The sequence below is a fragment of the Wyeomyia smithii genome, chromosome 2, assembly GCF_029784165.1.
Source record: "Wyeomyia smithii strain HCP4-BCI-WySm-NY-G18 chromosome 2, ASM2978416v1, whole genome shotgun sequence".
NCBI lineage: Eukaryota > Metazoa > Arthropoda > Insecta > Diptera > Culicidae > Wyeomyia > Wyeomyia smithii.
In genome coordinates, this window is record NC_073695.1 from 147192042 (window position 1) to 147264130 (window position 72089).

The 72089-nt window shown below is 40.2% G+C and overlaps 2 protein-coding genes and 2 pseudogenes across 8 annotated transcripts; 2 read left to right on the plus strand and 2 right to left on the minus strand.

Annotated features, from left to right (window-relative positions):
* The first annotated feature begins 3751 nt into the window (after positions 1-3751).
* LOC129725062 (uncharacterized) lies at positions 3752-5115 on the plus strand. Its single transcript, XM_055680466.1, has 2 exons — positions 3752-3876; positions 3945-5115. Exons 1-2 carry the CDS (start codon positions 3869-3871, stop codon positions 4387-4389), a joined length of 453 nt encoding a protein of 150 aa, XP_055536441.1. The 5' UTR covers positions 3752-3868; the 3' UTR covers positions 4390-5115.
* Positions 5116-5368: 253 nt separating this feature from the next.
* On the minus strand, positions 5369-6432 carry LOC129723951 (uncharacterized; annotated as a pseudogene).
* A 3158-nt stretch (positions 6433-9590) lies between these two features.
* LOC129722204 (uncharacterized) lies at positions 9591-14117 on the plus strand. 7 transcript variants are annotated; one of them, XM_055675491.1, is made up of 5 exons: positions 9600-9956; positions 13232-13279; positions 13374-13613; positions 13693-13717; positions 13828-14117. In XM_055675491.1, the coding sequence occupies exons 2-5, from the start codon at positions 13252-13254 to the stop codon at positions 14003-14005; spliced, it is 471 nt and encodes a 156-aa protein (XP_055531466.1). In that variant the 5' UTR covers positions 9600-9956; positions 13232-13251; the 3' UTR covers positions 14006-14117. The 7 variants fall into 7 exon arrangements, 1 of the variants encoding a protein (XP_055531466.1); XR_008727571.1 differs by having other exon boundaries at positions 9632-13279; positions 13883-14117; XR_008727568.1 differs by having other exon boundaries at positions 9591-10009; positions 10073-13279; positions 13374-14117.
* Positions 14118-50134: 36017 nt separating this feature from the next.
* LOC129720038 (m7GpppX diphosphatase-like) lies at positions 50135-51351 on the minus strand (annotated as a pseudogene).
* Between the last annotated feature and the right edge of the window lie 20738 nt (positions 51352-72089).

Sequence of the window (72089 nt, forward strand, 5' to 3'; positions counted from 1 at the left end):
TGCTGAGCAACTGCAACACTATCCGTAGCCATGCCACAGTTGTGGCCGCCATTGGTATCCACTGTACCTGCATCTGCTGGCCCTGATGCTATCGATGGTGAGATCCGCTGGAACTGCTACGCTTATCCACAGCCATGCCACAGTCGTGGCCGCTTTCCGCTATCGATGGTACCCACTGCTCGCTCCCGCTGCTGCTAAGGGAGGACTGCTGTCGTCGCTGTTCAGAACTATTATGAGCGACTCCGGCTGAAACAGGCTCTTATATAGGGATGAAAATAGGAATGAATTATTTTTCGTACGTGGTGGATCGACATAACTTGAAAAATATGTGTGACTTCATTCTGGTTCAGAGCGATCATTTGATAAGCTCCACCTCTTTTTTCAGTTTCTAAAGTTTTTCCTCAGTTTCGTAGCACGGATGCACAAAAATGATTTCTTGTCGAGCCGGACCGATAGCACTCTCATTGAAGCAACAAAATAACATGTTTTGTGTCGTGTTGCGCAGCTTCGTTGAAGAAAATGTTCCCGTCCCCGTGTCGCATGTAAGCAGATTATTGCGCTCAGTAGACAGTAGATAGTGTATCCAGCGAATAAACACCGATGGTGCTCTCACACACGCATTAGTTTTAACCCGTATCTTATTGCGGTTTGTAACATCAAGCGATTTCGTTTGCTCGCTGTTGCGTGTTGCATCATGTTGCAACTTGGCAGCTGGGGGACGACGAAATTCTGTTTATGCTGATTGATTGAATCGACTTCATATTAGCTCTGCATAGTCGAGCTAACTGCTTTTGTGACTGCGTACTAACAGGGCAATTTATTATTCAATGTCGGTTATGCTGATCGCAGCCTTTGCGCTGCCCCTACAGTGGGGGGTTCACTAAATAAAGTGAAAGTAAAAATTAGACAACCACTACAGAATTTGATTGCATCCCGCACAGAATGTCTGCTTGTGTTGATGCCAGAAAATTATTAACCTTCAGTTATTTTTTATTTGCCTTCAAAAAAGCATTTTGCTGTTCAAAATCGGTTGCTAATTACAACCTTTGAGCTGCCCTAACATTGGGGGAATTAAGATACACGGACAACATGCACTGTGGAAGCTATTTCACATTCAGTAAATTAGACGGGTGCGACAAATTTGAATTGCTAGGATGCAACACAGAATGCTTGCTTGCGTTGACAAAAATTATTAACTTTCAATGACTTGTTTATTTGCCTTCAAAAAGGCATTTTGATTTCCGAAACTGGATTTCCTGATGGCAATCATCATGCTGCTCCAACACGGGGGGAATAATGGCTGTCTGGCGACACACGCTGAGAAAAACCGCGCTGCTCCTGAGACGTGGTGACCAACCACAGGGCTAGTGCTGCTGCTGAGGAAGGACGACTGCTGTTGTCGCTGTCTGAAGCTACGCTATGCATAGCCATGCCACAGTTGTGGCCGCTATACACTGGCCTAACTGCTGAGTCGTGGCCGCCATTGGTATCCACTGTACCTGCATCTGCTGGCCCTGCTGCTATCGATGGTGAGATCCGCTGGAACTGCTACGCCTATCCACAGCCATGCCGCTTTCCACTATCGATGGTACCCACTGCTCGCTCCCGCTGCTGCTAAGGGAGGACTGCTGTCGTCGCTGTTCAGAACTATTATGAGCGGCTCCGGCTGAAACAGGCTCTTATATAGGCCAAATAGCATGTTTTCAATTGCAAGGTATATGATTCTGTCGACCGTGCTTGGGAAGCAAGCATATAACGACCAATCAGGGGTCGAATTTTTCGTTTTGACAAGGCTTGACTATTTTCAATAGTACAATAGTGTGAATAATAAAATTACAATTATCTTATTTTGGGAAGAATCTTAGAAGATTTTCCAATCTATTGCTGCAAGAACGAAGGAAATCCATTGAATACTAACCGATTTATTAGCATTTGAAATTGGACATATTTTTCACTTTCTTCGGTTTTAGATTTTCATTTCACATCCCTATGTAGCCGAACTTCCTGAAAGAAGTATTCTACTTCAAAAGTCACTCGTATAAATGGGCAAAGAATAAATGAATAAAAATTATAAAAACAGAATACTTCACCGAATATCCAGGTCGGTTTTATTTTTCATCTGCCGTGTCCTACACGCAACCTTGTGGATGTCAGAGGATGATCACTATCCAGTAGCTGATCCGTACTGCTAGCGGGGTATCCAGATCCCGGCGGTGAGGAGAGGGGATTTGCTTCTGCTGCTATCGGTGTCAGCAGCTGCTTCTCGGTGCTGGTAGCGGGGTATCCAGCACCCGCCGATGCGGGGAAGTTGAACTGCTTCTAATGTGCAGGCTATTGTCACCACAGCACAAAACGAACCGAAAAAAAAAGCACCGTACAGTATTTCGTGTGGTTTATTGTTAAGTGCGAGTCGTAGCTGACTGAAAAAACAACGTCTATTCGCCACGAAAGCAGAAACGGCACTCGTTTCAAGAGATTGTTTCTTGTAGATTTATATAAATGGGGAGAATCCGGCATGCAATATATTCAATGCAATTCCGATTCAATTTCCACTTCAAGAGATTGTTTCTTGTAAATTTATATAAATGGGGAGAATCAGGTATACAATATATTCGGTGCAATTCCGATTCAATTTCCACTTCAAGATATGGTTTCTCGATAGAAGCATTGCACTCTTTAGTGAACAAGGCACGATTCACAGAGTTTTGATCGCACGCAAGTAGCTTAGGTGTAAAACCAGAATCAAAAACAAGTCGAATAGCTTCGTCAACTATAACGTTCAACTCTTGGCTCTTAAGATCCTTGCAGAAAAAATATCCAATGGACTGCTTGAAGCCGGACCTAATAGATTTGATCATTATGACTAACGCAGATTTCGCTCTCACATTCGCACTGACTTCTGATTTTCCGGGAAGTTTTGTTTGAAAACCTTTGAAATAGTCAGGCTTTGCGTTACCGAAGTAACTAATTTTATCAATAATAGCCATTTCGTCGAAAAAATAGTTACTAATTTTTCTTCGGCAGGCAAGGCATTAGCTTTGATTCGCAACAAATCGAAAATATTCATCGAGAATCCTTTATTTACATCTATTCTTCCCAGCCATTTTCTTATTGTGCTTATCGAAGGCAAAGCTAAAAACTGTCTCATTTGTTTATAGGCTTTAGCGGAGCAATAGTGAAGTACCAATGCTAGATGCTTCATGGAGTCTGAATATCTCCCTCCACGACAATTCCGTAGCTTTTTTTTTGAAGTTCCAAAAGCAGGGGGTCTTCAAGTCGACCTTATTTTACAGTTTGCTGTATAATGCTGATTCAAGTTGGTCAGCTCAGCTCGAAGACGCCTGATGAGGACTTGTTTTTTTGAAATTGTCTGTGATTTGGTTCGCAAATCCTTTTTAAGTTTATTGCCATTTGAGATAAAAATCAAAATGCGATCGCAAGTCGATTCCAATGACATTTGACTAGCGACTTACTTGAAACGCTTAAAAAATATTACTCGTTTTGCTAAAAAAATTACTCATTTAATGTTATACTCATCTTACTCCATTTTAATGAAATATTTCAAGTCATGTTCGTGTGTTTCACATTGTTTATAATATATATATATTTTATACGTGTATACCAATACATTTAAATATATATAGATTACAACTTAAGAAACGAGCAAATTAACAAATGAAAGTTTTATAAAAGTAGACAAATTGAGGTGTTCTCATTGATCGTGTTGCCTTTTCGTGCTGTTGTTGTTGTTTCCGATCGTCACGGCTCCATCGACAAAAAAATTGTTTACTGTTTCAAAAGGAATTGTTTTTGAAAATTCTCGCAACTATCTTGCTGTTGAGCATTTTTCTGGTACTATAACTACACAATGAGTAGGTAAGTATTAAACTTTAAACTGTGTAAACACCACGGATAGAAGTAATACGCTTTAAAATAAATTTCAGCACCTATTTAAACGTAGAATTTTTGAACGATAGTGATGATTCCGCGGGACCTGAAGGATCTGAAAATAAACAAACCGAATATGCGGAAGCGTGCCCGGGATCATTCAAGGCATTCAGCAATGTTTCTGATCCTCTGTGTAGCCTTTTGGCTAATCCTTTGGAGCTTGAAAGTAGCCGATTCGATCTAAACCAAAACCAAATTGATATGGACCTCGGTATGAACAAAATGATTCCGGACGCATCAGCTCTTAACAATACTCCTGACGACGAGTCTTTCGTTGCTGATTTGACCGAAAGTGTGTTTTGGTTTAAAGCGGATTTTTGTCGGAAATTCTTTCGAAGTCAATTTACGCCCGAAACAGATCACTTCAGAAGATGTCGCAGGAAATTCGGTGGAAAGTGTTCTCCGCTGCATCTGGAACACGGCAAAACATCAGATCAATAGGAAGATAATCTTTATCGATGAAACACCTGCCTGGAGTGAAGAGCAACAATCTGGATTTGAAGACATCGATCAGTTCTTAATGCTGCAGGATCAAACCAAGAAAAAGCTCTACTCGGTGGCAAGCATCACACCCAGATTGCTTCATTCGTGGCGAGGACGAAATATAAATGTTTTTATCTACGTGTACTCACTAAATGTTGAGTCAAATTCGCAGTACCAAAAGTTGCAATGAACACTGATTTCTCCTCAAAATCCTGATAGATCCAGAGCACATTCAACACGTGACGATGCAGCATTAGCAGAAGAATTGCGTTCCAATCATTCAGACATTGAGGGCCACTACAGCTCATGGTTGCTCTGGGCGAACTTCATCAATTCGGCACCAGCACACGAGAAAGAGCAGCTGAAACAGTGCAGTTCACCGCCATTGGAGCTGGCAAAATATTTCCGGTGGGTGGCTGTGTCTGAACCAGCAAGATTACAGGCTGTGCATCGTGGGATGGTTGTGGCAAATGTTGTCAACGATGGTTGGACGAGAGAAGTGGTGGAACTAGAGAAGGATGTTTCACTTGCTTTAAACATTCTCCAAGGAGTCTCCAACAGACTAAATGCGATGAAACTGAAAGGAGCTGCTGAATCTGGACTACTCGGTGCTATGGAGTCTGCTGTACAACCTGAAGAGTCGCCATTAGGCCGGAGTCTGTCGTCTAGGGTGATCGATTGCCGAGACATCGACCATGCGTAGAAATTTCTTTTTCTTCTCTTTTTACAAACAACTTGAGGTGTGCATTAGTTATATTTTAACGATTAGTTTTTTTAAACAGTTGATATCTTGGTGTATGAATAATACGAAAGAAATAAAAATACAATAAAAAGTTATGTTCAAAGATATTTATTTGTAATGTTTACAATGTATTTGTTTTCAAATTTGAAAGAGAGCAAACTTTATACAATAATGAGTAATTTGTATAATAAATTTGTACATTATGCCGGAACAGTATCGAAGTCCAAAGTTTTTGGGTCTTGACTAAGACCTTTTTCCGGAAGAAAAGTTCCCCCCGCAAAGTAACCACAATGTTCGAAGATCCCTTTTGCCGGGAAATGTCTAAAATGGTTGATTGCTGTGACTACTTCACTCAGGATAGAAGCGGATTCTCTATGAATCCTTGATAAAATCTTCTTCACCAACCCAAAAATAATTTCAATTGGATTAAAGAAGGGACAATAGGGGGGGGAGGAAAATGGGGATGATTCCGAGGGATCGGAGATAACGAATTATGTTTGGGTTGCAATGTATTCTGGCTCCATCCAGTATCCACACTGAATGGAAACCAGGATACATTTGCACTTTTGGATTATTGAGAGCAATTTTTTTGCAGCAGTCAAAAAATTTCGCCCTGTTAAACGTTCCATCGGTCCAGAAACTTTCAATAATACCGTTTAACCCAAGGAAGCAAAGGAATGAAACCCGAGGCTGTCGACAAAATTCACCGCGGAAAATAACCTTTTTTCCGATGACTCCATAACCTTTCTTTCTCAAAACATCTCGGCTATCGACGGAAATTTCATCGCGAAAGATGAGGTTGAAAACATCCCATGGTATTGCCAATAATTCTCTAACAAAACGAGTTATTTCGTCGTCTCGAATCTGTATCGCCCTACGTTCTATGGTTTTCCATGACATGCCCGCTTCATGTAAAATTATACAAATAGACGATACACTGATCGTCTGATGGAAATGAAGCTGAAATTTATGCTGGGCTTCGTCGAGGAAAAGTACGGGGTCCGTCCGGTACAATTCAACGATCCACTGTCGCATTTCAGTTCCAAACTTTTTATACACTTGAGCACGCTGCTTCCGCGAGAAGAATCCGTTCTTTTCATATTTCGAAATCCATTCGCAAATGGTTGAATGAGCTTTTCTATCACCCTTGTCATCTCCTTCCGGGACATTCCGAGAAAATAATACCCATATAATGCATAGTATACCGTGTTTGGAGAAGCATGTTTTCGACGAACGTTGCAGAAGATAATATTATCCATCGCTGTGAATAGAATTGCCAAAAATCCGATAAAAAGATGGTCACAGTTACAAGAAATAAATTAATAAAAATGCTCAAGCGGAAATTCAAATTCGTGGTTTGTTTTTTTTTTATTCTCGCGATTGACCTTCACTTAGTTCGCCAGTGAAACGTCGCATCGCTAGTCAAAGCTGCGATTTTGATTTAGTGCTGCGAAGACAATAATTTACTGTGCTTCTAGTTTTAGCATTATTTCAGCAATCGCAATGCAACGAGCTGGATCATGGAGGTAACCATGGTCATGATCAAAGCTGGGGTTGATTCGCTTCATCAGTGAGTCGTTGGGAACGTGTAAATTCATGCTAATTCCTGAAGTGACATCCACTTCTCCAGCGATATCTAGCTGATGCAAGATTTTTAGACCATTCTCCAAATCATGATCTGTAGAATTTCTATTACAGTCTACAAGATCCATAAAAAGGAATTGCCAGCTGTGTTAAAAGGGGAAAATTTATTTTCTTTATTCGTCCGAATGCTGGGGACTGCCCATTTGTAGAGGCTGCAATATTTTGTGTTGACTTATTTGAAATAATAGTTAAGCTAACCTCGTCTTACCCTTGACTTTTGTGATTTCTATTTATGAAGTCACTTTCTTTAAAGTGATCCTCACAAATGAAAGAGTTATCAGGGATGTTTCCGTCGCCACAAAATCTTTTCCATCACCTATCGTTCCTGGAATCAAGTACGAGAAAAATCTCGAAGCAAATAAAGTTAAAACAACTACTTATTACCTTTGCTTTGCATTCATGATAAAAAACGATTTATTCAGTTGTTCATAAGATTATTTAGTCCCTAGATAAGTAATGTCGCTGGCGTCGCTGGATTTTTACAGGTTATGTATAGAGTTGATCTGCTTGGGAACATAACGTCAAAAGTCGTTACACTGAACGGAAGCGTCGAGTCCTTATTAGAGAATTTATTATTCAGAAGTATCAGACGGGTGAAATTAAAAAAGTCATATGAAATACTCGATGCACTAATAATTTACATTAAATAATATGATTCGCTATGCGCACATGTAAAATAAATATCAATGAAAAATTTTGCATTTATATTTTCAGTGATAGTTGTCGATAATTTACAACATGAATTCAAGCGCATATGTGAAGAAAATCATCCATATCAGCCCCATCAACCCATTCCCGGTGGGTGATGCCGTATGGCATCACCTGACATCTGAACTTGGATTACAACTTAACAATTAAACTTGATATTTTGAACGATTAAACTATTAAATACGGTTTGAGAACAGATCAATCTACAATACGCAACCCAGTTTGTGTTAACTGTACGCGCAGTTGCTGAGTAATAAGAGTTTGAAGGTCATTTTTCGAGGTAAAATCTGATTGCTCTCCGCCGGGAATGGGTTAAAGAGATCATATACAAACATGAACTGTTTTACGATTCAGTTTCACACCGTTTCATTTTCGATGTGCTCATCCATAAACTTTTCCATAGTTAATAACAATCATTTTAACTGTTTCGTGTTGCCCTTGTTTGTTTGAACTGTGCAAGCAAAGAGTGATAATCAGTTTTAAAATTATATACAACCGTTAAAAGCTAAAGTCAAGCAATGATAACACATTTATGTGCGAGCAATTTGGTTCAGTGTAGTCTGCTTTTTCTTTTGGAAGGTTTTGCCCATAACGAGGCTCAAAATAGAGGTAGGTCTACTAGATCATGATTCTCAAAGCAGTTTTCAAGTCGAATCGCGACAAATCGACTCTAGTGCTTGGATCTTTTGTGCAACATGATTTGCTTCGAATACAATGGGCACACTAGCGACATTACTTATCTACACGCTCGTTCAATTTTACTCTAAATTGGTTAGAAAGTACTCACTTTCGTATTTTGATTCAAAATGTCAAAAAATGGGTAATATTGATTAACGAAACTGAGTAACTTTCACCCAGTTTTCGTATTTTTTTGTTTTGCTCACTTTTGGGTAACCGTTCATTTTATATCAGTTTGCTGTAAACAAAAGTTAGGGCATCTTCAGCGGTGGTCTATTTTTGAAACAACTTTATACTAGATTTACACCAGCGAAACCGAACTAGCGAACTAGCTAATATAGACCAACTTTTCGTTCTCCGCACCGGTGTTGTGTATCTTGTTGTTTTAAACCGCTGACATCTGTCACACTGTCAACAATTCAATGCCCCATGCTATCAGTTAATGAGACTTGTTATAATAAAAAACACTCAATATTTAACAAAAGAGAAATTCGATAATTTTTACGCACATTTAACGATTACTTTGGCAAGACACTTTATATCCACAAGACTTTATGGATTTGACGGTTTGACCCGAGCGTCAATGACATTTCTCAGGATGGATTGGTATGATCTAAAATTTTTGCTACAAGTAGGGTTTTGGAGGATAGCGAAAAATATTTGATCGCGAAGATGTTCATCTTCCGTTTTCTTATCATCAATCTTTTAAAATCTTGCAGTTCTTCAAACTTGGTTTGGGTTTTGAGGATATTAGGTGGCATTGCGCAGCTCGATTCGAACGATTTTCGCTATTTTCGAGTAGGTCACATATTGCCAGTTATGCTTCAAGCTTAAAAGGAGCAGTCATTGTCATTTGTCCTGCGGCTCATCTAACCCGCAAAGTCGAAAAATACGAAAAACGAAACAAAACGCCCCCCAGCGATCATTTAGTTTTGTTCGAGTTGCTCGAAACGAAATGCGCAATGTCACCCCAGCATTTTGAACGTTTTCAGTTCAGTGTCTTCTAGGAACATTTTTCTGGCCTCTTAAGTTCTTCTCTAGTCCCAATACAATTAAGGCGACGGTTATGGTCTTTTAGAATTCCCCCTTTTGCTGGTCGGTTTCCTTGATGCCAAAAACGACAAACCTGTTCATATTCTGCTTCAGAAAAGCCACAAAAATGAATTGTGAATTGTCATAAAAAATCTTTGTTCTGTTTATTCCCCAACACTCGCAAAAGCCAAAAATGAGGTATTCAATTGAAATATGACATTTTACCAGCGTACAAAGGGTTTTAGAACGATCTATTTCTTGTTCCAAAAAGTGACAAAATTAGACCAAAACGTATACCAGTTTCAAATTTTTTCAATTTAGATCTGGTATAAAACAAAATTTACACCACCGGTGCAGCAGTGAATTTGAGTTTGTTCCAAAAAAATAGAACAAAACAACGATTTGGACCACCGCTAAAGATGCCCTTAGGCATTTAACAGTTCCCTGTTTGTTTCGCTTATTCGTACATGGATTCAGTTTTGAAAGTACTGCAACGAATAGTTTACAATAAAATAATAATCCGCTCTTTGAAATATGAGCCACAAGTCAAATAAGTGTGTGCTGCAGTAGTGAGGGAACGTAACGCGAAGAATGAGTTCATAAAAAAATAGGACACGTCCGCTTGTTCGAATAACTTCTGTTTTTGTTACATTGATTTTGTAACATATTGATCAAGCTATTTGAGTGGTCAGATCCATATTCTTAAATCATGGATGAGACGGTAATGCTTATTCTTTTTGTAATACTAGTTGGTTCCTATATAGCTGGAAGAAAGTATACTGTTAATCGTGATGCTGTTGGAGGAAAAACTAAAAATGTGTATATGTTTGGTGCTAGGTTGTTGGTGGGAACGGCCCTTACAGTAATACCAGAAGGAATTCATTCCTTGTACGATGCAAGCTCGGATGAAAGCAGTCTTGAAGTTAAATACGTGGGCACCTCTCTAACACCGGACAATAAACACAGCGCTGATTTATCCACATTTGGGCTCTCCCTAGTACTGGGCTTTGTCTCCATGATACTTGTACCGAGTTGTAGCTTTTTTACGCGAAGCAATCCGAAAGATGGTAATGATATAAAATATTAATAATTAGGTAACTTGATGGGAAATTACTACAACATATTAACAATTTTTCTTATGTTGTTTTCAAATTTTAATTTCCGAATTTCCTATTGTTTTCTTTTGCGTAGGGAAGTCAAATTAACGAAACTGAGTAACAGTTACTCAGTTTGGCTAATTCATGCTTTTTTTTGAAATGAGTAAATAGTACTCAGTTTTTGACATTTATCCATGCTACTCAAAAATGAGTAACTATATGGTTACTCTGTTTAGGGTAGATCCACTTTTGACGAAATTGAGTCAAAACTTACCCAATTTAGAGTAAAAAAGGCAGAGCGTGTAGGGACTAAATAATCTTAAGCCTGTATCAGACTAACCGTTGCAGCGGTCAACCGCTACTGTTCCGTTCTTTTTCGACCAATCAAAACACAGCGGTCGACCGTCGCTTGTTGTTGTTGCAAAAGATAGAATCATTTCTATTTTTGCCGCCGACCGTTCCCAACGGTTGCCGGCTGCTGTCATTGACATGGCGAAGGCAAACGAATCTCTTCACACCTACACAAGATCACATATAGAGACTTGACAAATGAAAATGTGTGCTTCTCTTTTTGGCACACACGACAGCCAGTCAAAACATTGATAGCACCGGCAACGCTGGTTGGCGATGTCAATTTTTGACCAACGCACCCTGGCAAAAATGAGTCTAAATTCCCACTAATTAAAAGCCCCTTAGCTGGATACCTTTAATATAGCATTTCTTATGTAAAATTGGTCAACAAATTGATTGGCGATGGTTTCATTTTGGACAGAGCACGGGAAATGGTCTATTTCGCCTCTTTTCACCATATTTTTGCATATTTTTGGAATTATAGACCCTCTCCCGTGCCCTGCACAGAATGAAAATATTACCTATCGATTTATTGGCCATTTTTACATAAGAAATGTTATATTTAAGGTAACCAGCCGAGCGGCTTTTAATTAGAGGGAACTTGGATTAATTTTTGCCAGTGTGCGTTGGTCGAAAATTGACATCGCCAATTGTCGATTTATGGAATCTTTGAATGATAATTTTAAATTCAAAGTGTTATTTATATTTATGTATGCGTGCAATCGCAAACCAGCACACACACTAGCATGCTTCAGTTCCACTTTAGTCGAAAGGTTGCGTTGCTGAAACTGTCGCTCAATTTCAGGCAGAGTTCCCATTCTTCTTGATATGATGTTTTTGTGAAAACACAGCACACCAAACATCAGCAAAATTTTGCTGGTTTCCAGCAATGAAAATTTGGTGTGTAGTTCAAAGAAATCCAAAATATATATTTTGATCAATTCAAGAATCATTGAGTTACCATTATCCAGCAAATTAATTCTAATTGAAACCCAGAACTTGAAATAACCTACACGCTCGTCAAATTTAACTCTAAACTGAGTGAGATGTCACTCACTTTCGTTAAAAATGTTTTTATGATATTACTCATTTATGGGTGGAGTCACCATGTGTCAGAAATTGAGTAGGAATTACTCTCTTCTTAGAAAACCGCTTTGAAATGAAACTGAGTAAAAGCTACTCAGTTTGCTCGTTTTGACTTTTGATCCCTTTGATGAATGAAACTGCCAGAGGATTGTTGCATACAATTATAACAAAATCACAAGTTTTTTTTTTTAAATCTTTGTAATTTGCATATACATATATGTAATAAAACAACAAACCTTATTAAATCCTTAGTGTATCTTCTGCCTTAGCAGCTTCATTAAAAACCGCAGCAATACGGTTCACTGTTACCCGGGAACTGTGAATTGGGGTTTTAAATAGTACACATGCCAAAAAAAAACGATAACCATTCTCATATCTGGAGGAACTCTAATACACAAATAAAAAACACTTTTTTCAAACAACACGTTTTTCCAAACAACAACTTATTTTTAGCGAAACGTTTTTAAATGTTTCCAATACCACTCAAAAAAAAAAGAGTAAAGCAGAAAATTATGACAATCTGAGTAACTGTTACTCAGTTCGGTAAACGAAACTTACTCAATTTTTGACGTTTTAATAGACAATGTTAAACTGAGACAAAGTTACTCAATTTAGAGTAAAATTAAAGGAGCGTGTATAGGGTTGTAGGTTTTTACGGCAGGACTAATTATCAAAACGTCGCTGATAAACTGGCAGTCAGGCTCATTTCCGATGTTTATTTTTGTTGTTCCCGCAACACTGCAACCATCTAAGCCGCCTTTGCACTGTCAGTCCGGCTTACAAAAACAAATACGTTGAAATCATTCCCGCAGTTTATGTTGTGTGAACACGCAGTTGTTCTATGTGTTTGTAAAGTCGTAAGGAAGTTCGGGAGTCGTAAGTCCGACTTCCGAATTTTAATTAAGTGGTGGTGCCACAATATATATTTTGACACCGTTCTCTGAAACTGTCAAAACGTTGTCTGCAAACATTTTGTCATCATCTCGTAGTTGCTCGAGATTCTAGGTTAGACAACGGCGATATAAACACGCGTTTTTCAAGCGGAATAATTTTATCAGAGTTTTTGAGTTCTACAACAGATAAATTCTCGCGTAATTTTTCAAATCGGCGTAAGTCGCAAATTGTAAATAAACGGGGTTTTCATATTATAATATTAGCTAAGATGTAATTTCGGCACTAACTTGATGATTCTGGCAAGAATGAACTTTTCGACACTTTTAAATAATTTTGGCAAAACGACCGAACAACCCTACCTGCTATTTTCAACTTACACCCTTTTGTTAGCATATCGACGAATATGTGAAATGAGCTGTCATGTCAGATAGGCTCTCATAATTTCGGCGAAAGTGAGGCGATCATAAAAATAAAAACATCATTCACTTACACCATTTTGATTTAACTCATGATCTGTTTCGTGTGCTGCTGAAAAATTTTAATACTTTCTATCGGATTTTGTTGTTAGAATAGGAAATAAAATCTGAAATGTTTTCCGGGTTGAAGATGCGTCAAGGTACGTATTATTATGGTAGTTTGTTTTTGTCTTGCAGTATCTTTACAAGAATAAAGTTAAGAGTAATTTATTGACATTTATTATTGTCAACTAGATGCAGCCACCCAAATGGAAAAGAGATGTCTGCCGGGTAGTGATCCGACAAGTGAACGGAGTTTCGAATTGGATGTAAGAAAGCCGAGAAATCAAAAAAGGTGCAATGATCACCAGTATGCCAAGCAACCGGAATCGTCATTTGTGCACACCGGAGCTAATGTGATGTACACAACCTTCCCCTTTAGATCAACATCAAATTCGGGCATTGTAAAACGGTTTCCGTTTTCCGACATTTTCAGTGAGTATTTCCGGTATTTAAACAGAACCGGTATTCAACAGAAAAACTTTCCGGTACTTTGTGATCTTATATTTTCTAGAAGATCGTAGCAACCTGTGGAGGAGGTGAATGCAAATATTTTTAAGTTCATGGTGCTAAAGTGTGCAAAAGCTAAATAATTTTTCTGTTTTGAGCTGCCGTTTTTAATGTTTTCTGTCTTTCCGGTTTTTCGTAGATGTCTAGTGATAAGGCCTGCATCTAGTATAATAGCTAGTTTATTATATCCCCAGAAATCGCGGGCTGCTGCTGCTATACTTATAGCTCTCCTGTTTTGTGTGGATGGAAACCGCTGGAAATTTGACTGCATTGATTGTGTATGTTCGGAAAGACCAAGAAGAAGGCCGGAAAAATAGCACGTGAGCACAGAAGTAAAGTGCAGTGCATCATTCTGGATTTGCAGTCCCATGATCTATTCATCTATTTCTATTTAAGATTAGGTATAAATATAATCGTATTCACACAATACAGCAGTTCTATCTTTAAATACGTTGCAATTATTGAAAAAAACCTGACTTATTAGCGTTAGGCAAAATACCGATAAAGACCGAAGCTTGAAATAGCTTGTTTGTGTTAAATCCAAATTTCACTAAACATTATCGGTAGATTCCTTCTTAAGTTCATTATTCAGTTGGTGGCCGTCTTCGGCTCGTGTTGTTTGCGTCTCCTTGCTGAACGTCCGCCCGTGCTTCGAGAAACATACACAATATTTAAACTTTTCAGTACAGTGACGGCATCTGATAAAAAGAAATTAAAATCAATTCACCTGAGTTAGATAATCATGCGAACAACTTTTACGAATTGGTCACAATATCCGAATGTTTCAGCCGATGCTCCTTGTACACGCGCCAGGGACATTCCGGGCACTTGATGGGGCTTGCATGCATCCGAAAATTTGAACGACATTGATTAAACGATGTAATTACAATGACGTATATGACATCATGATTTTCAATATGACACAACAATTTGACGTAAATAACACACCAGCTAATTACATACCGTTACGCTCAGACGCATGTTAAGCGCTACCTGACATTATGACTTATGAAAACGACGTATTTACCTCTGAAAGAAGCAAAACGTTGCATAGTTTATTTTTGCTAAGAATTCATTTGTTAAAAAAAAAAATTAGAATCTGCAAGATAGTAACGTTGAACATAAGTTTAAGGTACCGTTTAACAGTATCCACTTGAATGAATACTGTTTCGTTCTCAAATAGGATTTATAATATTGAGAGAAAACTTTCAAAGTTGATTCTCTCAGTTCGATGCGAATTTTTGATTGGTCTATTTGAAAAATTACGCGAGAATTGATCAATTTTGAGTGTTGATAAAAGTTATACACTGAAAATAATACACACAGCATTCTGAAGTGGATTTCACTTACATCGGTGCTATAGGCCGAACCATTTCGAATTGATGTGGAATACACTTACGACTCAATCAATACACCGCACTAGCATTCTAAAAGGAAAACATATAATATTCACATATCATTCATTACAGTATCAATGTTGATACCAATTAATATTTGAAGATGTTGCTTTAAAAATAAAATGTACTGCTAATATAGTTAAATGTTCTTTCTGCTGAGTTTTCCAAGCTCTTTCATTTGACAGCTTAATGTAGGAAGATAACTTTCGTACGTTCTTGCATATGAATGTTAAAAGTGGTAATGCAAAAAGATGAAGATAAATTGGAACCTGGGTTGCATAACAACATTAAAACAATTCAAGGGTTTTGACAATTTATTTTCTCCTTTAATTGCATCTTTGCCTAACCAAATATCGCTATCTTGAAACGTGAACTGGTAATTCTTTCAAAAATATATTTTGTCTTCACTTTATTACAGAGTTGAATATTTGCAGTAATTTGCGCTTATAACTAAATCAAATACATGGTTCTAGAATCAAACATTCACCTTAAATTCAAAATTAGGGAAGTCTTCTTAAACTCAGCATGATTGATCACTGAACATCCAAGAAGTCGAATCATTCGATATACACTAAGGTCGCTTTTTACGCGGTTTTTTCTACGCGGATTCCGGAATTTACGCGGTTTTTTTACGCGGATTCCGGAATTTACGCGGTTTTTTTACGCGGATTCCGGAATTTACGCGGTTTTTTTTTACGCGGATTCCGGAATTTACGCGGTATTTTTTTTGCCCGGATTTCGGTTCCCCTTCACTCGGAATGCAAAATTAACGATGGTTTTTTTACGCGGATTCCGGAATTTACGCGTTTTTTTTTACGCGGATTCCGGAATTTACGCGGTTTTTTTACGCAAATTCCGGAATTTACGCGTTTTTTTTACACGGTTTTTTTTTTACGCGGCACGTATCCCCCGCGTAAAAAGCGACTTTAGTGTACTTGACTGCAATTCATTCGACTTAACTGCTTGTATGCCAACATTGCAGGATTGATCGCTGAGTCCGTCGAGCAGAGATTTTCGACTCGTATGTATAAGGCCAATAATTTTGCACAAAATAATTTTTTTGTTAATATATAACAGACTTACGGATTAATATGTCGCCAATGTTCTGAGGCAAGCCGTACTTCACTAATTTTGTGCGTAGCAAACATTCCTTTGCACTACTTTCCGCCATTTTGTACACTTCAAGATTCATACACGCTAAACCTAGGTAGCTCACACTTCATCTTCGCATGCTTTTCCATGCAGCACAAAATCAAGTGACAAACACTTGATATTTCCATGAATTACATATCAAAATCAATCTACTAGCATTTGAGTTGCGATTCACTGCCCTAGCACGTAAAAACATCATGGATTTCTTATAATAACTATATGACACTACAAGTTGAATTCAAATGACCTCTTTTATTGGTTTTCATGTGTGACTAGCATTTGCATTAAACGTGTGAATTAGTTTCAGTGTAGTTAATTTTGGCCGGAGATAATAAGAATGGCGGATCCTAGAGATCCAGAAGGCGGAAAATCGAATGAAAGGAGTACAGGATACATGACGTACCAATGTACTACAGAAGATGCTGCACCATACAAAGTGTTAGTCGAATTGATTGATACGGAAGATGATACAAAACGAATTAATAAGCTTTCTCTCGGAAAAGTTTTCTCCGAAATACCGGAGTACAAACAAAACATTATTAATATGAAACCGTTAGGGAGAAATAAGCTGATGGTAATCGTAAAAACGGCGCAGATCGCTAACAAACTTCAAGCAGACAAAACACTAAACAAACGAAACTACAGAATCTATATTCCGAAGCACTTCATCGCTATCTCGGGAGTCGTAACCGGAGTGAAAGTTGATATGACGACGGAAGAAATCATGGAAAATATGCTCTGTACGGTACCGATTGTGGGAATTACAAGACTTCACCGTTTCATAGACGGAGAAAAATTACCAGCGACACGAATTGGAGTAACATTCCGAAGCAACTGTCTCCCGGCTGAGGTGAGACTGTTTTGTTGTAACAATCTTGTGAAACCGTTTGCAAATAAAGCTACGTTTCGTACCAACTGTCTAAGATACAACCACAAGAGCAACAATTGTAGAGCTCGTCAAAGATGTGAACAATGTGGTCAAGCACACGAGGTAGGAAACAACATTTGTAACGAAACAATTAAATGTATGCACTGCCGCTCAGAAGGACAACACAAAACCGGCGACCTCAGCTGCCCTGAAAGAACTCGTCAAAATAACCTCAAAGCGATAATGGCCAAAACGAATTTAACGGTCGTAGAAATTCGGGAACAGTTTCCGATTTACACTGAAAACCAATATAGCCTTTTGGAAAACGTTAAAGAACATCCCACTCTGACTGACTCGTACGCGAGTATAGTAAAAAAGAACAAGGTTGGAACAACAAAACAGCGCAGCCATCAAACGAAGCGAGGCTCAGAAGAAAACACCATCGATAAACAGACGATTATTGGGAACGAGAGGAAACGAAAAATTAAACAGGAGACCGCAAACAACGCTGTAGCGCTATTCAACCCGTACAGAGTTGACGAGAAAGAAAAGCTGCAATGGAAACAGGAAATGCGCGAAGCCGCGCGTCAGCAAATAAATTATGAAAACAGCATTGAAATACAGGAAAAGATGAGATGGACTCTGACCTACAACGTAGATCAAATACTTACGAGGACCATGTAAGTCAAAACTGCAGTAACATAATAAGATATAACTTCAGCAAACGCGAAAGCAAAACATTAGAACCTACAAGTTAAAACGACCACGAAAATCATACAGTGTAATATCCAAAGTATCACGAAAAACAAAGATGAATTAAGCAGAGTACTTATAAAGGAAGATTATAAAATTGCCATTATATCCGAATGTTGGACAAAAGAAAGGTACGAAACCACGCAATACAAAATACCTTATTTCAAGAACTACTACTGTTCACGCGAAGACGGGTATGGAGAAGCAATGTTACTTATACACGAATCACTAACTTCTAGTACATTCCACAATATAAACACAGAAAACATCCAAAAAAGCACTACCCAAGTAACCATAAGCATTAGGAGATAGCATTTTATTAGCACTAATTCAGCCTTGTTAATGCCAAATAGCTTTATATAATGTTTTTTAATGTTTAGGGCATTATGCTAAACTAGCATCACTGAGAGCAAAATATGCGCTTGAAGGGCTACCGTAAGTGCTACAATGTAGTTTTTTTTTGAAAATGCATATAGAAGACGCATACATTTTTTCGTAAGTGCCAATAACGAGCGATATCGAGTGATCAATTAAAAATAGACGGAACATGGATACTCCACGTATGTAGTATAGTATGTAAGTAGTAGCCACCATCAGTTCAAGGCTATGCCTACGGATGCAAGAAGATTGACTGTAGAATCGGATTTGCTAATCTGGCAACCTTCACGTTTATATTGTTCCGAAGGGCCAAAAAGGATTGGGTGGACCCGTAAGCAAATTCTCTTACGCGCTTTTCACGGTTAGTGAAGACTTCCTCTCCAACATAAACATCCAGTTACCTAATCAACAACTTCGCCGTACAAACTGAACTTGCCTGATGGTTTGTTTGTTAGAAGGGTGCATTAAACATTTCTCAGGCCTTTAGGGAGAAAAACAGTTTCTCCCAGGTGATTCAGGCTGTCACACCACGTCCGTCCTCCAGCCATCAATTTGTTTAATACCCTGATGCCCCTCCCACCCGTGTTATATGATGTATGAAACATTTTTAAGCTTTATACAATATAATATAGTATAATAAATTGATAATTCAGCGAGAACAACATACCTTAGTATTGAAATATCATTAATTACTTGCATGAATCCTACGCTCCGTGTATTTCAGAGGTATCCGTATCCATACTACTCACGAATCTCGCCTTGTTTTAGTTCCCTCCTTTAACTTCTTCTACACTTATCCTCCGCTGTCTTGGCCTTTTTATGATTCCGATGCTCACTTCTCATGTAAATATACAAGGATATGCCTTTTAATAGTATTAATTTGATTTACTTTGAACTTTGAGCTTTCACTTTTGACTTGCATTCTTTACATTTAACTATTTGCTTTTAGCTTTAGATTGCAACTTCAATTTTTTTTTATTTTGAGCTCTAAACTTCGAACCTTAAAGGTTAAAAACTTTTTTTTTGTTTAATTTTTCATTTCAAAGCTTAACTTTTATCTTTTAACTTTTAATTTTTGCGTTTAAATCTTTATTTTCGGATTTTTAGTTTTGATTTTTTTTTAATTTCCTAGGTTTACCTTTTACTTTTTACTTTTATATTGAATTTTTAACTTTGAACATTATTTATGTTAATTTTTTTTAAACTATTATTTTTTTTAACTTTCGCTTACTGATTATTTATACTTTTTGCTTTTAATTTCTAATTATTTTTTTTTTCATCTTTTATAATAAATCAAAAGTATTTTTTTTTCTACGACAGTTTCCTATTACTTTTTACATCTACTTTAAATGTTTTGTAGTTGAAAGCTGGTTTTTATGATCATTAATCTGATTTTTTTCCAATATTTACATTATATTTTACTGTGTATTTTTTTTTATTTATTCTTTTTGTTCGAATATTATATTTATTTTTCTTATTATGTTGAGCCAGCGTCAAGACACTTATTGTAATCGAGTTTACGTTGACCGACCAATGCTGATCTCTATTCCAGTAACTCTATACTAATCTGTTTTTTTCCTTATTATTTCCCAAGTCGACTTCTAAACTCCGTTATTGTAATTTCCAATCGCGAAACGCATCTCTACTAATGTTTTGTGTTAAGGTCTGTGATTGTACGCGTTTGTGTGAACGTATGCTTCTGAATGTATTATATATGTGTCCCGTATATGAATGTATGTATGCAATGCTTAGGTTCTTGTCTGTATGTGCACGTTTTGCGGGCCTAGTGTGTTACTGTTTTTTGTTTTTTATTTTTATGTATGTAACGGGGTAATGAAACGATCGTAAGACCCCGCGGTCAGCTGACAGTACGATGACGGTTCGTTGACAGAGCGAACGGAAGTATAGATAAAGAGTGAGAGAAAGAGGAATAAGACGTAGAGAGAAGAAGAAGTGAGGTCGAAAGTGAAAAACGGTTGATTACACGCTACACGAAGTAAAAAGTGTGAAATATTAAAGTAAATTGTTAGAAGCGGAGTTGACGGTCTAAATAATTAATTCTTTAAAGAGGCTTCATTCGTTGTAATCGGGTCCAAAGGAAAAGTTGATCAAGCCACTGATACTTATTTGCAATTATCTTACAGTTGGAAGGGAATAATACGGTGAAAAGGTGGTAGAATAATAATGAAAAACTAAATCTTTTAGCGCTAGTCGATAAAACACATTTATTGGACTTTTTCGCACTCTCAAAAGATAGCCCTTTTTTCTCTTCAACAATGTATGTAGACGCATGTACTTTATGCATGTATTTTTTTCCTTTGCAGCCGATCTCACTTCTCACATTCCTGCATTCTCGTCCGTTTCTAACTCTCCGTCTGAAATTTCGCTATTTTCATTTCCATATATTTCCTCTGCTTTATTTTTTAGTCTCTCCTTGTTTATTACCAGTTGGTGCCATTCTGTGTCACTGCTGTATTGCTGCAAGTCATGTTCTAGTGAGTTTTTCCATGTAAAACATGGTCTCCCTTTTTTTCTTTCTGAAGTTTAGTCTGTATGCTAACTTTAGTGGATGGTTGTTTTCTCTCCTTTGAATGTGACCATAGTATTTGATACGACCCACTCTAATCCTTCGATTTATTGTTCTACTTGATAATGCCTTTCTCATATTTAGTTCGCTTACTTTTTCCTTACTGCAGTGCTTCCAAATATCCCTTAAAATCATTTTTTCGTATCTTGCCAGTTGTTGCCTATTCCTTTTCGTCAAGATAGTTACTTTAGTTCCATATGCCATTGCTGGTGCTATGACCGTATTGTATATTAGTTGATATCCCAAGGTGGATTGGTGGATTTGTTAATATTTTATTTTTATTAGTTAATATCCCAAGGTGGATTGAATTTTCTGCAAAATTCGACTACTGTCTTCGATGCTATTGTTGCATTAACGCATCTCTGCCTTGTCGCTGCCGGTCGATTTAGTTTGTTAGTTAGATATATTCCCAGGTACTTGATAATATCACATACTTTGTATGGTTTACCATTAAGCATCATTTCCTGTTCGTCGTTTCCTGTCCTTTTTGGGGTCCCTAATAAGACTTGGCTTTTATTGTTATTAATCTCTAGTCCCACTTCTCCTAAGCATTGTTCAATTGCTTCAATTATTCGTTCCAGATCCTCTTGTTTTTCCGCTAGTATTAAAAGGTCATCCGCAAATGCCAGTATACAAGGAGGCTCGAGCATTCCTGTACTACTAGGTTTTAACCTTGGCACTTTTTCTGCTACTTTTTTAAGCACGCTTTGCATAATCAAATTGAACAAGAATGGGGACAATGGGCATCCTTGCTTGATACCCTTGCCCCTTTTGACCTCCTTCGATAGTTGATTTTGCCATCTCACTCTAGTCCTTTCTTCCTTAATGCACCTCAGTGTCCAGTTTATGATGTGAGTTGGTACCTCCAACCGTAATAATACGTCTTTCAGGTGCTCTAACTTTACATTATCGAATGCTTTTTTTATATCTAGTGCAACTGCCACCAGCTTTTTTCCTGAGTTCCAATTCTCCTCCATTATTCGTCTAGCTATGAAAATTTGATCCTCGGTAGACCTTCCTTAGTAAACGCTGCTTGACATTTGTCCAATTCTCCAGTGAACCTTTTAAGTCGGTTTTTAATCCATTTCGCTAATGGCTTGTATCCGACGCAACATAAACTGATTCTTCTGAGTGATCCGCTTCTCTGGGTCTGCTTATTTTTGGGATGGGTACGTGGATAGATTCTTCCATGTTACTTGGTAGTACATTTGTCATCCAAATTTTTCTCCATATTTCCATTAGTTGCTTTACTGTTTCCTTGTCCGCGTATTTGATTAATTCCATTCTTAACCCATCTGGACCTGCAGATTTCCCGTTACATGATTTCTGGATAATCTCACTCATTTCCTCTACCGTCGGAGGCTCCGTCAGTGGACAAGTATTTCCTTCCTCTATAAAGTCTAATTCAGGTCCTTCGCTCTCCTTCAAAATTTCTTCCCACGTTCTCGTCGAAATATACGCCTGTTTATAATTTTTCTTCGATTTAAATTTCTTTAAAAACTGGTATGATTTTCTTTTTCGTACATTCACATCATCTTGTTATAAAAATTTCGAATCGTTCTTTCTTCATTTTGTCTTACCGGTACTGAAAACTCATTCTTTAAGGTCCTTACTTTCCATTTAAGAGGCTGTACATCTGGAAATTTATCCGCAGTTTTCAATGCTTTGTTTAGCCGGTTCAAAGCTGCTTTTCTATTTGGCGTTAATGGAATTTTATTTCCTTTAAAGCTTCCTTCGCTGCTTTTTGCATTTTCTCGCTTACTGCTTCATATGCTTCGTTAACGCTGCAATCTTCCATTTTAATTTCCAACTTATGCCTCTTGAGAGCATCATGGTATTTCTTTTGTATTTCTCTATTATTCAGAATCGATGAATCCAATAGGGTTGTTTTCCGTTTTGTTTCTTTTTCGCTTTCAACCATTGACATTCTTATAACTGCAACTATCAATTTATGATCTGTGTCAATCCTCGTCCAGATACCTGTGATGCGTCTTATATAAATTCTCCCATCCACTGGTTTGAGTAGATGATTTATTTGACTCTCATTGTTTCCGCATTCCATGTTACTTTGATGTTATCCCGAATTTTAGAAGACGTATTCTGCAGTTTGTGAATATGTAGGAATAGTTTGAATTCTTCTCCATTTTCATTGCACTTTTCAAATCCAAGTTCCTCTCCTAATACTGTCTTGTCTTCTTACTATTTCCTAATTCAATGGACAAGTTCCTTTTAACGCCTACATGTTTTCCTACTTTCGCACTTATTTTCTTCTCATTCGTAATTTCTATGCTACCTGTGTGTTGTGATTTGTTATTCTCTTCCTCTATACTCATGTCTCCTATTCTTTTTTCGAGTGCTTTTGGTGTTTCTTGTTCCCTTTTCTCATTATCGCCAACTATTTTATTTACCTTCCCACTGTTCCATAATTTATTCAGTATTTTTTCTTTCCTCAAGCAATTATCTTTACCTTCCGGCGACCATTTCATCTCCTCTATCGTGTTATTGTTCATATCAGTAATGCTTATGACACTATCGTAATGATTTTTCACTCCGTGACCCGTACAGAAATTTCTTATAATATCACTTTCCTCTGTCTTTTCGGAACCAATATATATATTTTGATTATCTTCTTGGTATACAATTATACATTTTTCGAAAATTTCGGATACTGCTACTAATGTTTCATGTCCCAGCCAAGTTCCCATTTGCCTAGCTTCTTCTAAAAATTTCTCGAATCCTCCTTGCTCAAGACTTTCCACTAAAAACAGTTCAAACCTTTGTCTATTTTCTCGAATATAACTAACGATCAACTCCCTAAACATCCAAATATCATCCAAACTCATTTCTGACGGGCTATTTTTATTTAATTGAACAAAAATTGCTCTGACCAAGCAATTTCCATCTTTATCGATTTTCTTTATTCTTAAGATGTTATCGGAGCGGAATTCTGTTACTGCATATAGTCTATTATCCTCGCTTCGTTTGTTACCCTCCGTTTTTTCTCTCTCTTTTAATCTTCCAATTTTGTTTGCTACATCCAATTTGGTTTCTGGATTTTTTTTCAGTAATTTCATTTGATTATCAGTTATAAAACTGTCGTAGCTAATTCCGTTGAAGTAGAGGTGCAAACATCTATCTCCTGTTTTTGTCGCATTTCCCGTCTCATTGAACCATCCACCTTTTTTCCATATTCTTATCGGTATTTCTAGTGCCTTATTGATACTCCCAAATATCTCGTTTGTACTCCAATCCTCCATATTTATTGGTATGATTTTCTTCCATTCATCCAACTTCCTATTCATCTGGGTGATCCATTCCTCTCGGTCTTTCCACAATCCGGTTTCACTCACAACTTGGAGCTGGTGCGTTAAACATTTTATATTATTATTTTTTTCAGCTCCTATTCTTATTATCACTCCGTTTTCCACTTCTTTCCATCCTTTTACGGTACATGATCTATCGTTTTCCATCTCCAATATACTTCCGAAATAATTTTCTTTTCCTTGCTTCCACCACACATTAATTATTGATTCATTGTGCTCCGGTTTTTCCAATTTGATCAGCTCATCCCAATAATCCTGTTGCAACACATTAACGCTTACTCCAACCTTCTGCGCTATTTTTTTCCCAAAATTCTCGTTCTTTTCCATCTTTCACTTCGCTTTCCATCCATGAAAACATGTCATTCAAATTCTCCATTATCCTTAAAATGTCTTCTTCCGACATATTAATCCACCGTAGTTGATGCTCAACTGCCTGCAAAACAGTATTCCCCTCTTCTAGTTCTCTCACCAAAACTTTCCTGTTATTCAGCGAACATTCATACTGTCGAAATATTTCAGTGTGCGTTCCGATTGTGTAATTAATACAGCAATTATTTCCCATTTTATCTGACACCGTTTGACTTCACCCTACCACACTTCCAAAAAAATCAGTTCCATCAAGATTTTCATAAATTAAATGTAATTTCTGCCGATATTTTTCTTCAATGCCCGTTATTGATTGTGCTAAAATAACGGGTTCATTATACGGCCTTGAAATTTCAATATCGACACAAAATATATTCATCACGGCTTGGAGTATTTCTACCTCTTCACCGGTGTTCTTGCTACTAATATTTTGTATTATCTGGTTTGAATCATTACCCCATAAACCGATGAAAAACCCCACATTATTTTGTATATGATCCGTTACCATTCGTCTGAACTCTCTCTCAGAAAAGTTCAGCGAGCGAAAGGTCTCATTATTAAGTTTATTTTGGTGCATCAGCGGCGGCATTATCCAGCAAGCGGAAAATTCTACCATATCAACATGCCATCCGTTCCCGAGGCACACTTTTTTACAGTTATTGTCTGACATAATGTTAGTGTTAGTGCGTACAATCGTGTATAAATGTAATGCAATGATGTGAGGAGAGAAAAGGCAAAAAAAAATCAAAATGCTGAGATTATAGAAGTCGACTTACCAGAATCCTACTCCAGGCTAATACCTATTCTCTTTTGTTCACTCCGTCACCTTCTCGCGCAAAAACCACTACCACACTGGAGCAACTACTCTGTGCAGCTCTGCTGTGTTAGTGGTATGGTAACACTCGCTGTCGTTCGCTTGCTGTTTACCTACACCTTCAACACCTTTCTCCCGCTTGCTTGGCCTGCTATAGCGCCTGAAATGGCGTTTTTTTTATACTTTGAATAAATTTAACTAAAACAGCATACTTTATTTCACTTTTCAACACAACACCTCTAGCTCTTTTAAATTTATTTGGCTATTTTCCTATCTTTCCACCATCTGACACTGATCTCTTCCTCTACCTTTCCGCAACTCTACTATTAACCTTCCCTTTGTAACTTTATTATTACACTTTTTTCTAGAAATATTTCACTATAATAACCTTTGATCCACCCTCAACACCTTTAACTAATACCTCTCACTTTTTATTTGTAATTTTTTTTTCTGCTAGACCTCCAAATCACTCGAAAAGACAAGTTGTTTTGCTTATATTTCCAAAGCACAACCCACCGCGCTCGTGTCTTGAAGCTAACTGTGGGAACATGGATACTCCACGTAAATGGAAAAAAAACTTTAAGGAGTGGGAATTTTCGACGCAAAGCTCGGGTATATGAAAGCATGAAACTTCTCGAAATACCCAATGCAAAACAATCGCAAACTAGTGAGTTGGATCCAGGATCTACATCTCCTGGGCTCGTGGTTTCTGAACCGTCAATATCAGGAAATGAAAAAAGTCCCTGTTGAATTCCAAACGATGTTGAGGAAGAACACATGCTCAAAATAAACCATATGTATTCGTTCTGAATATTTTTTTGCATTCGTTCCAGACACAAAATAAATAAGGTTCTAATTTTTTTTTCGTTTGTTTTCTTAACTCACATGTCAGAAAAAAAAAATCGCATGGGTGCTCCAAATCTGCATTAGTGATGCATATTAATGGTTGCCACCTGCAGCACTTTATCAGCTCGCTATTTCGCCTTTTTAACTTTATATCAGATATATACAAGCATTTAGGTCAGAATAAGTTCTTACCCAGAATTCTGTAATCAAATATAGTATTGTTGTAGGGCAATGATTTAGTGCTTACTGGTTACTTGGGTAGAGCTAGTCATTGTTTCAGTATACGTAGCACCTCGTACACCAATACTTTACTTACCTACTTACTTACTTTTAAGGCGACAGACCGATTATCGATCCAGTGCCGAATCCAGAATACGGCGCCATGTCCCTCGGTCTTGGGCTGCTATCCTCCAATCGCCCCTAACACCGATTTCGCGTGCATCCTCGTCGACAGCACACATCCAACGAGTGCGGGGTCTACCCCGAAGTCGACGACCTCTATCGGGATTCCTGCTAAATAAAGCCTTCGCTTGACGCTCATCCGGCATTCTCGCTACATGCCCAGCCCACTGAAGCCTGCCGTGTTTTATTCGCTTGACTATATCTGCCGATTTGTATGCCTGGTACACTTCATGGTTCATGCGTCTGCGCCAAACACCATTTTCTAGTTTGCCGCCAAGGATTGAACGCAAAATCCTACGCTCAAAAACACCAAGAGCTCGCCGATCAGCCTTATTCAGCGTCCATGATTCATGGCCGTAGAAAGCCACCGGAAGAATCAAAAAAAGAGTGTGAAAGTCCGTAAAAGGCCCTGTTTGCGGCTGCTATCCGCCTCTTTATCTCACGGCTAACCTCGTTGTCACATGTCACTAATGTTCCCAGGTGAATAAATTCGTCGACTACTTCAAATGTTTCCCCATCTAGCACCACTGCAGCACCAACCTCAGACGGACTCTGCCAGCCACCATGTATTTCGTTTTGGCAGAGTTTATGACAAGCCCCAATCTCGCAGCTTCCCTCCTGAGAGGTCCGAAGGCCTCTTCCACAGCTCTACGGTTGATACCAATGATGTCGATATCGTCCGCAAAACCGAGAAGCATGTGCGACTTCGTAATGATGGTGCCGCTTCTCTGCACACCAGCCCTCCGTATAGCACCTTCCAATGCGATGTTGAACAATAAGTTCGACAGCCCGTCACCCTGCTTCAAACCATCTAACGTCACGAACGAGTCCGATATCTCACCGGCTATCCTGACGCTTGATGTAGAACCTTCAAGGGTGGCACGTATCAGCCTAATCAGCTTTGTTGGGAAGCCATGTTCAATCATAATCTGCCATAACTCATTTCTCTTGACTGAATCGTACGCTGCCCTGAAGTCTATGAACTGATGGTGCGTCTGCAAGTAGTATTCTCGAAATTTATCGAGGATTTGTCGCAACGTGAACATTTGGCCGTCGTGGAGCGTCCCCCTCGAAAACCGCATTGGTACTCGCCAGTACGGCCTCAGTCTGTGGAACAGGATGCGGGAGAGAATTTTGTACACGGTATTAAGAAGAGTTATGCCCCTATAATTGCTACAGTCCAGGCAATGGCCTTTTTCGTAGATCGGGCATATGAGACCCTCCAACCAGTCCGAGGGCAATCTTCATCAGACCACACTCTCAGCATGATCCGATGGATGGCACGATACAGCTGTTCGCTCCCGACTTTGAAGAGTTCGGCGGGAATGCCGTCCTTCCCGGCTGCCTTGCAGTTTCTCAGCTCTTTCACTGCTTTCTTCACCTCGTCCATGGATGGTGGATCCACAGCTTGACCATCATTCTCAATAGTCATCCTGCTCCATTCGACTCCACTGTTTCCCTCACCGTTCAACAGCACATTGAAGTGTTTCTTCCAACGCCTGGCCACCTCTGTTTTATCGGTTACCAGGTTCCCCTCCCTATCGTTGCACATGACAGGGGCTGACACGTTTCGATTCCTGATTCCGTTGACCTTCTTGTAGAAGCTCCTCGCATCGTGCCTGGAGAAGCAACCTTCCGCCTCCGCAAGAATACGTTCCCAATGCTCCCAACATGTGACCCCTGGCGCGGTTCTTCTCCTCCGTTACTCGCTGGCACTCAGCGTCAAACCACTCATTGAGCGTAGCTGCCGCAGTTGTACCCAACACTTCTCGCGCTGTAGTGCTGATCGAGCTGTGGATGTGCCTCCACTGTTCATTCAGGTTCCCTTCAACTCTTTCCTCGTTCATCAACTTTCTGCGAGTACTCTGCAGCCACTCCTTCAGTTGATAGCCGCTAGATTTTCAACTGCATCCTCCTCGTTGCCTTGGAATTTAGCACGTTGGACAGCCGGGCGCGGATTTTGGCTACTACGAGATAGTGATCCGAGTCAACGTTCGGTCCTCTGAACGACCTCACATCTGTAACGTCTGAAAAGTGCCGTCCATCAATCAGAACGTGGTCAATTTGAGAGCAAAGCTCTCCTTTCGGGTGCATCCAGGTGTGCTTACGTATGTTCCGGCGTGCAAAATAAGTGCTACAGATAGCCATCCCCATAGCTGCAGCAAAATTAACAAGCCTCAGGCCATTGTCGTTCGTAGTAGAGTAGAAGCTTTCCCTACCACTTACGGGGCGGAAGAAGTCTTCCTGCCCGACCTGTGCATTTGCATCTCCGATGACAATCTTTATATCGTGTCCTGGGCACTCATTGTATGTCTTTTCCAGGAGGTCATAGAACTCCTCCTTTTCGTCATCGGGTTTCTCGTTGGTCGGTGCGTACACATTTATTAGGCTGTAGTTGAAGAATTTGCCCTTAATTCTCAACACGCATATACGGTCACTGATCGGCCTCCATCTAATGACACGCTTCATCTGTTTTCGAATTAGCACGAAACCGACTCCTCTTTCTGCTTTCACGCCGCCACTATAGTAGATGTGGTACTTAAATGAAGTGTCTGCAATAGGATCTACTGCTCGGAATTCGCGTTCTCCCGATTTTAGCCACCGCACCTCTTGGATAGCTGCAACCTCAACATTTACCTTCTGCAGCTCTCTAGCCAGGATACTTGCGCGTGCCGGTTCGTGTAGAGTCCTTACATTCCAAGTACCGAGTTTCCAATAATCGTTGTCCTTTTTCGTTCGCCTAGGCCCATGCCGATTATTCCGTTCCGTATTTATATCTGGATTGTTCGTAGTATTTAATATTCAGTATGCTGCCTTACTAGGGCTGCGATACCTAGTCTCGCGACGGGGCTGCCGTCCTTGTTATAGCTGGCGAGACACCGCGTTTCATGATTCAGCCGCCCGCTCCGGATCAGACGCTGTTGTACGCCGCCCTTAACATGGGGAAACAGCCGCGTACGTTCCCCCTTCCCAGTCAGCATACGACCAAAGTTTCCACCGGGGTTGGTTACCCGATCTCCGCTAAGGTTACTCGTATCCCGCTCATCACCACGTGGAGGTTGGGATAGGAGTTGCTGGACAGAGGTGAATGACCACAATAGGATCTCAAGTGACACGTGTCCAACCATTCGCCAACGCCAACCTTGTACACCAATAGCTGAATCTAAAAGCTGTATGTCGGTTCAGAACGATAAGATCTAGTAAAAAGTATATTATTGGAGGAGATTTTAACGCTCACCATTTTACATGGGATGAGAACCATGTCGATGGTAGAGGGTTAGCCCTCTACGACTTGATAAACGAAAACAATACCATCCTTTTAAACGATACTAACCCGACATATGTCCCGGTTGAACTGCACAAAAGAAATCCTACAATAGATCTAGTAATTTGCTCACCTGTACAAGTCCCTGAAACCACAATGGAAATTCTGAATTATGGAACATGAAGCAGACACCTGGCGATCAGCATCATCATACAAAGAGAAACACAGATACCACAAAAATGGTTCATCAACAGACGAAAGGTTACAAAAGAGATTGAAAAATTGGAACCAAGTGCAATCCAAGGCATATCAGATCTACAACGTGAAGCGAAAGGTATAATCAAAAGTGCAAAACAGAAAAATAAGTATGAACCAAAATTCTTTTGGTCCAAAGACATAGAAGAGGCATGGATAGAAATAACAGAGCGAGGAAAAAGTTCAACGAATGCAGTAATCTAGATAATCTAATTGAATTCAAGAGAAAAGAATGTATCTTCAATCGTATGAAAAAAGAAGCAAAAGTACAAAAATTGAGAGAATTTGCAGAAGAAATTGATCCGAAAACAAATACTAAAGAACTCTGGAGAAAAAGTAACAACTTAACTGGTAAGAACCAAAAACACAAATTTAACAATAGTTCATCGAGATCTCGACTCAGCTTCCTGGAAAAGTTCCTGGAGCTGCACTTTCCATTTGGGGAACTCTATACGTTGCAGCCAAATGTGGCTATTGATTATGACATTTTGACCATAAAGACATGGAATAAAATACTCAATAAAAAAAAGAAAACATCTGCCCCAGGTCCAGACCGAATAAGCTACGCAATGCTACAAAATCTCAACCTGAGAGTTGCAGAGAATTTAATAAAAGACTTGAATAGGATTTGGAAAAATGGATGAATTGATAGTACATTAAAAAACATCAAGGTAATAACAATATCGAAGCCAGGACGAAATGCTGAAAATGTGACGAACCTTAGACCAATAGCCATGATTAACTGCCTACTAAAAGTGCTCAACACAGCTGTACTCATCGTACTAGAAAAGTTTCTAAATCGAAAATCTGTGCTTCCTGATAAATCTTTTGAATTTCAAAGACATAGATTAACTGTAACATGTGTTAATTTGGTGTTAAACGAGATTATGGCTATTAAAAGAAACAAAAAAAAATCACAGGAGGGTTGTGTGCAAAGCGTCCATGATTCATAACCGTAGAAAGCCACCGGAAGAATCAAAAAAAGAGTGTGAAAGTCCGTAAAAGGCCCTGTTTGCGGCTGCTATCCGCCTCTTTATCTCACGGCTAACCTCGTTGTCACATGTCACTAATGTTCCCAGGTGAATAAATTCGTCGACTACTTCAAATGTTTCCCCATCTAGCACCACTGCAGCACCAACCTCAGACGGACTCTGCCAGCCACCATGTATTTCGTTTTGGCAGAGTTTATGACAAGCCCCAATCTCGCAGCTTCCCTCCTGAGAGGTCCGAAGGCCTCTTCCACAGCTCTACGGTTGATACCAATGATGTCGATATCGTCCGCAAAACCGAGAAGCATGTGCGACTTCGTAATGATGGTGCCGCTTCTCTGCACACCAGCCCTCCGTATAGCACCTTCCAATGCGATGTTGAACAATAAGTTCGACAGCCCGTCACCCTGCTTCAAACCATCTAACGTCACGAACGAGTCCGATATCTCACCGGCTATCCTGACGCTTGATGTAGAACCTTCAAGGGTGGCACGTATCAGCCTAATCAGCTTTGTTGGGAAGCCATGTTCAATCATAATCTGCCATAACTCATTTCTCTTGACTGAATCGTACGCTGCCCTGAAGTCTATGAACTGATGGTGCGTCTGCAAGTAGTATTCTCGAAATTTATCGAGGATTTGTCGCAACGTGAACATTTGGCCGTCGTGGAGCGTCCCCCTCGAAAACCGCATTGGTACTCGCCAGTACGGCCTCAGTCTGTGGAACAGGATGCGGGAGAGAATTTTGTACACGGTATTAAGAAGAGTTATGCCCCTATAATTGCTACAGTCCAGGCAATGGCCTTTTTCGTAGATCGGGCATATGAGACCCTCCAACCAGTCCGAGGGCAATCTTCATCAGACCACACTCTCAGCATGATCCGATGGATGGCACGATACAGCTGTTCGCTCCCGACTTTGAAGAGTTCGGCGGGAATGCCGTCCTTCCCGGCTGCCTTGCAGTTTCTCAGCTCTTTCACTGCTTTCTTCACCTCGTCCATGGATGGTGGATCCACAGCTTGACCATCATTCTCAATAGTCATCCTGCTCCATTCGACTCCACTGTTTCCCTCACCGTTCAACAGCACATTGAAGTGTTTCTTCCAACGCCTGGCCACCTCTGTTTTATCGGTTACCAGGTTCCCCTCCCTATCGTTGCACATGACAGGGGCTGACACGTTTCGATTCCTGATTCCGTTGACCTTCTTGTAGAAGCTCCTCGCATCGTGCCTGGAGAAGCAACCTTCCGCCTCCGCAAAAATACGCTCCCAATGCTGTCGTTTCTTCCGGCGATGGAGTCTCTTTTCAGCGGCTCTTGCATCTCGATATCTACCCATGCTCTGACGAGTCACAGCCGTGGCCAACATGTGACCCCTGGCGCGGTTCTTCTCCTCCGTTACTCGCTGGCACTCAGCGTCAAACCACTCATTGAGCGTAGCTGCCGCAGTTGTACCCAACACTTCTCGCGCTGTAGTGCTGATCGAGCTGTGGATGTGCCTCCACTGTTCATTCAGGTTCCCTTCAACTCTTTCCTCGTTCATCAACTTTCTGCGAGTACTCTGCAGCCACTCCTTCAGTTGATAGCCGCTAGATGTTCAACTGCATCCTCCCCGTTGCCTTGGAATTTAGCACGTTGGACAGCCGGGCGCGGATTTTGGCTACTACGAGATAGTGATCCGAGTCAACGTTCGGTCCTCTGAACGACCTCACATCTGTAACGTCTGAAAAGTGCCGTCCATCAATCAGAACGTGGTCAATTTGAGAGCAAAGCTCTCCTTTCGGGTGCATCCAGGTGTGCTTACGTATGTTCCGGCGTGCAAAATAAGTGCTACAGATAGCCATCCCCATAGATGCAGCAAAATTAACAAGCCTCAGGCCATTGTCGTTCGTAGTAGAGTAGAAGCTTTCCCTACCACTTACGGGGCGGAAGAAGTCTTCCTGCCCGACCTGTGCATTTGCATCTCCGATGACAATCTTTATATCGTGTCCTGGGCACTCATTGTATGTCTTTTCCAGGAGGTCATAGAACTCCTCCTTTTCGTCATCGGGTTTCTCGTTGGTCGGTGCGTACACATTTATTAGGCTGTAGTTGAAGAATTTGCCCTTAATTCTCAACACGCATATACGGTCACTGATCGGCCTCCATCTAATGACACGCTTCATCTGTTTTCGAATTAGCACGAAACCGACTCCTCTTTCTGCTTTCACGCCGCCACTATAGTAGATGTGGTACTTAAATGAAGTGTCTGCAATAGGATCTACTGCTCGGAATTCGCGTTCTCCCGATTTTAGCCACCGCACCTCTTGGATAGCTGCAACCTCAACATTTACCTTCTGCAGCTCTCTAGCCAGGATACTTGCGCGTGCCGGTTCGAGTAGAGTCCTTACATTCCAAGTACCGAGTTTCCAATAATCGTTGTCCTTTTTCGTTCGCCTAGGCCCATGCCGATTATTCCGTTCCGTATTTATATCTGGATTGTTCGTAGTATTTAATATTCAGTATGCTGCCTTACTAGGGCTGCGATACCTAGTCTCGCGACGGGGCTGCCGTCCTTGTTATAGCTGGCGAGACACCGCGTTTCATGATTCAGCCGCCCGCTCCGGATCAGACGCTGTTGTACGCCGCCCTTAACATGGGGAAACAGCCGCGTACGTTCCCCCTTCCCAGTCAGCATACGACCAAAGTTTCCACCGGGGTTGGTTACCCGATCTCCGCTAAGGTTACTCGTATCCCGCTCATCACCACGTGGAGGTTGGGATAGGAGTTGCTGGACAGAGGTGAATGACCACAATAGGATCTCAAGTGACACGTGGCCAACCATTCGCCAACGCCAACCTTGTACACCAATAGCTGAATCTAAAAGCTGTATGTCGGTTCAGAACGATAAGATCTAGTAAAAAGTATATTATTGGAGGAGATTTTAACGCTCACCATTTTACATGGGATGAGAACCATGTCGATGGTAGAGGGTTAGCCCTCTACGACTTGATAAACGAAAACAATACCATCCTTTTAAACGATACTAACCCGACATATGTCCCGGTTGAACTGCACAAAAGAAATCCTACAATAGATCTAGTAATTTGCTCACCTGTACAAGTCCCTGAAACCACAATGGAAATTCTGAATTATGGAACATGAAGCAGACACCTGGCGATCAGCATCATCATACAAAGAGAAACACAGATACCACAAAAATGGTTCATCAACAGACGAAAGGTAACAAAAGAGATTGAAAAATTGGAACCAAGTGCAATCCAAGGCATATCAGATCTACAACGTGAAGCGAAAGGTATAATCAAAAGTGCAAAACAGAAAAATAAGTATGAACCAAAATTCTTTTGGTCCAAAGACATAGAAGAGGCATGGATAGAAATAACAGAGCGAGGAAAAAGCTCAACGAATGCAGTAATCTAGATAATCTAATTGAATTCAAGAGAAAAGAATGTATCTTCAATCGTATGAAAAAAGAAGCAAAAGTACAAAAATTGAGAGAATTTGCAGAAGAAATTGATCCGAAAACAAATACTAAAGAACTCTGGAGAAAAAGTAACAACTTAACTGGTAAGAACCAAAAACACAAATTTAACAATAGTTCATTGAGATCTCGACTCAGCTTCCTGGAAAAGTTCCTGGAGCTGCACTTTCCATTTGGGGAACTCTATACGTTGCAGCCAAATGTGGCTATTGATTATGACATTTTGACCATAAAGACATGGAATAAAATACTCAATAAAAAAAAGAAAACATCTGCCCCAGGTCCAGACCGAATAAGCTACGCAATGCTACAAAATCTCAACCTGAGAGTTGCAGAGAATTTAATAAAAGACTTGAATAGGATTTGGAAAAATGGATGAATTGATAGTACATTGAAAAACATCAAGGTAATAACAATATCGAAGCCAGGACGAAATGCTGAAAATGTGACGAACCTTAGACCAATAGCCATGATTAACTGCCTACTAAAAGTGCTCAACACAGCTGTACTCATCGTACTAGAAAAGTTTCTAAATCGAAAATCTGTGCTTCCTGATAAATCTTTTGAATTTCAAAGACATAGATTAACTGTAACATGTGTTAATTTGGTGTTAAACGAGATTATGGCTATTAAAAGAAACAAAAAAAAATCACAGGAGGGTTGTGTGCAAAGCCACGACCGCAAGGTTGAAGTAGAATACTTTTACACAGCTCTACTTACGACTGTAAATTAACCTACGGCCGGGCGAATCGGTTCGCGCCGCTTTTCGCGTTTAGCCTGGCAGAGGCCTAATGCGCACGGCCAACACAATAGAAAGGTGTTTTCACATTGAAAATTAGACACGGCTTTACTGGAGTAAGTGTTGGCAAATGCATCAACCGCTAATACCGCCGCTATCGTACGAAAGTCAGCCTGGCAGAGGCCTGAGACGTGGTGACCAACCACAGGGCAAGTGATTTGTTTAATTTGAAGGCAGCCACAGGCGCAACCCGCTGCTATCCTCTGTTAACTGCTGTCAACTAAGTGGACGGTCCATCCAGTTCACCTTCCGACTAATGAATGTAGCTAGTTTTCCCAGAAACACTCTTTTATAGTCGAAGGGTGCTACGTAATAGGCCACGTCTTTCAGTTCAGGTTTACCATTCCCTTATGTTCTTTAGACGAATTATTCCACAATTCGCATTTGGTTTTTGTATCCAGCGAATAAACACCGATGGTGCTCTCACACACGCAACGGTTTTAACCCGTATCTTATTGCGGTTTGTAACATCAAGCACTTTCGTTTGCTCGCTGTTGCGTGTTGCATCATGTTGCAACTTGGCAGCTGGGAGACGACGAAATTCTGTTAATGCTGATTGATTGAATCGACTTCATATTAGCTCTGCATAGTCGAACTAACTGCTTTTGTGAATGCGTTCTAACAGGGCAGTTTATTATTCAATGTCGGTTATGCTGATCGCAGCCTTTGCGCTGCCCCTACAGTGGGGGGGTTTACTAAATAAAGTGAAAATTAGACAACTACAACAGAATTTGATTGCATCCCGCACAGAATGTCTGCTTGTGTTGATGCCAGAAAATTATTAACCTTCAATTATATTTTTATTTGCCTTGAAAAAAGCATTTTGTGGTACAAAATCGGTTACTGATTACAACTTTTGAGCTGCCCTAACATTGGGGGAATTAAGATACACGGATAACATGTACTTTGGAAGATTTTTCACATTCAGTAAATTAGACGGGTGCGACAGATTTAAATTGCTAGGATGCAACACAGAATGCTTGCTTACGTTGACAAAAATTATTAACTTTCAATGACTTGTTTATTTACCTTGAAAAAGGCATTTTGATTTCCAAAATTGGATTTCCTGATGGCAATCTTCATGCTGCCCCAACACGGGGGGAATAATGGCTGTCTGGCGACACACGCTAAGAAAAACCGCGCTGCTCCTGAGACGTGGTGACCAACCACAGGGCTAGTGCTGCTAAGGAAGGACGACTGCTGTTGTCGCTGTCTAGAACTATTATGAGCGGCTCCGGCTGAAACAGGCTCTTATATAGGCCAAATAGCATGTTTTCAATTGCAAGGTATATGATCCTGTCGACCGTGCTTGGGAAGCAAGCATATAACGACCAATCAGAGGTCGAATTTTTTGTTTTGACAAGGCTTTACTATTTTCAGTAGAACAGTAGTGTATATAATAAAATTACAATTATCTTATTTTGGGAAGAATCTTAGAAGATTTTCCAATCTATTGCTGCAAGAACGAAGGAAATCCATCGAATACTAACCGATTAATTAGCATTTGAAATTGGACATATTTTTCACTTTTTTTCGGTTTTAGATTTTCATTTCACATCCCTATGTAACCGAACTTCCTGAGAGAAGTATTCTACTTCAAAAGTAGCAGCAACAATATTTATAGATTTAACCAATGCATACAGCTCAGTTAATACAGGAAGGTTAGACGAAATATTACAGAGTGTTCGGAAGTAGTAACGCCACCCATAACTTCAACCCTGATGACATACTAAAGATATCACAAACTCTCATACGAAACCGTACGCGAGAACGAAGTAGCCGATTACCATCCCAGCCAGGCCAAAAGAGATTTATCGCAGAGCGATCATCATCAATTGCTAGCCGCCCGTGGGAGTGATAACGATCGCTGATAGGAGAGGATGGGAGCTGATAGGAGATCATTCTCAACTCCAATCGGATCGGAAAACATCGCCGGAGAAGAATTCAGTTGTTGTTGGACCTATAAAGCTAATCTGATAAATCTTAGAGTGGAGTCGCATTTCACCTCGATAGCAGAACGGATCGCTAAAATTTAACCAAGTGTATTAATCTATAATTAAGAATAAACCTAAATTAAGCATGCAGTAGTTTCCTTAAAATAAAGTGTTCTTAAATCTAATTGGCATGCATTTTCTAAGAAGCCAAATTAAAATTAATAAAGGTGTAGTGATAAAATAACGCGCGTTTGGTGATTGTATTGGACATTCTCCGAGTGGGACTTTGGATCTCGCTCAAACTGGATACTATTTTCCGCGTCTTCCACCGAAGCCATTCCTTCGAGTGTTGGGTTAGAGGCCCTCAACGCTATCGAAGATTTTACGGAAGGTAACGGACCTGTACCCAACATCTTGGTCCTTCGAGCCAGATGGTGGGACCATCCGCGTGCTTCGGAAACTCGGTTGCAGTTGGCAGTTGGCATTGGGCTGACCTTGGACGCTTGGATTGGCGCTACTTTCCACCATCGCGATTCTACACATTTATTAAAATTCACCATCGCGCTTCGCAACAATTAGAAGCTGGACTTAGCCATCTTTGGACTTAGCGTGGCTTAGGATTTGATCGCCATCGCGCTTTTACTATTGTCATACTGGATTTACAAACGAATTGGTTGCTGGAATCTCGCATGCTGGGACATTAGAGCAACGCCTATTGGAATTTTACGGTTGAGACCGTTCAATTTATTTGGCTTACTGGACCGCTGCACTATGGTCGGAATCGTGAAATTTCACGACAAAAATCTGTAATTCGGAACCCATCGATGCTAGTAATTTCTTGTCTTCTAGAAAGTTTCTCTACTAAGAGAAATCTATCTTTTGGTATGGATGGTTATTAGGGTGGTCCTATTGTACTCAAAATAAAAGAGCAATATTGTCTTCCACAAAATTATAGATAATTTAATTTCATGAAACTTTGTTAAAAAAACTATTTCTCTATCTTGTTTTTTCACTGTTCTATGGCAATTTTTCTAAATTCATTTGGGGTGGTTCGAAAAAAAGCACTATTATTGCTCTAGGTTTTTCAGTTTTATTCGGATTTAAAAGTAGTGTTCGAGTGACTTTTAGGGCGTGAAAAATTGCATATTTTGACACCAATAGATAGTTGCTAACTATTCAGAGAAAAAAGTTACACGTGTTTTTTAGTTCTAAAATGACACTTTTTGGAGGCACCCTACTCCTTTGTTTGCACATATATACAACAACAACACGTTTAGGATGAAAGTACATAGTTTCACCTTCAAAATCCATGTTGTAGAATTTGTCAACTTTTGTGCCCTCTAGGCTTAAAACGCATTTAAAAACTTTAAGTTTTTACACAAAAATTTGCTAATCCACCATTCACCACCATCTAGTCATTCCAACTTTATTTTCATTCGGAAAATTCGTTCGAGTGACTTTTGGGGCATGAAAAAGCGCTTATTTTGATTTCAATAAATAGTTTCCAGTGCTTGTTGAAAATAAATTATCGTTGTTTTAAAATTAAAAAATGACATTTTAATAGGGTTCTCTATATACTCGAATGTTTACAAACTTAAATTGTTTTATATTATTCCAAAAAGTCTTTCCACTCAATCGTAAACCTTTGAATATATGTTCTTTTTTTGGCAGATCTAGCTGCAAGAATTGGATCTGACGAATCCATAGCACGATAAAAAACATCCGGGCCCGGTGTCTTTTGTTAAGATTGCTGTTTCGCATTCAAGGTCAAGTGCCTTTGTGTAACTGTGTCGCTTAGTAGCTGCCTGCTGTCGAACGATTTGGTGGTGAGTGCAGTGTTTTCCTGTGGACGTTTATCCAACACGAAGGAGAGAAGGAAAGGAAGGTACGTGCTTCTTGTCTGTCCCATCGGCGCGCTAGTTTTAGCGCGATGGATGTAGATCCCCCACCTCCCGCACCTCCATCCTCGAATCCCCCCGACCCTGTCCCTCCTGCCCCTCCTTCTACTGTTAATTCTTCAGCTTCCTCACGTGTCAGGTTGTATCCAGGCGGGTCGACGCTTCCAGTGGCAGTTTACCTCAGGCCTAAAGCAGGGCCGAAATCGAAATCATTGAATATATTACAGATTTCGAAAGACCTGACGTCACACTATAAAGCTGTGACTGAAATTTCTAAAATCAGGCCGAACAAGCTCCGTGTCGTGGTCAATGACCTTAAAGAGGCCAACGATATAGCTTGATCCGAGCTCTTTACACGGGAATACCGTGTCTATGTACCCGCTAGAGATGTGGAGATCGACGGTGTCGTGACCGATTCGAGTCTTTCCGTGGAGTGTATATTGAAAAGTGCTAAAGGGTGCTTCAAGAACAGTACATGTCCCGATGCGAAGGTGCTCGACTGCCAGCAATTGCGGTCGGTATCGCTCGTCGGTGACAAAAAAGTTTACACTCCGTCAGACTCGTTTCGAGTTACGTTCGCCGGGTCTGCACTACCAAGCCACATCTCGGCTTGCCTGAATTGCAAGCAGTTAGGCCATACAGCCGCCTACTGCTGCAATAAGGCACGTTGTGGCAAGTGTGGGGAGTCTCATGCGGAAGATTCTTGCAGTGTTAACGCTGAAAAGTGTATTCACTGCGGGGAAAATCTGCATGAGCTCTCGACATGTGCGGTGTACATGCAGCGCAGGGATAAAATAAAACGGTCTCTCAAAGAGCGTTCAAAGCGTTCCTACGCTGACATGCTGAAGAAGACCGTTACCACTTCTCCCGTTACTTCGAACCCCTTTGATCTGTTGTCCTCTGATGAAACCGATTCTGACGATTCACCAGCGGGAACATCCTATGCCAATCCTGGGGAGTCTAGAAAGAGGAAAAATATTTCCTCTCCTAAACTTCCCTGAAAAGGTCCAAAGATTTCCCAAAGTGAAATGAATGGTACAAACAAACTTAAAAGTGCAGCGGAAAAACCGAAGCAAACTCCTCCTGGGCTTGCAAATTTAAAGTCCCAGAAGGAGTTCCCAGCACTTCCTGGAACATCTAAAACCCCAGTTGTTCCTTTTGCACATCCAGTGGAAAAATCAAATGCTGGACTGGTGAAATTTTCTGACATTGTGGACTGGATTTTTGAAACTTTCAATGTACCCGATCCAATAAAAGTTTTTCTTACAGCATTCCTCCCAACAGTTAGAACATTTTTGAAGCAGTTGACTGCTCATTGGCCCCTCCTTGCAGCGATCGTATCCTTCGATGCCTAATTCATCTGCTAATCTGAAGGATTCTATCTCTGTCTTACAGTGGAATTGTAGAAGTATTTTACCAAAAATTGATGCGTTTAAAGTTTTGATAAATAAAAACAAATGCGATGCATTTTCCCTTTGTGAAACTTGGCTTACTTCAAATATTGATCTCAACTTCCATGATTTTAATATTATTCGCCTTGATCGAGACACCCCATATGGAGGAGTACTTTTAGGGATTAAAAAGTGCTAAACTTTCTATCGTATTAACCTCCCCTCGATTCCAGGCATCGAAGTTGTCGCATGTCAAATGACAATACAATAAAGAGCTTTGTATTTGTATTGCCAATAAATATTCCTCCCAGAGCACAGATTTGGCAACGGCTGCTCTTTGATTTAATAGAACTTCTTCCCTCGCCACGTTTGATTTTGGGAGACTTCAACTCTCATGGTGTGGCTTGGGGTTCCCCTTACAATGATAACCGCTCCTATTTAATCTATAACCTTTGCGATGACTTTGACATGACTATTTTAAACAACGGTGAAATGACACGTATCCCGAAACCTCCAGCGCGCCCAAGCGCTTTGGATCTATCCTTATGTTCGACGTCGCTACGGTTGGATTGCACATGGAAGGTAATCCTCGATCCTCACGGTAGCGACCATTTGCCTATTCTTATATCAATTACTAACGGATCTACTCGCGTGCGATCAATTGACATTCCGTATGACCTCACACGGAATGTCGATTGGAAGTTCTACGAGGAAATGATTTCAAAAGCGGTCGAGTCGATTCAACATCATCCACCACTTGAAGAATACAACCTCCTCGCGGGCTTGATTCTCGATGCCGCGTTGCAAGCCCAAACGAAGAAATATCCCGGCGTAACGATCAAAGAACGGCCTCCAACTCCGTGGTGGGACAAAGAGTGCTCCGATGTCTACACGCAAAGATCCGACGCGTTTTTGGCCTTCCAGAAGAGAGGTATACCTGGCGACTATATACGGTATTCGGAGCTTGATACCAAGCTTAAAAGTTTGGCTAAAGCAAAGAAACGCGGATGTTGGCGTCGGTTCGTGAACGAGACGTCGAGGGATACATCGATGAGCACTCTTTGGAACACATCCCGAAGAATGCGGAATCGCGTAACGGTCAACGAAAAGCGAGGAGTCTTCAAGTCGGTGGATATTTGATTTTGCCAGGAAAGTATGTCCGGACTCTGTTCCTGAGCAAAACATTGTTCGCGATGCGTCTCCGGGCCACGACGCGATAGAATCACCTTTAACGATGGCAGAATTTTCAGTTGCCCTCCTGTCCTGTAACAATAATGCGCCTGGGTTAGATAGAATCAAATTCAACTTGTTGAAGAATTTACCCGGCAATGCCAAGAGGCGCTTGTTGAACTTGTTCAATAAGTTCCTGGAGCAAAACATTGTACCGCAGGATTGGAGGCAAGTAAAGGTGATCGCCATCCAAAAACCAGGGAAACCAGCTTCTGATCACAACTCTTATAGGCCGATTGCAATGCTATCCTGTATCCGGAAATTGATGGAAAAAATGATACTCCGTCGTTTAGACCACTGGGTCGAATCAAATGGTCTACTATCAGATACTCAATTTGGCTTCCGCCGTGCCAAAGGGACGAATGATTGTCTTGCGTTGCATTCAACATATATTCAGCTGGCGTATGATCGCAAAGAACAAATGGCGTCTGCGTTCTTGGACATTAAGGGGGCTTTTGATTCCGTTTCTATTGACATTCTTTCGGGTAAACTTCACCGACAAGGATTTTCTCCAATTTTGAACAATTTTTTGCACAATTTGTTGTCCGAAAAGCATATGCATTTTACGCATGGCGATTTGGCAACTTTTCGAATTAGCTACATGGGTCTTCCCCAGGGCTCATGTTTAAGCCCCCTTCTTTACAATTTTTATGTAAATGACATTGACGAATGTCTGGCAAATTCATGCACGATAAGACAACTTGCAGACGACAGTGTAATCTCTGTTACAGGAGCCAAAGCTGCCGATTTGCAAGGACCATTGCAAGATACCTTGGACAATTTGTCTGCTTGGGCTTTACAGCTAGGTATCGAATTCTCTCCGGAGAAGACTGAGATAGTAGTTTTTTCTAGGAAGCATGAACCTGCTCAGCTTCAAACACAATTAATGGGTAAAACGATTTCTCAGGTTTTGGTACACAAATATCTTGGTGTCTGGTTCGACTCTAAAGGCACCTGGGGTTGTCACGTGAGGTATCTGATGAAAAAATGTCAACAAAGAGTGAATTTTCTTCGTACAATAACCGGACAATGGTGGGGAGCCCATCCAGGAGACCTTATAAGGCTTTACCAAACAACGATATTGTCTGTTATTGAATACGGGTGTTTCTGCTTCCGCTCCGCAGCAAACACACATTTGATCAAACTGGAGCGATATCGTACAATATCGTTGTTTGCGTGTCGCCTTAGGTTGCATGCAGTCGACCCATACGATGAGTTTGGAGGTCTTAGCTGGAGTACTACCATTGAAAAACCGCTTCTGGAGCCTGTCTTCTTGTATTCTTATCAAATGTGAGGTCTTGAACCGTCCCGTGATTGAAAATTTTGAAAGGTTAATCGAACTTAATTCTCAAACCTGTTTTATGACATTGTATTTCAATCACTTGTCCCAAAATATTAACCCTTCTTCGAATATTCCAAATCGTGTCGACTTATCAAATACTTCTAATTCTACTGTGTTTTTCGATACATCCATGATAGAAGAAACTCGTGGAGTCCCGGATCATTTACGCGTGCAGCAGATCCCCAAAATTTTTTCCAATAAATATCGAAATATCAACTGCAACAATATGTTCTACACTGACGGATCACTTCTTGATGGGTCCACTGGCTTCGATATCTTCAATAACAATTTAACCGTCTCCCATAAGCTCGATAATCCTGCTTCTGTTTACGTCGCAGAATTAGCTGCAATTCAGTATACCCTTGGGATTATCGAAAAAATGCCCACGGACCATTATTTCATCTTTACGGACAGTCTCAGTTCCCTTGAGGCTCTCCGATCGATGAAAGATGTTAAGCACTCTCCGTATTTCCTGGGGAAAATACGGGAACATCTGAGTGCTTTATCCGAAAAATCTTCTCAGATTACCTTAGTGTGGGTCCCTTCTCACTGCTCGATACCGGGCAATGAGAAAACGGACTCTTTGGCTAAGGTGGAGGCAACAAACGGTGAAATTTATGAAAGACCAATTGCTTTTAATGAATTTTTTGCATTTGTACGTCAGAATACGATCATCAGTTGGCAAAATTCTTGGACCAGAGAGGAACTGGGAAGGTGGTTACATTCCATTATACCCAAGGTATCGACGAATCCGTGGTTCAAGGGGTTGGATGTAGGTTGAGATTTCATTTGCGTGATGTCTCGGCTTATGTCCAATCACTATAGATTTGATGCGCATCTCCGTCGTATTGGGCTCGGGGAAAGTGGTATCTGTGCCTGTGGTGAAGGTTATCACGACATAGAGCACGTTGTTTGGTCATGCCCTGTCCACCGTGACGCCAGGTCTAAATTAGTAGCTTCCCTTGAGGCCGGAGGTAGACGGCCAGCTGTACCTGTTCGTGATGTCTTGGCGAGCCGTGACATACCCTACATGACCCTTAAATACGTTTTCCTAAAATCCATCCATGCCCCAGTCTAGTCCCGTTCCCCTCCGTCTACACCCAACAAAACGACAAGAACACGTTTGAACCTTAAGCTCAGATTTTGGAATCAGCAACTGCCCCCACTCGAATTCGCCACGACCTGAGAACCCGAGGCCTTCAGTGATATCTTGGCTCAGCGGCACATACCATATGGCCACTTGAACACTAGCGAACAACAACAACGATTCATTACCAGCAACTAGACCCTGCACAATACTTCCAAGACCCGAGGATACAAGCCCCTGCCCCAGCTCATGACATCGGCCATTCGAAGAGCACCAGACGACCATTCAACAACAAAACACTGATTGAAAAATTCATGCTAGTTTTAAGTTAGACTTAATTTCAGCTCGTAGTCTGCAGCGAGGATAAAAAATTTGCTTTTAGTTTTTAAGTCACCAGATATAATTGGCGCCGTTAAACATTAAATTGTATTTGTGCCGTGTCAAATAAATGATATATGAGGAAAAAAAAAATATGTAGAACATACTTCCCGCGAGTATGCTTACAGTGATCCTTTGATATTTGAGTACCACACACTAATGGCAACGATTTCCACCAACGTGTATGTGAATAAGTAGTAAAAACACTGCTGGAGATTGCTATGAAATGCTACCAATATTAAAAAACATGAACTTTACACGCTGTTACCAAATAACGCTATATTCGTGTATATTTTATTCATTTATTTGGCTGTTACAACAATATGACACCAACAACATTTCAAAACCAGGGCTGCCAAGTAAACAGATTTTTCTGTATTATACAGATTTTTTGACCACGATACAGAAATGATACAGAATACATAATTCATACAGAATTTTGATTTTCAATACAGATTTGTACAGAATTTCAGCAGTCGATTTTTTTTTTAATTTTCGGTTTGAAATTGTGATGTTCCATAAAGTGTTCATCCGAATAGATCCGAGCATCAGTTTTCAGTTTTTCAAATGCGTTTCCCAAATAGCCACCAAACTGGCCGATTCGCATAAGGCAATCCACGGGTGACGTTTCTGCCTGTACGTTTGAGAGAGATAAGCGATGAAAAAACCACTGATTTGGCAACTAGGTTTCAAAGCGCAACGTTGACTAACTTTTTTTATTCGGCTCGTATAACTGATGGTGACGGTGGAGGTCCTGCGGAATAATAAAGTGCATCACAAAAACCGTGAAGGTGTTAAACTTTATGTTAATGTTTAATTTTATATACATTCATCATTATTCTGTAGACCATACGAAGGGTTTGTGAACCACCAGTTAAACATCACTGTGATGAAGCAACTTTGGAGCATTTTCAATTCATGTTTTAGCAATAGAACATGAAAAACCTAAATTAATCCACCTAGCGGTCAGACTCAGCCTTTCTCATTCAAACTTATTATTTGTAAAAATAGATTTACATGAATGCTTAAATCCAATAAATGTTTATCCACTCTTTGGGTTCTAAAATATTGATGTTGTAATTAAAGTATAAAATATGAAATTTGACGTAATGTTAGTACTTAAGAAATAGCGAAATAAAAGCAATGACTCTTAATTTCGAACAATTCAATCACGAGCGATGCCGGGAACGTTCAGACAGTACGATACCACATTTAAATCATGTTGAGGCCATATATGTTGATCGAAGCAGGTAAAGTGTTGAATGTGTCTTTGAATTTCTGTTCTTTCTAAAACTTTTAAACAGCATATCAAATTGTTATGAAGTTTGTTATTTGTAAGTTCAAATGAATCAAATGAAAAGGTAACGTATGGGGCAGCCAAACTTTGAAACCACGTGTTCAATCATAATTCATCAGTTAACCCTTAACTAGCCCGTTCGTCTGATATCAATATTGTTCAAATCGGTTGTGTAGTTTCTAAGATAATGAAGTTTCGTGATTTTCACATTTCGATACATTACAGACGAAGTTACAGTTCGATTACTGCAAAATTCAATAGGGAGTTATGAGGTAGGTAGACCTTTCATTTGATACTAATTCTGTGGAAATCGGGTCAACCATCTCTGAGCAATATGAGTGAGTCCAAGTAAGTTGTCTTGGAATATGTTTCATTTCATAGCTGGATTTCACATTTTTAAACATAACAGGCAAAGTAATAATCCGTTTGAAAAAAAAAATCATTAGGGTCTTATGGGGCAACAAGACCTTTCATATGACACTAATTTTATAAAAATCGGGCCAGCCATCTCTGAGAAACATGAGTGAGATTAGATAGTCTCCAGAACACGTTTCTTTCCATAACTTCTGAACCACATGTTCAATCTTCATATAATTCAAAAGTTAAGGGTTTTTATGGTAGCCCGTTTATTTGAAACTAATTTTAATCAAATCAGATGTGTGGTTTCTGAGATATTGATGTTTCGTGATTTTTACACTTTGATACATAACCTCTAAACTAGAAATCAGATTACAATAAAATTCAATAGGGTCTTATAGGGCAACTAGACCTTTCATTTGCAATTAATTCCATTGAAATCTGTTCGGTCAGACCATCTCTGAGAATAGTGAGTGCGAAAAAAGGTGCACATACACACGTACACACCCACACACAAACATATACACCTATACATGCTTATATGCAGAAAATGCTCGATTCGTCTAACTGAGTCGAGTAGTATAAGACATTCGGCCATTTGGATCACTTTTCTACCTTTTAATTAGCCAGTGATCGTTAGGAGGAAGTCAATATGTTAACTTTCATTATGTGACTTCACATTTTCATGAACAACGGACAAAGTTACAATCCGATTGCAATGAAATTCAATAGCAACCTTTGGGGCAACTAGACCTTTCATTTGACACTAATTTTGTGAAAATCGGTTCAGCCATCTCTGAGAAAAATGAGTGAGTTTAAACAACCTCAGGATAACTTTTCTTTACATAACTTTTGAACCATATGTTCAATCATTACGAAATTCAAAAGTTAAGGGTTCTGGAGATAGTCCAATCATTTGAAACCAATTTTATTAAAATCGGTTGTGTGGTTTCTGAGATATTGATGTTTCGTGATTTTTACATTTTGATACATAACCTCTAAACTAAAAATCCGATTACAATGAAATTCAATAGCAACCTATGGCGCAACTAGACCTTTCATTTGCAATTAATTTTATGAAAATCGGTCCAGCCATCTCTAATAAAAGTGAGTGAGAAAAAAAGGTTGCACATACATACACACACACACACACATACACACATACATACATACATACAGAAAATGCTCAGTTCGTCGAAAGAAGTCGAGTGGTATATGACATTCGGCCATTGGGACCACTTTTATACCTTTGGTTTTTCCAGTGATTGCTATACCTTTCTAGGAGAAAGGCAAAACGTGTAAAAATTAATATATTCTTTATTGGACCTTATTGCAATCCCCCTAAATTTGTTACCTTTCTTGTTCGTTTGGCTCGAATTTTGACATGTTCGTTTGGATCACAACACTCTCTTGGCAATCTCTCCCTCTGAGTATTGCTAGTAGGAACACGAACAAAATACAGAAAAATACAGATGTTCTTACGGGTGCATACAGATTTTTCAAAATAAAAAGCAGCTCTGTTCAAAACAACGATAATTTATTTTCAACAAGCACTGGAATCTATTTATTGAAATCAAAATAAGCGCTTTTTCATGCCCCAAAAGTCACTCGAACGAATTTTCCGAATAAAAATTAAGTTGGAATGACTAGATGGTTTAGAATGGTGGATTAGCAAATTTTTGTGTAAAAACTTCAAGTTTTTAAATGCGTTTTAAGCCTAGAGAGCACAAAAGTTGACGAATTCTACATCATGGATTTTGAAGGTGAAACTATGTACTTTCATCCTAAACGTGTTGTTGTTGCATATATGTGCAAACAAAGGAGTAGGGTGCCTCCAAAAATTGTCATTTTAGAACGAAAAAACACGTGTAACTTTTTTCTCTGAATAGTTAGCAATTATCTATTGGTGTCAAAATATGCAGTTTTTTACGCCCTAAAAGTCACTCGAACACTACTACCCCAAATGAATTTAGAAAAATTGCCATAGAACAGTGAAAAAACAAGATAGAGAAATAGTTTTTTTAACAAAGTTTCATAAAATTAAATTATCTATAATTTTGTGGAAGACAATATTGCTCTATGTTGTAAGATAAAAAAGTTACAATTTTTATTTTGAGTACAATAGGACCACCCTAGTAACCATCCATACCAAAAGATAGATTTCTCTTAGTAGAGAAACTTTCTAGAAGACAAGAAATTACTAGCATCGAAGGTTTCCGAATTACAGATTTTTGTCGTGAAATTTCACGATTCCGACCATAGTGCGCTGGACAGGCGCAACGACTTTTTTCATAGGTACATTAAGAAAGTTCGGTGTATGTCCAGTCGAAGCGATCTTGCTAAATACTAACGCTATACAATACTTCTGTCTTGGAACTGGCGACTCGTTTCCTACTGTTTCGGAGGCGGTTTAATGCTGATTTGGTGTACGCGACTTGGATTTTGGCGCCATTCTCATCCCCACGCTGCGCTGGAGCACCTTTTTCTATAGACGCTGACGGAGGCAAGCGAATAGGTAATTTGCTTTGCTACGACATTCTGGCCTGAAGAGGAAGTGTGGTTAACTGTTTTCCTGGGTGAGTGAATATTTTAGTATACTACCGAAGCTAGGATTACAGAAATACACAATTCTGATTGGAAATATTTCCTCTTCAATTTGGCCACAACACCTCTGAGCCCTCAAGCCTGTTAGGCTGAACCTCATTTTTGATTGCGACTTCGCCGGGATTATAGCACAGCTGCTGGTTTCTCTGAGTGAGTTGCCACAGTATATGCCCGGCCGAAGCCAAGGTTTTTGGATATTACACCACTCTTTTCTCTTCGATTCCTTTGTCGACCGAGTCATTGCTGCATTTGGATAATTTGCCGTGACGTCAAAATTTCAATTGAACCTTATTCTACTAGTGTTTTACTTGGAGCGTCACCTGTAGTTTTCTCGGGTAAATTTATGCAGTATATGCCTGGCGAAGCTAGGCTCGCTTGCGGTATACTACACCATACCTCTTTTCTCAACTCATTGTTCGGTGTGAGGCAACACAATGGTTACCCCTGCAACAACTGTGTAGGTATACCTATATCCTGGGTATAACCTACCAGGACTTTCTCCAGAAAACCCTGTACGCGCAATTGGCGCGGAATTAATACACACAGATTAACGTGGACTAACTGACTTTATTTTCGTACATCACTACTTAAATATACCCTACCGGTAACTCAGAGAGAGAGAGACTTTCTCCACTCTCTGTTTACCTTACTAATCTCTTAACCTAATCTAGTACTGCTAAAGTACAGGCGGCGTTTTGTTTATAACACAAAACTTGTTTATTTTGGTCGAGTTTGTTTGCCGGTGGCACAGCAGAAGGCTGCGCGAAGTTCTTTGCCACCTATGGCATAATCTGTTGATACATAGAGTGTTGACAGAGCCGTTCGTGGTCCTCTGTCAAGGGAACCAAATGTTTCGCCTGACTTAAGCATAGCAGAAGGCTATGCCCTCCTAGGAACAAAATTAAACTTTAATTATAAGGCTCGTGACGGAGCATTGGGTTCTTCGCAGGGTGTGACGTCACATCTGCCACCCCGCCTAGTTGGCCATTATCTAGAAGAGACAATGGTCACATGGTCCGTCCTGACGGCCGATAGGTGTGTTTTTCTCTTTTCTATTACAATTATTCTCGCGTTTTTATGCAACTATATACACCGTTGTTTTTTTATAATATGTTTTTTTTTCTCTGGCAAATGAAATTCTGTTATTCAAAACTGTAGCACCGTTTTGAGTTTACATTATCATACATGACATTTTCCTTATTTAGAATTAACAATTGCTTGCTCGCCTGATGGGCTGCGTCGTGAAGATATGTGCTGTTCAGCTGTCGTAATCCAGCGACGGGCTACAGGGGGTTTGAAACGGGAGGGTGCGTCTGGCAGTAGAGGTTCTCATCGGTTGGTTGTGGTGTCATCTGGTTCATTCAGTTTGCTCTTTGCTGCCTCAAATTTGACGTTCAGTTTATCAGTTTCACTTAAAACGCAAGAGAGTGTCACTTTCCGGTAATGGCCTGGTAGCAGTTCGATATTCCCAATAACCGATGTTAGAAGGTGACTTTTCTCGCAATAAATACCCGGTGGGTCGTGCTTCAGATATGGGAAATGCACGTGTGGGTGGTAAAATGTGGGTTGATAGTGAATGTAGATTCGTAGTTGATCAGCGTTAATTCCGTAACGTGTTTTAATTGCTTCAATGCTACGTGTTTGAATATTTTTCAGCAATGGTAAATGAGTAGCGTTTAGATCCCGCAATGACTTGATACCTCGCTGGCGCACTAAAGCGAGTAGATAAAGTTGTTCCAATGTTTTACCATCCCATTCTAAATCCGGCAACAATATGAAGCCAATTTCCTCTGACGGATCCTCAAAAACTATGCGATCCTTCTCTTTCCGATGCTCTAGTATATTGTAAAGCCACTCTAAGCTTAGCTGCTCCTTTTGTATATGAGGCAATGTCACGGTTTCATAATCTTGGGCAGTTTCTTCCACCAAATATCTTTATTGGGTGGAAAATTTCACAATATGCCTCTCAGTAGCGGGATATATGATTGTCACCTTGATTTGATTTACTTCTGGATCAGCAACGCACAAAAAATTTCCGTAGGTATCATTAACAAATTCCGTCCTCAGTTGGGACGTGGATAAGGAAAAACTTCTTTCGACGGCTGCTATAACACCAGTTGCACTACTTTGCACACTTTCACTGTTCTTTCAACAAGTTCGTCGTGACGTCGTCAGAATTAGCTTTCGTCACCATGCTCGTTTGATGACGCTTATGATTTTTCAGCTGCCCCTCAGTGAAGGCCGTCTTTTCCAACACAATGATCGCGTAATCGTCACGCGATAGGCTTACAAAATGCCCCAACAGTGAAACGCTCTTGTGTGTACTGTTATAGTTCAGGATGCGAACAGGTACGAAGCCTGCCAAATCGTAGCTACGGCTGGTTGGATTGTTCACTCCATCTTTCACCATAGACATCCGCCGTTCGACTCCCCACGCAACCGTCTGCTTTCCTTTTCGCGCTGTACTGGGCATCATGGTATGCCCCATCTCAGCAGCCGTTGTATTAACCTCAGTCGTCTTCGATGATCGTCTCGTTGTCAATTCTTAAGCAGGTAGCTGCCCTACTTAGCAAGTGGTGCATTATTTTTTTGCCATTATTTTATCAATTCTTTTTTGGTTTCGTTACTTTTTCCACTTGCTGTTTAAAATTACTGTTCACTCGCGTACGGGCTTCATTCTACACATTCTACATTCTATTATCAAATTACTAGAATGATCTGGATGGTTGTAATGGATAAAAAGAGTTGAAAGAATTTAGAACAGCATTTGTTTTCTTTTGTAAAATGCAAATGTTGACATGGGAAAGAAATTATAGTGGACAAAAGACCTCATGAAAACGAGGTTTGATAGCTATTGGCTTAATAGGAAAACGAAGAAGAAAATCGATGGATGCTGTATTGGGAATTTTTTTTTGCGATGGAGACAACAATAGAACTAGGAAAGACATTTGAAAAGAGGGCTGAACTTTCCAGACGAAAAGACTACTGACTTTAAGGGATTCGAACTATTCTTTCATTAGTTAAGGTTGTGTGAGTGTATACATCGGAAGTAATTAACCCGGAATGGTTGAGGTGAGTGCTGACTGATAGAGTAAACAATGGAGTAATTAACCCAGAATGAGTGAGTGTGCGAGATTTTCTATTATTTCCTAACCTTCTTATCTTTCAGGAATCTCTAAAGCGGGCGGTCGCACCATCGGAAGGAAGGGGGAGAGGTATTATGCAGGCAACTGCATACTAAGGTGAAGTGTAAGTATGACAGTAGCAAGAGACAAATCGAAAATTAAATAATTACAGATTCAAAAAGAGATGCAAAAGATTAAAGAATAAAGCAGATGAGAAAGTGACGGGACATTTTAGGTGCAATTAGAAGATGATATGAGGTGTTAAGAACACGCCAGTTATTAGATGAACATTGTAAATGAAGACAGAAGAAAAAGGCTTCTACTTACAATCTAGGCCCGTATTTCTCTTCTTGTTCGGATGACATAATTCCGTTTTTTTCCCCCTACTAAGTTGTACATCATTTGTATTAGATTTGATTTAGTATTTCAGTATTTGATTCATCTGATTCTACAAATATAACATTCAATTGTGCATTGTTTACTTCTTTTCCATTATGCACTCTCTAACTTTGATATTTGATGTTTTTTTTTTACATTTAAAATCATTTCGACACATATTAATCCATTTATCTGTATTAGGCTTTTACTTTCCGCTTTAAAATATCAGTTTAACTTGTCTTGTGGCCCATTATTAACGCTTTTGTTTTTCATCAAAAAGAGTTCAAATAACTTTCTTCAATTTAAAAAAAATAGTATCAATTCTTTGCTTTGGTTACATATTTTCTTCATTTTGCGTTCTTTCCAAATATTTTCCTCCTTCTTCTTATAACAGTTTTCAATAAAATAAATCTGTTTCCGCACAATGTATTATTTTTTCATTTCTCTATTTTTGTTTCATCATGTTTTCATCGAACAAACCGCATTGGTTCAATCTTTTCTTTTCCTTTGTCAAGTATTGCCTGTCTGATTCATAAATAAATCTTTTCATTGTACAAACCGCGTTGATTAAATATTTATCGTTTTCTTCTGTCTTCATTTACAATGTTCATCTAATAACTGGCGTGTTCTTAACACCTCATATCATCTTCTAATTGCACCTAAAATGTCCCGTCACTTTCTCATCTGCTTTATTCTTTAATCTTTTGCATCTCTTTTTGAATCTGTAATTATTTAATTTTCGATTTGTCTCTTGCTACTGTCATACTTACACTTCACCTTAGTATGCAGTTGCCTGCATAATACCTCTCCCCCTTCCTTCCGATGGTGCGACCGCCCGCTTTAGAGATTCCTGAAAGATAAGAAGGTTAGGAAATAATAGGAAAATCTCGCACACTCACTCATTCTGGGTTAATTACTCCCTTGTTTACTCTATCAGTCAGCACTCACCTCAACCATTCCGGGTTAATTACTTCCGATGTATACACTCACACAACCTTAACTAATGAAAGAATAGTTCGAATCCCTTAAAGTCAGTAGTCTTTTCGTCTGGAAAGTTCAGCCCTCTTTTCAAATGTCTTTCCTAGTTCTATTGTTGTCTCCATCGCAAAAAAAATTCCCAATACAGCATCCATCGATTTTCTTCTTCGTTTTCCTATTAAGCCAATAGCTATCAAACCTCGTTTTCATGAGGTCTTTTGTCCACTATAATTTCTTTCCCATGTTAACATTTGCATTTTACAAAAGAAAACAAATGCTGTTCTAAATTCTTTCAACTCTTTTTATCCATTACAACCATCCAGATCATTCTAGTAATTTGAATTCCCCAAGTTTTTTGTTTATTTAACCTTTATCGGCGGGGTTCCTCCTCCCTCACGCCTTCATTCGTATTTGAATTTTTTCAACTGTGTCATGCCATTTGACTAATATCATCAAAGGCTGTATATCTTTTTCGGCGACTTATTCCATTTCTTCACGCCTTTACTTCAGTATACTTTTTTCCGTTTGGTTCTGTTTATGGACTCCCGTCAATAAAATCATTCATAATTTTCGGCGACTTTTCGTATTTCTTCACGCCTATATTTTACTTCCACCTTACTTTTTTATACAGTTTTAGGTGCTATTATACAGTTTTAGGTTATAACTCATGCCATCCAATATCGTATTTCATTAAATATATTCTGTCCGTTAACCTTGAAAGCATAGTTTAAGTTCATATATTCAGTCATAATAACGCTTAAGCCGGTTATTATGAACTTTTTCTAAACGATTGCCGTTTCTAATTACTGTGGTCATTTCGCTTGGAATGTCCACTACTTCATATGGTCCTCTCCATATGTTCTGAAGCTTTTGGCCTGCACCAGTCGCTACGGCCTTCACTAATACTTGTTCACCCCACATGGGTTTGTAATCATTAGATGTTCTGTCGTAAATTTGTTTGCGGTTCTCTTTACTCATTTTCAGGTTGGCTTGTGCGTTTGCATGTAAATCGTAAAATATTTTCTTCATTTCATGTGTGTATGCATCATATGTCATCTTCTCCACTCCGTTCCGCTTATAGATTGAAGTCGGGATTCGAGCTATCCGTCCGTACAATAATTCGAACGGCGTATACCCTGTGGACGAGTTTACTAATGTATTATATTCAAACGTGAAAAACGGTAACAACTCGTCCCATGTCTGCGGCTTTCCGCCAATAAATTGTCTCAAATACGTTTTTAACTCGCGGTTTGATCTCTCTACCAAGTTAGCTTGTGGATGATACGGGCTAGTAGTAATTTTCTTGATCTTTAAAATTTTGCACACCTCTTTCATCAGTGAGCTCACAAAATTTGCGCCGTTGTCTGTGACTAGTTCCAACGGGGCACCGAATTTACAAATATAATTTTCTACGAAGGTCTTGGCTACCGTCTGGCTTTCTTGATTCTCCATTGGAGCGACAATTAGGTATCTCGTCAAGTCATCCTGCATGACTAGACCATAACGGTTTCCCATATCGGACTCGGGTAACACTACTATATCCATGTATGATTTCTCGAATGGCTCCGATGCGGTTGTGGTGATCTGCATCGGTATCTTGTTTGATCTTCCAATTTTGTTCTTTTGGCAGGAATCACACTGCCGAACGTAGTTCTCGATATCCCGTTTCATCGTAGCCCATGTAAAAAGTGTGCCAATTCTCTGGCGCATTCGTCGCGCTCCTACGTGCCCTCCTAAGGGTGCATCGTGAAAGTCCTTTAAAATTGTTTCCACTTGATCTGGCGTGATTACTGTACGCTCGCTATTAGCATTATATAGTATTAATTGTTTTTCTAGTTTACCCGCTAGGAACTGAATCATTTGCAGAACCTCCTGCTGCTTGATTTTTCTGAAGGATATTAGGTGAATGACCCCGGCTGCCTTTACTGCCGCGGGGCTCTTATTGAAGCTATCCAAAAATTGTGAAAAAAATTTCCGGCAATCGATTAACGAATTTTCGCTGCCGTCTACTATGAAACCGCCTACTTTCTTGTCTTTAAATTTGAGTACACCCTCCTCGACGTAATCTCTTAGTCCTTGTGACAGCTGATACAGTGTCTGAAGTTCTCTGTACGCCGTCCGACTGTTCAAAATGACAAGACGAGCTTCGATATTCCTCTCGTCCAATATTCTCTTCGAGACTTCCACCGTCTCACTTGGTATCAGGTCATTTGATAATGCCTGTGAAAAGTCATCATATGAAATGTTGACGAGTTGTTGCTCATCCTCGTCCTCAGCGATGTCCGCAATGTCTATGGCACTCAAATCTTGTATTGTGCCGTTCAAATCATCCGAAGCGTTCTTCTGCTGCTCTAGAAGGCGTTTCTGCTGGCGCGTAATCATGGCTATCTGCCTGTGGGGTGAACTTTCTTGCCCCTGACACGTCCCATCAGACAAACGTGACAAAAAATCGGCGACTATATTTTCGCTACCCTGTTTATACCTGATGCTGCATTCCAAACCCTGCAACTTTAGTCTCAATCTTGTCAGCGTTGGAGATGTCTCCTTGAGCCTCCAAATCGCTATAAGTGATCTGTGGTCCGTGTAAACGATAAACTTTTGACCAAATATGTAATGTTTGAAATATTTTATGGCCCATACAATCGCCAATAGTTCCTTTTCTATGATATGATACCTGGTCTCTGCACCTACAAGTGCACGACTCGCGAATGCGATCGGCCGGTGCATGGATTTTTCATTCGACAGGACGGCTCCAATAGCATAATTGCTAGCGTCTGTGGTAATAACAAAAGTGTCTTGATAATCAGGCCGGACTAAAACTGGTTCTGTGATCAGCGCGTTTCTCAGGAATTCGAAGGCTTCCTGGCATTCTTTTCCCCACACAAATCTAGCGTCTTTCTTCAACAAATCATTCAGCGGCTTGCGCCTCTCCGCGATGTTGGGGATAAACTTCCCGTAAAAATTTACTGTTCCCAAAAATGACCTTATACCTTTTACGTTTGTGGGTGGCTTAAGGCTTTGAATGGCCTTAATATTTGCATTGGTGGGTTTTATGCCTTCTTCATTAACGACATGACCCAAATACTCCAGTTCCTTTTTCAAAAACTGACACTTTGACGGTTCTATTTTTAAGTTATGTTTACGCAAAGCTTGTAATACTTTTCGCAAGTTATCATCATGGTCGGTGATAGTGTCACCGAAAACTATAATATCATCGAGGTAGACAAATGCTTTCACGTCCCCTATCTCAAAGAGAACAGTATTCATAAGCTTTTAGAATGTTGAGGGACTGTTCTTTAACCCCATCGGCATTCGTGTAAATTCGAAGTGGCCTTTGGGAGTGGAAAACGCCGTTTTAGCCGCATCTCGGCGGTCGATCGGGACTTGATAGAAACCCGATTTTAAATCAATTGAGGAGAAATATTTTGCTCCTCCAACATTATCCAATATCTCATTTATAAGAGGTATTGGGTATACAAACGGCTTGGTAACTTCGTTCAATGATCTAAAGTCCACCAAAATTCTGTATCTTTTATTACCGTCAGTATCCGGTTTCTTTGGTACACATAACACCGGTGCATTCCAGGGACTAGTGCTGGGTCTAATAATACCCTGCGCCCTCATTTCATCGATTTCCTTATTAATGTGCCGTTTCGTGGCCTCCGGAAATCTATATTGCCGCTTATTGATAGGCACCTCCGATGAAGTTTCTATCGTGTGTACGGCGGCGTCAGTAGTGGTAAACCTGTCGCCTTCGAAAAAGAAAATATCTGCATGGCTTTCAACTATATTCTTTACTGTCTTGAATTCCCTCTCAGGCAAGTGCGCCAAATTTAACACTTGCCGTAGTTTTTCAATTCTTGCAATACCTTTTGACTCTGGTGTCAGCTTGTGCTCCAACAGGTCATAGTCAAGCCTCGAGTCTAGGTCCAACTCGGGCATTATAGTATTCTTCGAGTCAAGAAAATTGTTCTTCGGCTCTTCATTTCGATATGTTTGGTGCTCTCTATTTATTTCGTTTTTGTCTACGTCTCTTACGGACCGTCGTCGAGTTCGGACGCGCGTGCTGCACTATAGTATATATATACATTTTTTTTTTACTACTTAACTTTTTTTTGTACCTCAACATTTTTTTTTTCATCCAACCGACGACGTGTGGAACGCGCGCAAGCATTCAAAAGTAGTTTATTTGTTTTTACTTGATACGGTCATTTGTTAACGTCGCGAGTGCAATGAAGTGCGGTATCGTAAACTGTGCGCAAGGTGACAATCGCTACCTCTGGCGTTGTCACACCAGAGGATTCAATCCCTGCAACGCGCAAGAGAAAGTGCCGACAAATTTTATAGACCGATTTTTCGGAAATAATGACTCCTTTCGATGAGAAAGAGAGTAATTCAAGACGTGGCTCTGAAGAGTTTGTAATTTATTGCCAGAATTTTAACAGAATGAGTAGTTCAAAAAAAATTGATATTCTTAGTAAAAAGATTAGTGGTTGTATGTATTCAATCATTATAGGAACGGAAACAAGTTGGTCTGAAAGTATAAAGAGTGAGGAGGTTTTTGGAAACAGTTATCAAGTATTCAGAAGCGATCGTGATCTTTTGTTAACTGATAAAAAATCTGGTGGCGGTGTACTAGTAGCCGTCAAGACAAAGTTCGATGCAGAGTTGGTCCCAACGATGAAGTATAAAGAATTTGACGATGTTTGGGTCAAAACTGTATTAAACGGTCAATGCCACATTTTTGCATCAGTATACTTCCCTCCACAATTTGCAAAAAAAACAATATTATGAATTATTTTTAGAAACCGCCAACTCAGTAATTTGTAACTCTGACCCGGAAATTAAAATTCATATATACGGCGATTTCAATCAAAAAGATGCAGACTTCATCAAGGACTGCGATAACGAATCACTGTTGCTTCCTATAGTAGGAGATAACGAGGCACTACAGCAAATTTTCGACACGACCAGTCAGTTAGGATTATATCAAGTAAACGCAATACGAAATGAACTAAACTGTTTTTTAGATCTCTTGTTCACAAACTGCACTGAAGATTTTAGCGTAGATAAAGCCGTTGATCCTCTATGGAAAAATGAGAAATTTCATACAGCCATTGAGTATTCATTGAACATAGATAGCACTAGATCACGTCCCAATGATAGTGAATTTGAGTATGTGTATGACTTTAAAAAAGCTAATATAACAGAAATCGACCGTAAACTCAGTGCAGTCGACTGGCAATCACTTTTGCGAGGCAAAGAGGATATTGAAAAAGCCGCGAATACGTTTCTCTCTCTATTATACGAAATTATAAATGATACAGTTCCTAGGACGAAAAAACGCACTAACTTTTGTTTCAAAGATCCCGTATGGTACACGCAACAGATCAAAAACTTGAAAAACAAAAAACAGAAAGCCCATAAAATGTACAAACACCATAAATGTGAGACCAATCTGGAACGATACAAGAACATATGCAGCGAACTAGATGCAGAAATCTCATTAGCTTATGAGAATTATAACTCTAGGGTAGAAAGTAATATCAAATCTGATCCAAAGCAGTTTTACCGTTTTGCAAAGGAAAAAATGAAAACTAATAATTTTCCATCACGCATGCATTTTGAAGGTAACGAAAGTACCGAGTCTCAGCTTATTTGCAACCAATTTGCGAAATTTTTCCAGACCGTTTACAAAAACCCGGATGAAAATAGAGATTTTAACTACTTCACGCATTTACCTGAATGTACCAATAGTGTATCAGTTCAAAATATAACTGTTCAAGAAATATTAACATCATTAGAATCCCTAGATGCAACTAAGGGTGCTGGGCCAGATGGAATTCCACCATCTATGCTCAAAACATTTGCTTCTTCTTTTGTAAAACCACTGTTTTGGCTTTTCAATCTTTCAATCAAAACAGGTGAATTTCCTTCCATGTGGAAAAAATCATTTCTCATCCCGATCTTTAAGTCAGGTAAACGCTCTGATGTAAAAATTATCGCGGCATAGCAATCATCTCTTGTATTCCGAAACTATTTGAATCAATCGTTAATAAACGAATTTTCGAACAGGTGAAAAATAGTATTACAATCAACCAACATGGTTTTTTCAAAGGAAGGTCCACAGCTACTAATCTATAAGAATTCGTTAATTTCACACTCGCTGCAATGGATAGAGGTAACTACGTTGAAACATTATATACCGATTATAGTAAAGCTTTCGATAGAGTCGATATAACATTACTGATTTTCAAACTAAAACGCATTGGACTAGATAACCAACTCGTGAAATGGATTGAATCTTATTTGACGAACAGAACACAATTTGTCCGTTTCAAAGGCCATCTCTCTGATCCAGTGAAGGTAACATCTGGAGTTCCGCAAGGATCACATTTAGAACCCTTACTATTCATTTTGTTCGTTAATGATGTAACCCTTTTACTTAACCAGATCAAAATTTTAATCTATGCCGACGATATGAAATTGTATATGGAGATTAAAAACCAGTCTGACCTCGAATTGTTTCAGTTGCAGATCAACACCTTCTATACTTGGTGTCTGAAAAGCTTACTTGATATAAAATTAAGAAATGTAATGTCATATCATATACAAGAAAACTTTCAATGCAAACTATGAACTATTACATAGGCCAACAACTTGTAGAGAGATGTACCAAAATGAGAGACTTAGGAGTGATCCTCGATTCGAAACTCACTTTCGTGAATCATTATAACACAATAATCAACAAAGCCAACAGTATGCTTGGTTTTATTAAACGTTTCAGTTATCATTTCAAGGACCCATACACAATAAAAACTCTTTTTGTGAGCTATGTTCGATCAATATTAGAGTACTGCAGTATAGTTTGGTCCCCATATCAAGAAGTTCATATCAATCGTATTGAATCAGTTCAAAAACAATTTCTGGTTTTTGCATTAAGAAAACTCAATTGGGCATCATATCCTCTCCCTACTTACGAATCTCGCTGCATGCTTATTAATATCGAAACTCTGAAGAAACGACGAGAAACAACCATGATTACCTTTGTAAACGATATGATCTCACAACGTGTTAATTCACCAAATCTGCTGGAAACTCTTAACTTTTATGCTCCTTCTCGTCCTTTAAGAACGCGCAATATTTTTACTAACAATAATTACCGGTCACTGTACGCCAAACATGGACCAATTAACAGCATCATGAACGCATACAACAAACACTGTGAGATTATAGACGTTACCATGTCCCGGAACGCATTAAAAAGCGCATTACGTGCTAGAACTCGATAGCTTAAGATTAACGTATACATTAGAATTGTAGTCTACATTGATTGACGAAATAAATTTAAAAAAAAAATGAATGCTTCATTGCGGGCTGTGTTGCTAGTATCTCGCAACTCGTTCTGCACCATAACTCTATTTCTGGCTGCCACATAAACATGTCGACTAAGGACTTCGTCTTTGGGCATACTCCACGGACTCAAGTCGTCCGGACTTCTGTTTCCGTGTTTTTTGAACACTATGTAATCAAAATTATTTCCTATTTGAAGCGTATGCTTCTTTAAGTATTCTGCTCCGATTAATCCGTCGCTTGGCAAATTTTCTAATATATGAAATTGCGTCGGGATCAAAAAGTCTCCGACTATTAAATCCAACATAATTGTACCTGAGGTTCGCACAATGTCTTGGCCGATGCCTCCAAAAGTGGTTACATCCTGTGTATTTACCGGTACATTCAAAAGATTCACAATGCGTGCATTAATTATATTCGCACATGCACCTGTATCTAAGATCAGGTTCAACGTAAATTTGACATTCTGCTTAGCCAGTAGGGTTAACATTAAGTGCCCTCTGACATCGTAATATACTCGCTTAGCCACACAAGCACTGTTGTCTCTTATGTGATTGCATGCGGTCCTCCAATCGGCTATTTCTATATTGCTGGGCTCATCGGTACATCTCCGCCAGTCAACATCTTCGCAAATTTCTGCTAAAACCTCGTTAAAATATTCCTGTGCAACAGGATCCAAAATACCTACTTTTTGCAAATTACTACTTCTTTCATTAATGTTGGCTACCATAAGCATTTTCTGAGGCATCCGGGTATACGAATTCCTGTACCTCCTATCAGTTGGTCCATTTTGACCATAATAATTATATTTCCAACCATGGGCGTAGTTCCCTTGGCTCCGTCGGTATGATCGCGCTGTGCGATAATTGTATTTGGATCGATTACCGTCGCTAGATCCACATATATTGTTATAATTGTTTTGCTTGTAAATTATTCTTTCTCTATTTTTGTAATTATAATCTTCATTTCTTCCAAGACGGCTGTTGCTATAATCAGCGTCTTTGTGATTAATTGTAAAAATATTTCTGCTACTATTAAATTGTCTAAGTGCATCGCGCTGTCTTTCGACCAATTCTAGGCCCTGAATTCTATTTCCGGGATATGATTACGCTCATGGTAGTAATCCTCTAAGTCGTCTAGCAGCTATTCTAACTTAAATGCTCGTTTACCTTGAGCAGCTTCTTTCAATGCGGTGTCACACAAACCCGCCATAAAATGTAATCGAAGACTAACTATCATGCATGACTTTGTACAATTAGTTTCGTAGGAGTCGATTTGCTCCTTAATTTTCAATATCCTCTTTTTATAATCAGGAAAGGTCTCATTCGCTTCCTGTTTCAATGTTTCTACTTGATTTAAAACTGCCTCGGTGCGTATAATATCCCCAAATTCCTTTAATAAATTCTGCTTAACCTGTGGCCAAGCATTTGCGTTAATTCTATGTATTGCGGCAGCAGCTCTGCCTTTTAGTTTCAATAGAATAATATAAACCAGTGGAGCGTGTGAAACTCCTTCTGGTATCTCCCGAGCAAAATGCTCGATATGATAAACGAACGCTTCTAGTCCGTCTAGCGATCCATCAAATTCTGGGATGCACTGCATGGCATCTGCTTTTGGAAACGTGTACTCCATTATTAATATAAAATTTTATATATATTTCTTAAAAAACAATAAAAGGTACTGCGGAAAAAATACTATAAGACTATAAAAGGCTTATGTAGCCTTCTTCCTCTTTTTCCTAGGTATCACTAACGATTCTGTTGACCGGATGTGATAACGTAGCGTGACCGACTCTAATTTCTTCGTCGCGCCATCAAAAAATATGAACACCAAGTTTCGAACCATTTAGTGTCAACGGTTCAACGTTTATCTTTATTAATTAAATAAATAACTTTAGGTTTTCATAATAATTGAATGATTATTTAAAAAAAAAAAATCTATTTAGTGTAATTAAATTAATCAAAGATTGTAAATGTTTACATCAGATGGCGTAAGGTGCCATTCCTTATTCATGAAATAATATTTTAACGTAAACTTCCAACATTATATATCTCTGCCGTCGGTTACTTTTGAAGTAGAATACTTCTCTCAGGAAGTTCGGCTACATAGGGATGTGAAATGAGAATCTAAAACCGGAAAAAGTGAAAAATATGTCCAATTTCAAATGCTAATAAATCGGTTAGTATTCGATGGATTTCTTTCGTTCTTGCAGCAATAGATTGGAAAATCTTCTAAGATTCTTCTCAAAAGAAGATAATTGTAACTTTATCATTCACACTATTGTAATATTGATGATAGACAAGCCTTGTCAAAACGAAAAATTCGACCTCTGATTGGTCGTTATATGATTGCTTCCCAAGCACGGTCGACAGAATCATATACCTTGCAATTGAAAACATGCTATTTGGCCTATATAAGAGCCTGTTTCAGCCGAAGCCGCTCATAATAGTTCTAGACAGCGAAAACAGCAGTCATTCTTTCTTAGCAGCAGCACTAGCCCTGTGGTTAGTCACCACGTCTCAGGAGCAGCGCGGTTCTTCTCAGCGTGTGTCGCCAGACTGCCATTATTCCCCCCGTGTTGGGGCAGCATGAAGATTGCCATCAGGAAATCCAATTTTGAACATCAAAATGCCTTTTTTCAAGGCAAATAAACAAGTCATTGAAAGTTAATAATTTTTGTCAACGCAAGCATGCATTCTGTGTTGCATTCTAGCAATTTAAATTTGTCGCACCCGTCTAATTTACAGAATGTGAAATAGCTTCCACAGTGCATGCTGTCCGTGTATCTTAATTCCCCCAATGTTAGGGCAGCTCAAAGGTTGTAATTAGCAACCGATTTTGAACCGCAAAATGCTTTTTTCAAATTTCAAAATAATTGAAGGTTAATAATTTTCTGGCATAAACACAAGCAGACATTCTGTGCGGGATGCAATCAAATTCTGTTTTAGTTGTCTAATTTTTACTTTATTTAGTAAACCTCCCACTGTAGGGGCAGCGCAAAGGCTGCGATCAGCATAACCGACATTAAATAATAAACTGCCCTGTTAGAACGCATTCACAAAAGCAGTTAGTTCGACTATGCAGAGCTAATATGAAGTCGATTCAATCAATCAGCATAAACAGAATTTCGTCGTCTCCCAGCTGCCAAGTTGCAACATGATGCAACACGCAACAGGGAGCAAACGAAATCGCTTGATGTTACAAACCGCAATAAGATACGGGTTAAAACCGTTGCGTGTGTGAGAGCACCATCGGTGTTTATTCGCTGGATACAAAAATCAAATGCGAATTGTGGAATAAATCGTCTAAAGAACATAAGGAAATGGTAAACCTGAACTGAAAGGCGTGGCCTATTACGTAGCACCCTTCGGCTATAGAAGAGTGTTTCTGGGAAAACTAGCTACATTCATTAGTCGGAAGGTGAACTGGATGGACCGTCCACAACGTTGACAGCAGATATCAGCACTCAGCAGTAACAGCAGTAACACCACGTCTCAGGCCTCTGCCAGGCTGACTTTCGTACGATAGCGGCGGTATTAGCGGTTGATGCATTTGCCAACACTTACTCCAGTAAAGCCGTGTCTAATTTTCAATGTGAAAACACCTTTCTATTGTGTTGGCCGTGCGCATTAGGCCTCTGCCAGGCTAAACGCGAAAAGCGGCGCGAACCGATTCGCCCGGCCGTAGGTTAATGTACAGTCGTAAGTAGAGCTGTGTAAAAGTATTCTACTTCAACTTTGCGGTCGTGGCTTTGCACCCAACCCTCCTGTGATTTTTTACTCTACCGGTGGATATGTCACCATCAATGCGCGCGTTGCGCTTATAGATGTATCCATTTTTTTACCCTCTTAGCAATTCACCACTACTGGTAAGCCATGTATGGTAGCAAAACGTTCTTACCATTGGCCATTAAAATTGATGCTTCCAAAATACGACCTTGGCCGTGGCTGACACAGCTTATCGCAATAACACTGCAAAATTCATAAATAGAGACAGCGTACCCGACAATTAGTACAACTGACTAACTTTTGTATGCAACGTGTGAGCGCGCAATTCGTAGTTACCGCTCTCACGCTCTTTATTGGACATTAATGAAATGCGACTTTGCCCCTTTATATTTGCTAACGATGACGTAGCCACCCGTGTGCGAAAACTCTCTCTTAGAATAATTAAGGTGAGTTCCATGTGCGCAACTCTGCGAGTATCTAATTGCGTTCTTAAATTCGATTTGCTTGCGCCCGTTTGCTTCCCGCTCTGCCACTTTAATTATTTTGTTGGGCAAATGAACGAAAACCGCTTGCGTGCACTTGTCGTGCCGAGAGTTTTATTGCTAGCCGTTTGAGAAATAAAATCACCCGCGCAGCAGCGGCGCGAATTGATTGTTTATACAAATTGGCCTCTCGACCCAAGTAGATGTGATAACCTGTAAATCGTTATAATTACGAACCACTGAAGAATTGTTACGATTGTAGTTCGCCTAATGTAGTCTCCAAGGTCATTTATGTCTCCTAATGTGTATCTCTCCGTCGTTCTCTTCTATCGTCAATAGCTCCTAAATGGCTTTATATTTGGTAGTTTTTTTGTTCTATCAGTTTAAAAAAAATCAATAGATGTTAATTCACAAATTTTACTGCGTCGAACGATACAAAAAAAAAACTCTTCCGTTAAAATTTCAGCTGCAATATTTAAACATAAATTTTTCTTACTATGTGCTTCTCACCCGAATATCCTTGGTATAGGGCCGGCCGTTGTCGTGGACATCTCTACTTCAATTTCCACTACGTAACTTCGGCACCTTCTTAATACGATAATTCACAGTTGTCTGGCTATTCCAATATGTAGAGGCCGTAGAAGTGTTAATAAGTCACTTACTGCATGTGTTTCTTTTTTTTTCCGGCCGTTATCATTAACTGGCTGATTGCAAGATTTGGTTCCGTTTTTTTTTTCTTTGGTCTTCTTCACTTAAGACATAAAAAAAACACAACAGGGTACTTTTAGTTTTTTCCGTTCTTTTAACACTTATTGAAAGTCGGAGTTAGAATTAATTACTTGCAAAAACACTGTAATTGTTCACCGTTTTATCAAACCGACAGAACCGAAAACCGTATGCGCATTCAACAAACCGTTCAAAACACAGAAAATGCTCACTTGATACTCATTAAAATCAGTTCCCGGCGTGGGACGACCGCTTGTCACCAAATGCGTTAACCATGAATGTCCTTGCAGGGTTCTTTTCCTGAACCGCCTGTCACCAAATGTGTGTACTCCTATCCTCACGATTTTCTAGTTCAGTTCTGGATGATGAAAATACAAAACGCGCAAGTTTCAAGTCCACTCGGTGTTTCAAGTCCACTCGGTCTTTATATCCACTCAGTCAGGACCGGCGTTTGTTATCCCACCGCTGTCACCACATGTATAGGTATACCTATATCCTGGGTATAACCTACCAGGACTTTCTCCAGAAAACCCTGTACGAGCAATTGGCGCGGAATTAATACACACAGATTAACGTGGACTAACTGACTTTATTTTCGTACATCACTACTTAAATATACCCTACCGGTAACTCAGAGAGAGAGACTTCCTCCACTCTCTGTTTACCTTACTAATCTCTTAACCTAATCTAGTACTGCTAAAGTACAGGCGGCGTTTTGTTTATAACACAAAACTTGTTTATTTTGGTCGAGTTTGTTTGCCGGTGGCACAGCAGAAGGCTGCGCGAAGTTCTTTGCCACCTATGGCATAATCTGTTGATACATAGAGTGTTGACAGAGCCGTTCGCGGTCCTCTGTCAAGGGAACCAAATGTTTCGCCTGACTAAAGCATAGCAGAAGGCTATGCCCTCCTAGGAACAAAATTAAACTTTAATTATAAGGCTCGTGACGGAGCATTGGGTTCTTCGCAGGGTGTGACGTCACACAACCACGGTCAAGAAGTTACCAGCTATGAGAGCACTAACTGCCAGGTTGAAGGGAATACAGCTCTCCTTCAACGATATTTGGCGATTTGTGCAAAAGTTAAAGGAGTTCAACACAATTTCCGAGGTCCAAATACGCTAAGGTAAGTTGGACGAGCTTTGGGAAGCGTTTAGCGGCACCTTAGTCGAAATATTTTTCCACGATGACTACGATGCTGAAGGAAACGCGTTTGAAAAGGAGCGAATGGAGTTTAGTGACCGTTACTATGAAGCCAAATCTTTCCTAATGGATAAAACTAGAGAACTGCAGGCGCCGCAAGTCCTTGAGCAATATAGCAGTGCTGGAGATTCGTCAATGCGGAATGGCACCGACCATGTTCGCCTACCACAAATTCAACTGCAGACATTCAATGGAAACATCGACGAATGGTTAAGCTTCCGGGATCTTTTCACCTCACTCATTCACTGGAAGGAAGACCTTCCCGAGGTGGAAAATTTCCATTATTTGAAGGGATGTTTGCAAGGAGAACCCAAGAGCCTGATCGATCCGTTGCAGATTACAAAAGCCAATTATCAGGTGGCGTGGGATTTGTTGTTAAAACGGTATAACAACAGCAAATTGTTAAAGAAGCGGCAGGTTATCTCGTTGTTCAAGCTGCCAATGCTTTCCAAGGAATCCGCAATGGAGCTGAATACCCTGGTGGAAGGGCTCGAGAGAATTATACAGACTCTCGATCAGGTGGTGCAATTAGCCGATTTCAAGGACCTTTTACTTGTGAACATCCTTACGGCACGGCTCGATCCCGTTACTCGGAGGGGGTGAGAGGAGATGTCAACATCACGTGAGAAGGATTCTTTGGTAGACCTGCTTGATTTCCTTCACCGTAAAATACAGGTTCTGCAGTGCCTCCCACAGCGGCCAGTGGATAACACGGGAATTCAGCAGCACCAACCACAGCAAAAACAAAGAGCGTTGATGACCAGGACAAACTGCAATTCATCTCAAGTGTATGGAGGACGCTGTGTAGCTTGCTCGTCGAACCACCTTCTTTACCAATGTAATACCTTCCAACACATGAATGTGGGTGACAGAGATGCTTTACTGAAATCTAACTCGTTATGCCGAAACTGCTTCAGGGCAGGTCACATGGCTAAAGATTGCCAATCCAAATATTCTTGCCATAATTGCAAGAGTCGCCACCACACATTGGTCTGTGTAAACCGGAAAGGAATCGTGATACAAAGGTTTCAGCTGCTTCTCGTGCTGACAAGCCAGCTATGCCGGACGAATCATCTCAAGTGGCAAACCTGGCTGCCACAAACGTGTTCGTTTCGGGTGCAGCACATCAATATTCTGCTAAGGTTCTGTTAGCTACAGCTGTCGTCATAATCGAGGATGAGGACGGTAACCGGTATCCTGCACGCGCTTTGCTAGATTCGGGATCGGAAAGCAACTTCGTCACTGAACGATTGAGTCAAAGGCTCAAGGTGAGCCGCGATCGAGTGGAAGTCTCAGTCTTTGGCATTGGACACACAACTACCAAGGTTAAGCAAAAAATTCGAGCTGCGATACGTTCCCTTATATCATCATTTTCAAGGGAATTAAGCTTTATTAGCTTTAGCTTTTTTAGTACTTCTGAAGGTTACGGTGAATCTTCCTACCAGCAACATAAACACGGAGCGGGGGGAGATTCCGAACGGAGTGCAATTGGCGGATCCGACATTTTTCGAGTCTAAAGCGGTGGACTTGGTGCTGGGCATAGAGGCCTTCTTCGATTTCTTCGAGACTGGTAGAAGGATTTCTCTTGGACAACATATGCCAACACTCAGTGAATCCGTTCTCGGTTGGGTTGCCTGCGGCGAGCATACACATCAAACACAGTCTCTTCAAATCAAATGCAATCTTTCAGCGGTGGATAGTTTGGACAAATTGATCACCCGGTTTTGGTCTTGCGAGGAAATAGAGTCTGGTAAGGCTCTTTCATTGGAGGAAAAGGGTTGCGAAGAGCTGTTTTCGCAAACGATCAAACGTAACCCTGACGATAGGTACACCGTCTCCTTACCAAAGGATGAAGCCATTCTCTCAAGGTTAGGCGACTCACGGGACATCACATTTCAGTGGCTTCAAGGGACGGAGCGTAGATTGGCCAGAGACGAGTCACTACACGAACAATACACAACAAACTTCATGCAGGAATACTTGCAGCTCGGGCATATGCGGAAGGTCGAAGAGACTGAGGTGGATACAATTAAGCGATGCTACCTACCTCATCATCCGGTGGTCAAGGAGTCCAGTACCACCACCAAGGTTCGAGTGGTCTTTGACGCTTCCTGTAAAACAACTTCTGAGGAGTCGTTGAACGATTTGTTACTGGTAGGGCCAGTGATCCAAGAAGATCTCCGATCCATTATCCTTCGTAGTCGAACGAAGCAAATAATGCTGGTGTCCGACGTGGAAAAAATGTTCCGTCAAATTAAGGTGTGTCAGGAAGACCGCCCATTGCAATGTATCCTGTGGTGCTCGTCTCCAATTCATGATGTTGACACCTACGAACTGAATACCATGACGTACGGTACCAAACCTGCACCATTCTTGGCGACCAGGACGCTGAAACAACTGGCGGTAGACGAGGAGGATAATTTTCCGTTCGCTGCAAGGGCTATTATGGAGGATACATACATGGACGATGTGACTTGGATGCCAGTTACCGACACGCTTAAATTTCATTTAAGATTCCAATTCCCAACCCTAGCGTACCGCTTACAAAGCGAAACATTCTGTCGGTCATTGCTACATTATTTGACCCTTTGGGTCTACTTGGGGCGGCAATAACTTCGGCAAAAATTTATATGCAGCTGTTGTGGACACTTCGTGATGACTACCCTCAACGGTGGGTGAGATTTGGATCAAGTACCACCAACAACTGTCTCTGCTTAATACCATTCGCATCGAGCGTTGTGTAGTCATTTCCAAGGCAGTGTCTATTCAATTTCACTGCTTTTCGGACGCTTCGGAGAAAGCGTACGGCGCGTGTCTCTACGTGAAGAGTTGGAACTCAGACGGTGAGGTATGGGTACGATCACTAACCTCCAAATCACGGGTTGCACTTTTACAAGTGCAAACCATTCCTAGGCTGGAATTATGCGGAACTCGTCTCGCTACCCAGTTGTTCGAGAAGATTTCTCGGTCAATAAAATTTACTCCACCAGTATATTTTTGGACGGATTCCACCTGCGTCCTGCGTTTGATACGGGTAACTCCAGCTACATGGACAGCTTACGTGGCCAATCGGGTGCCCACAATTCAATCGCTCACCGAGATTTCCCAGTAGAACCATGTTCCTGGAATCCATAACCCGGCCGATCTGATTTCCAGAGGGATTGCGCCGGAGGACATCGTAAACAATCTGTTTTGGTGGCAGGGACCGCAGTGGTTGGCGAAAGAAGAGGATGAATGGCCACGTTTTCCAGAAACTTCACTGGCAGTAGAAGAAGAAGCAAAGGAAAAACGTCGCACCGTATGTGCCGGAACGGTTTCATCGATCACTGAGTTCAATAACGCATTCCTAACCCGCTTCTCGTCGTACACAGACCTAATTCGTCGAACAGCCTACTGGTTGCGTTTGAAACGGCTTCTGCGCACGAAGAAAAAGAAGAATTCCTTTTCTTATCTACCAATGAACTAAAGGAAGCGGAAACCGCACTGATCAGTTTAGTCCAACAGGAGGTATTTGTTGAGGAGCGTAAGGCATTAATGAAAAAGGTCACCATTACGATGGTTCAGTGCATACCTGTCGGAGAATCAGGTAATCCGCTTGAGAGGGCGTCTTAAGCACGCATTAGAATCAGAGAACGTAAAGCACCCAGTAGTTCTACCAGCCAACCATTACTTCACGCGTCTGCTTTTACGATATTACCATGAACGCCTTTTGCACGCTGGGCCTTAATTGCTATTAAGTGTTGTTAGACTTAAACTTTGGCCATTAGGAGGAATGAGTGTTGTGAGACATATCATACACCGCTGTATCACCTGCTATCGGACTAAACCTACCACAGTTCAGCAAATGATGGGGGACTTACCAACAGCACGAGTTACCGTTTCTCGTCCATTTTTGCGAACAGGTGTGGACTACTTTGCACCCACTTACGTCAGACCCGCTCCGAGACGTCCAGTAGTTAAAGCCTATGTGGCAATTTTTATTTGCATGTGTACTAAGGCCGTGCACCTAGAACTCGTCACAGACTTGTCAACCGATAAGTTCTTACAAGCCCTGCGACGATTTGTGTCGAGAAGAGGCCGCTGCGCAGAGATTTTTTCCGACAACGGCACCAACTTTGTCGGAGCACGAAATAAACTGCAGGATTTTCTAAAACTGCTTCGGGGCAGCAAGCATCACGACATCGTTTCCAAAGAACTGGCTCTCACCCCCATGTCCGATGATCCCAACGATCTTCAACCTTTAACGCCTGCACATTTACTGATAGGCGAATCACTCCAAGCATTACCAGAGCCAAATTTGGAGGATCTACCAACCAACCGATTAAATCACTGGCAGTTAATACAGCGAAAACTGCAAGATTTCTGGAGGAGATAGCGCAGAGAATTTTAATGTCAACTACAGGGGAGATCTATGCGTTGGAAACCAGCTGTTCCGATCGGCATAGGTCAATTAGTCATTAGTCATACCATTTGTGGACAACACCGAGCTTCAAGACGCAACAGCCAACAGTCATCAATCCTGATTTCCCTTCCCATCTCGTTGAAGAGGTTTTCTTTTTTTATTTACAGAATAATACAGCGAAAACTGCAAGATTTCTGGAGGAGATAGCGCAGAGAATTTTAATGTCAACTACAGGGGAGATCTATGCGTTGGAAACCAGCTGTTCCGATCGGCATAGGTCAATTAGTCATTAGTCATACCATTTGTGGACAACACCGAGCTTCAAGACGCAACAGCCAACAGTCATCAATCCTGATTTCCCTTCCCATCTCGTTGAAGAGGTTTTCTTTTTTTATTCACAGAAATTGCTGGAATTTCTGGGTGGGTGAGGATGTTCGGAAGTAGTAACGCCACCCATAACTTCAACCCTGATGACATACTAAAGATATCACAAACTCTCATACGAAACCGTACGCGAGAACGAAGTAGCCGATTACCATCCCTGCCAGGCCAAAAGAGATTCATCGCAGAACGATCATCATCAACTGCTAGCCGCCCGTGGGAATGATAACGATCGCTGATAGGAGAGGATGGGAGCAGAAAGGAGATCATTCTCAACTCCAATCGGATCGGAAAACATCGCCGGAGAAGAATTCAGTTGTTGTTGGACCTATAAAGCTAATCTGATAAATCTTAGAGTGGAGTCGCATTTCACCTCGACAGCAGAACGGATCGCTAAAATTTAACCTAGTGTAATAATCTACAATTAGAATACCTAATCAGAGGCAGGTTTCCCGGG

Excerpts from the sequence above, each read along its gene's own strand:
- LOC129722204 (XM_055675491.1), top strand. The coding sequence starts at position 13,252 with ATGTTTTCCGGGTTGAAGATGCGTCAAG. Across the intron at positions 13,280-13,373 it reads CGGGTTGAAGATGCGTCAAG|ATGCAGCCACCCAAATGGAA; the intron begins GTACGTATTATT and ends ATTGTCAACTAG. Across the intron at positions 13,718-13,827 it reads CGTAGCAACCTGTGGAGGAG|ATGTCTAGTGATAAGGCCTG; the intron begins GTGAATGCAAAT and ends GGTTTTTCGTAG.